This window comes from Megalops cyprinoides, chromosome 8, assembly GCF_013368585.1.
Source record: "Megalops cyprinoides isolate fMegCyp1 chromosome 8, fMegCyp1.pri, whole genome shotgun sequence".
NCBI classification, from domain to species: Eukaryota; Metazoa; Chordata; class Actinopteri; order Elopiformes; family Megalopidae; genus Megalops; species Megalops cyprinoides.
In genome coordinates this window covers 25,569,028-25,629,975 of record NC_050590.1, presented here as the reverse complement: position 1 = coordinate 25,629,975, position 60,948 = coordinate 25,569,028, and the positions used below count along the sequence as shown (strand labels likewise).

Genomic DNA, 60,948 nt, shown 5'->3' with positions numbered 1-60,948 from the left:
ACTGCTTGACATAAATGCCTGCTTTCCTGGCAGGATCAGGGATGACTGATGGAGTGGCATGTCCCATTTAAACTGGCACAGAGATGGACCTCAGCCCAGCCATGATGTAACTTAACACACCCAGATCCAAAGGACACATTGGAAACCACCAGATCAGGCAGCTGTGCACATAGGCCTGCCCTTCCCTGCTTGGCTGTGGTTTTGAAATATAGGGTTTTTCTGTTTCTTATTTCTGTGAATGCTGTGTTCCCCTTTATTTCACTTTATGGGTTCATTTAAATATGCCCAGAGTGTACATCTCAGTCATAAAAAATTCAGTGGAAAAAGACTTGCCCACTAAGCAATGGAATCCAGAGCTCCATTCAACAAGTCTTGTTGCAGGCTTTTAATTTTAAAAATATATTTTACATTGCCAGACCTACACACAGTGTGCAGACTATGATCTATGAAATTGCAAAAAAAGATTCTTTTTCAATTCAGATTATCATTGATCTGTAACATCTGGCATGTCTTCTCCATTTATAGTCATCACCAAATTAAAAAGCATCAGCTTTGATTGTAAAATGAGAATATGGTCTCTACCAAAGGTTACTCAGAATGAAGAACATGAATTCTGAAAACAAAACAGTCTAAACTCATATTCAGTATTTAGCACAATAATAGCAAGAGCTGTTTTAATCTGGAGAAAGAATGTACATATTTTTCAAAAATAAAGATACAACAAATATATGTTGCTGTGAAATGTGCATAATTCATATTTTGAAGGTATTTCATATACTTGAAAAGGGACTCCTGTCTCTCTCTCTCTATATCTATCTATCTATTTATATATATATATATATATATATATATAGAGAGAGAGAGAGAGACTTATATATAGAGACTCCATATATAGAGTTACTTGTAAATGCTTCATAATTAGTAAACATGACTAAACAGCCACTGTGCATGAATTGTACATTGTGTGCATGTATCATGTTAAACACTGCTGAGCTGAAAGAATACACATAACACTTGGTTGTCAATCATTGCTATTTCCAATGGCCCAATTCACAAAATCAGTTTTTTTCAGTCAATTCTTTTATTGTGTCTAATCTAATCCAATATATATTTTGAGTCTTATTAATTCCTCTCATTGAACAATTCAGAACAATGTGGTACTCTTGCTATGCTCTAATACCAGCTGGACCATATCCAAGTAATGGCTCTCTTTGATTTTAAAGCCAAATCAAAGACAGAGGTGAAAAGCAGCACAATGACACCAAGACAATGCATGGTTTCTTGGTGAAAAGACATTTCAGCATGCCAGATAAGCAGAAGAGAGGAAATGATTTGTTTTGGGCAGAGCAGTTTATCAGATCAAGGGATGTGTCACGGTGTTTCATTTGTGGCCCTACCCAAGTGGTTCATCCACAAACCTTCAATATCGTACAGACAACAACAGTCTCAAAAGATCCTGAAAAATTCATCAAAGTGCTAAGGGTACAAACACAGATAAGCCTTAAATTGGCTTGATGTTGTAATAAACAAGACTATGTTTCCGCTGTAAAGCACTGTAAGTTCTGCTGCTTAATAGGCTTCCCACTGGCTCTGGCAAACTTCCATTTCCCATCACTATGTAGCCAAATCTTTTGCTGTCTCCCAATAGTGTGTCATCTAATGGTGTCCTCTGCTTATAATGAAATTGTCAGTAGTTTTCTCTGCAGGACTTTCCACTGGCATGAGACCAATAGCCTTCTCCTGTTGCAATTTTCATACAGAATACAGAGATATCAGACTGCATCAGACCAGATGATTTGCAATAAGTGTAGTAAACAAGGGGTGTTCGGTTGTGCTCCAAGGAATATTGAAAAGCTTGGTGAAAACTGGAAAGACACTCAGTGGCTGGCTTGTCTTGATGAATCAGTCAAAAAGTGCTACGGACCTCTGTCTTGGAACTGATTTGAGACCAATGCCTTCTAAAGTGAACAAACTTAATTACTATTTTTTAGTTTTGTATAATGTTTTCTAGTATAAATAGGTGCACTGGCCCTGGGCCTATTAATGTGTGGCAATGATACAAATGCAGCTGCTTGAGCCAGTGTCCATAAATTTCATTTCATGCTTCATTTCTTGAGTTAAGGAACCAAGATACAAACGGCTTGAGTGATAATTGTAGTGCTGAAATTTGCGCTTGTAAACACATTTTTTTTACACAGAACTTAGTGCCTGCATGAGATTTTACTGGTGAACAACAAAAACAATATGATTTGAATGCTGATGTGAGGTTCTCTCCCCTGCAGCACTTCTAAAAAATTAGTGCCTCTGAAATCATTTTTTTAATTTAGTCATTTTTGTAACAAAAGATAGAAATGACAAAAAAATCCAACTTTGATAGATTTCATTTCAATAACACAAAGAGACATGCACATATAAAAAAAAAAATCTTACATTGGTATTCCACAGTCTGTTTGAATATGGTCTGGTATTAATTTTTTTATTATTATTTGTCTACAAAGCTACACAAACTGGCAATAGCAACATTGTCAAGACTGGTTTTGAACTGCCTGGAGCCATCCTTTTGGGAACATATCATTACTAACACCACAAAGGAAATATTATGAACCAGGAACATTTGCAAAAAAAAAAATTAAAGTTTTGATAATTCAGCTATATCATGCTGTGGAAACAGACAAGCTTTAGGTTTAGCTACAGTCCAATTTAATGCACATACACTATTGTGATTCATGTGTGAAAGGCCAAAGGCTGACTGAAAACATGGAGTCATCATCATGTGATATCTACAGAAATCATTTTATAACAAGAGTCACACATCAGGACATTGTGATTATTTAAAATACCTGTTTGCTGTATAAACAGGACCACTAGTGTTACAAATGATAATAGCTGATTCATGTTGCATGGTTGCGCATTGCAATGTGTATTCAGTGTTCAATCTAGTATTGCTAAAATGTATAGAAATTAAACGACTTCCAGTTACCCTCAGTATATCTGCCTTGTCATGGCTTTGTTCAAGGCATGTCGATATTGCAAGCCTGTGTCAATATTGCAGGTTATTTATTTAAATTAACTAATCCGGCAATATCATCACCACTGACAAACTAAAGGTCACATGTCTTAAGATATTCATACATAGAATATGTTAAAAAAAAAAAAAAAAAAAAACTACCATATTGGAAAGTATCTATGTTGAAAAACAGTCCAATGAAACAATTATATGAATTGATTATAGTGGCTTGGCCAATACACTGTTGTTTATGGGCAGAAATAAAATGGATGGATCCCCCAAACAACTGTAAAACCACAATTGCCATGCCACAATCACAATGGTGAATATCAAGTTCCTGAAGTAAATATCCATGTCAGACCAACATTGTAACAACATCTCCTGTGTATGCTTGCTAATTTGTCTTGAGGAGAGATGTACTGTATTGCCTTTGCCAGGGTAATCCCTAGATGGTCTTTGTCTGTGGAAAAACACCAATGAATCCCTAGGCAGCCTTGACAAATGAAATGATTTAGTGCAGAACCAAGGGAATCTGGAAGTACTATAAACTTCTTATTCAATTTCCTCTCAAACATAGGCTGCCCATTGTAATAATTGTTTTTATTCAAATAATGATACTCCATAACCCTTAATGTCTTTAACATGTCTGAGACATATTCAAATGTGCTGAGAATGAAATTTGTGAAATCTGTGTTACTGTAGTAAGCAATATAGGCACATGCTTGTTAGTCCATTGCGTTCTTAACTCTGATTATTGAATCATTGCTGTTTGGATGCAATCAATGTCTGCTAATTATGTGTGAAATGGGATCTGGTAATATACAAATGTACCTCCTTATCAAAAGATAGTTTTTCACTTGTGATATTATTTGGGGAAAAAAGATGGACTTCAGGGCTTTGGGAGTGCAGACTTAGATTAAGCTACTGAACTATCCTGCTTCTCTGGCACCAGTGGCCTGTGGGTTTCAGACTCCTGAGTCTCATTTAGCCTTATTTTCTTTCCTTACCCCCTTTTCTTCTTTGACAAATGTTAGCAAATGAGCATCCACAAATTGGCTTCAATGGCACAAGCTCTGTGTATATTGGGGCATGCAGCAACCTGACAAATTACTGATTGGCTTGTTTGTGGTTCATGGTTTCATTTTTTTCCCAGGAGAATCTGATATTTTTCAAAGCAGGTTTGATTTTCACGGTGTTAGGTAAAACACAGATTCATTCAGAAGGCTAACATTCAACCTTATAGGGTTTTCTTTTTATTTGAGTGTGTGCGCGCGCGCGCTTGTTTTCACATATGCCTACTCGTGCTAGGAGTTATAAATCAGTTTAAATAAAAGATCATTCTCTATCACTGCTATGTAAGTAACTAAGATAAAGCATATGATTGCAATTAATTATCCCGGTAAGAGTTCATCAAGGAATGTGGTATTTAAGAAGGAAAAATGTAATTTAGGGATGAGAAACGTAGGAACTCTTCAATCGGACAATTGTTGACAAGGGGTTTCTTTAGATGAAACATGTCCGGCGGTACTGCTGTTATGGAAACCAGCAATGTCGGTTTAGAACGTAGCTGGCTAGGAAGCTATTATAGAAACCGTGTATTAGACAGCTAGTAATATCCTGTTCTGTTCGTTCATCAAAAAAGCAACAGTCCTGTTTTTCATCAGCGAAATTAAAATGAATGCCGACCGCTTCACGCTTACGGTTGATGAGTACTTAGGTAACGTTGCATCTCCCCTATATTCCTTGCTGGCTGAATAGCTAGGATGCAGGCTAGCTAGCATGTGACTGATAGCGTCCACCGTATCCGCTGTGGCTATAGCTATTTCACTTCAGTTAGCTGCATATTTTTTTATTGCTGCATGTTCACTATTTAGCCAGCCTGCTGTCTTTGTAATTATGCATTAGCAAAACTTTGCGAGACAGCTAACCGCTCACTTAGATTTCAGCATAGCTCGGTGATGCTAGCCAAGAAATAATAATGCTAACTAGTTAGTCTAGCTGTGTTTGCTGAGCAACACAACCATAGCTAGTCAGATAGTTAGCCGGTTGTATCTTAAACTAACTTCATATTATCTCATTAACCAGGTGTATGTTTAGTTACCAATTCAGGATATGACCCTTAACTGAAATAGTGTGGCAAACATTAGGACAGTTCACTAAACTTAGCTAATTAGGAATGCATTATTAATATAGTAAAGGCGCTCTCTTTCTCTCTCTTTTAGCTAGCTAGCCAGCAAGTTCCATTAAACAGTGTTAACTAGCTAGATATTTACATATTATACCAATATATACATATTATCTGAAAACAGTGCTAAAACAAACATACAACAATTAATTGTTTTACTATATATCTTGCTAGTGCCTAACCATTTTTCAGAGCAACAATAATTACCAGTGGTCACATATTGTGGCAAGGGCCAAGCAGTTAATCATATGGTCAACGCTGCTGTAAGGTACATTACCGTGCGCTTGGCACCGGCTTACATTAAAAATACCTGACATTCAATATAGTATAGGTACAATAATGCTCACTAAAATGCTAACCACTGTTCTCTATGACGTGTTCTGTAGTTAAGATCTTTTGCTTGAATCTGTCGGGATTGTAATGGTAGGATCAGACATCATGAATTTGTGCAAGGCGCGTTTGCTGAGCAGTCAGCTGTTATACAGGCTCAATTATGTGTCTTTAATTTCATGTATCAGTTCATACAACTGGGTATTTTGTAGGGCAGTTTGGTGCCCTGTTTACATACCTCCTCATTCAGGATTTGCAATTTGAAATTCCTGGTTAGTATAGTTCCTTAATCCTGAGTGATATCCTCAGTTGAGACTAGTGAGTTCATATAAGACAATGCTGAATCTTTTGTAATATAAATAATTTGGTAAATTATTTAATAAATATTTAATTTTGTTTTCAGACAAGTGGTAATGCAATAGTGGTAATGCAATAAATATGTTTTGTAAAATGCCAGTGATTGAATGTCAGTGGAGATCACAAGATGTTGGTTTCTAGTTTCTAACAAAAATTAAAACAAAAAACTCTTGTTGCATGTTTCAGTTAAATGTAAATTCTCTGCATCTGTTTTCATTCACTGTGTGGTATCCTGTCTGATTCGGTCAACAGCTGATGCGTCCAATTGAAGGATTGCCTCCAAACCTTTAGTGTGTTTCACATGTAACTGCAGTGATACATGTAGCTTTATTTGCATCTCATGCTTGCCTCATCATACTCACCTCATACTGCCTCCTCACTTACGGAGTGCCTTGTGTGAGAATTTCAGAATTCACAAAACTGAACTGGATTTACCGAAATGAATAAGAATTTTGTGTTTTGTTCTGGAAAGCAAACATCTCAGAACAACATCTATATACTAAACAAGACTATACTAAACAACACAATCTAGTATATGCCCCTTGTGACCCTTCTGACATTGATGTAGATTTAATACATCTTTGAAAAGAAAAGGAAGGAAAGGAAACCTACATCAATTTAAGTCTATTTTTGGGTCACAAAATACACATACCAGTCTGTATTGTGTGCAGTGTTCTTGCTTTGTATATGTTTTTGTATGTGACCCACCAAGGGTTAACCCAGACTTTTACATTTAAGAACCACTATGTTATAGGTAATATCACGCAGTAGATGAGAATGTTCCATCATGGTGGATGGATTTGTATTTTGTGCAGGCAACAACCAAATAATTCTAGCCAGTCAATATTTTCAAGAGCTCACTGCTATAAAATTGATCGTTTGATACAGTGTTTCCCTAGAAATAGTTGGTTAACTTGAAGGCTATATCTTGGTACCACTGCTTCTGCAAGTTCCACCAGGGGATATAATTTTGTGATGTAGTGTGAGCTGTACAAATTAATAAATCGGTATGCCATTGTATACTGCAAACAGTAATTTAATAATGCAGAACTAGTTTACAGTATATTCAACAAATAACTAGGTTTTTGTTCCGTATGGAAATAAATAGATATTCAAGGCCCAGAGATTTGCTCAGATGTGATTTAGGGATTATTGAATCGCTCTCTGACACTTTCGTGTAATGATGGCAGATGTTGCTCAGTCGGTTCAACCCATATTAAAAGTGATGTATCGATTTCAAAGTCAGTGCCTGTACTTTCTCTCTCCAGCATCTCAGATTTGTTTGCATGCCATCTATCTGGCCTAAAGGGAGTGTATTAAGTTTTCTCTCGCCAGTTTAGAAAAAAGTGAAATCATACAAAACACAAAGCCCTCTAGGCAGCTGTGTCCACTGCCAAAAATTTCATATCAAGCACTTTAAGGAAGCAGAAACCAACAAGTAATAACTCCATCATATTAATCAACAATCTCTAAAAGTCAGATATAAAATGGGAATCAATCTGGCAAAGAGCCAGTCTCCATGTTTTTGGAATTTGAAGAATCAGGTCATGTTAGCAGAGAATGTAAGGTTGTTCTGTAGCAGATGGAGGGATGGAATGGCTTTGTGTGTCTGAAAAGACTGTGATCTACGCCAGCATCTCTTGGAAATGTGCTGTTCTGCTTCTAATGCAAGGATGGCTTTTGTACCATCTGCCAACTACACAGTTGAAGAGTATTCATCATTTCACCTTTAAGCTAAGGGAGGAAAGATTTATTGAAATTGTAGATTTGCTTGAACCCAATCCCCCACCCATTGTTGTTGGAACTGTCAGGGATGGGTTTTCAGCCTCCCATATGACATAATGTTTTGACCTGTTTGAAAAATCTTTTCTAAGGTGCTTTCCAGGTTATTTTTTCCCAAGGTTACTCTAAGCAATGCTGTTGTTGTGTTAATCTTGAACCTTTTTTTCTTAATATATTTGTCTCATTATAGTCATGAAGTGGGACTTGGTAGGGATTGTGTGTTGGATTGTGTTGCTTGAGGCATACTAGCCTGTTTATTGCAATGACATGAGTGGCAAAGAAAATTCTGTCTCCTCCCTGGCCCCACTGTCCCCTTGTTTCCTCCTCTATCAAAGGTAAAGCAGTTCCTTTCTGTCATACTGAAACTGTTTGGTTTTCTGGAGAGCAAATAGTGGTGTAGCATAGTCACCTCTAGCTGCACTGTATAAATTTCACTTTTATCTTACTAGAGGGTACTATTAGCTTTCTTATTTACCCTAGCAAAGCCATCAAGACTGGAAAACAAAGGTCTATATTTAGTTGCTGTAATCTAAGAGCACTTTTGATCTTGATGTTTAGCCTGAAAATAGTGTTTAGTGGACAATGAAAGACTAAAGAAGAGTTTAGAAATTTTAGGCCATTTTAGTCTGCCCTTAAAAGTCCCTTGATCACAACGAGCTTACTTGGAGTATAGTCAGGTACAGCCATCAGGGGTATGAATCAAAAATAATGGTATGTGTTTCAGAATGAAGAGGGACAACTGAACACAACTGTAACCTCATTGAAATGTACAGGGTGTTCATAAAAACCTGCACTACTAAGGTGGCATATGGCATGACCCCCTTGAAAAAATGGGTTATTGGGCAAAGTTCCCAAGCCACCTCGACCCTCCCTGAGCATGTGCCTGCATAATCAAAAACAAAAATATGACACAAAGGTTAATGGACAGGGGACACCTCTCCCCCCCGACTGCTACACTCTGCTACCAAATGGCGTCTGGTGGTCCCGTCACATTGCAGCGCAAAATCATTATCCAGAACTTTCTCCGCTGTTGTCCCCCAATGATGTAATGAACTTCCACACTTCATCCGTTCTGCCAATTCCCTCTCTGTCTTCAAGAAACATCTAAAGACACAGCTCTCTCACCTGAACACCTGAAACTCTTTCCCTATTTAAAAAAAAGAAAATGTAATCTAATTTTTTAATGCACTCATTATCTCTACCAGCTAGCTTGCACCTTGTCTGGCCAACAGTTGAAACCTGGTCATGCAACGCTTCTAATATTGTTGACTCCTTATGGTTATTTGCTTGTGTTGTACTTTGCCTCACTTGTAAGTCGCTTTGGATAAAAACATCTGCCAAATTAATACGTGCAAATGTAAATGTATTATGGAGTGTTGAGGTTCAGGGCAAATAACACGTTGGCCAGCTTTCACATGATACATGAAGATGCAAGGAGAATACACATCATTGTGAATTTGATCTCACGATTATGGTCATAGTCCTTGGTGCACATTTGTGGCCTTCATTGTTAAAGAGAAAAATCCTGCATTGGGTGGAAATGGCTGAAAGAAAGGTGTGAAGAACGTGAATTCTTATACATAATAGGAATAGGCTAATACTAACTTATGTAATACTAAAACCTTTCTACTATGCAAACTAAACAACACTGTTATTTGTTATTTTTGTCATCAAGGCATGTTTCAAAATTATTTCTTCTTACTGGAAAAAGCATTTGTATAGTATGAAACCATTGTGGATGCTATATGCTCTAAAATCTCAGTTCAATACAAACGTTGGAAAAAGTACACCCCAAGAGATGCAGGTGTATTTGCCTTTGTATTCATGGATGACGGTAGCTCTCTGTCTTGTGAAAACATTTGCCCTTCAAGTGCTGTTTACACTAATATTGCCCTCTCTAGCAGACAGCTTTTCCTCTGGAAAGATATCATTCTTTTTATGTCATGCATCATTATTCTCAGTGGGGTAAATGTATTGGCCTTGAAATGTGAGTAAAACGATTATGACTAGTAAATACCGCCACGGCATGGTGGTAAATATAACTTTCTAATGGCTGAGCTGTTGCTGTCCCATTATTTTGTCACTGTTCATGATGGCCATAATGCCAATGTGTCTCAATTATTTCTCTCCACTAGCTGAGAAGAATGTGCTCTTCTACATGGAAGATGCAGTGAACCAGCTGCTGGAGCACAAGGAGGAATACACCCAATTTGGAATTGCTCGATACTTTGCTGAGTAGTAAGTTGGTTACTTTTTTATTACCTGGAATGCAGCATGCTCGAACATGATCAACTCAATGCTCCTATGACAGGTCCTGATTAACTTTTTAAAAAGCATTGATTACAAGATACAGTTAAGAGGCTTGTGTGTTACTTTGTGTTTCTAGCAAGATCTGGCCTTTAACAAAGGATTACTCTGCAAAGTAGAGTCATATCCTTACATCCTTTAATCCTTCCTTGTTTGTTGTGTCTTTGTTCCCCCTCCTTCTTGTGTGTTTGGAGACACGCATGCACCCACAATAGTCATTTTAAGGAAACCCTGTGTCCAGCCAGATCTGAATTGCCATGATCTTGGACCTTATCCTTACAGTATACCTGTACTGTTGCAAATTACAAGTAATTGGTCCCATAACTCATACTGCTTGGGTAGCTTGATGAACTAACAGGGCTGTTAGCTGTGAATTACACAGGCATGTCTTGATAAAAGCTTACTTGCCACACATGAATGTACCTACTGCTTTCAATTTAATGCCTGTCTATGTGGTCTGTCTTTATTCTGCTTTTCAGCCTGATGTGGGTACCTATGAAAATTGAAGCTGTGAACTATGTTAAGGAGAAAAAACTCTCAACAGCTACCCCATTGTATGGCATACTTGAGAAATTTTGAATGTGTTTGGTAACATAGCCGCAGGAACATGTCATACAGAAAGCCTGACAGGCCTGCTGTGTGAGTCCTAGTCAGTTGAGAAAGAAAAGAGAAAAAAAACCATATTTGGCCCCCACAGCTCAGGTAGCTGAGCCATGTAGAAAGATATGATGTGGCGTACTTAACCTCTGTGCATTTGATTAAAGTATTCAAGTCATCGATAGGGTGTGAGTAGAGGAGAGCGCTATAGCACATATGCCCCTTCCTGAAATGAATGGTTGGCTAATGAAGTGATGGGCCTATGAAAGCTGCAGACTCCTTGTGTCTATAGTCAGTGAACCAGAGAGCCGTGGTGCTGTGGTGAGTTGGAAAATGTCTGTGGCAGAGGATAATAAAATGAATGGTCCTTTTCAAAACAAACTGCAGGATGTGATTGAACTTGAAAAGTTTTGCAGTAGCACCTAAAAAGTCTGATCATGCAGGCAGAGTAATTTTAATGTACATCCATTTATACACAAACTGTACTGCACAGTCACATTGCCATAAAAATAGAGTATATATGAAGCCAGTTCCAAAGTGTCATGCTTTCCACTTTCCCTAGTGAATCTGTGCTGAGATGGACTGAGGAGGGCAATACCCAGCAAACTGTTTTAGAATGTTTTATTGTGTATCATGTGTCATTCAGCAACAGGATTGGCCAGATTTGGTCTTGGAGAGCCTAAAGGGTTCTACATATCTCCTATGAGACCAGAGCTGCGAGACTGCATCCACAATTTGGTTTTTTCATCCAGCAAGGGGCCCGAGGTCTACGCACAATTTTAATTCATACTTGTAAAGTGCTTGTAACCAGTGTGAATCACTGTTGTACATCACATGAGCTTAGCTTCCCAGTTATCAAGGTGAACAATGTGAACAGAAGTCAACCAATACAGTATTGCTTAACCATGGTAGAACCTTTACTTGTATTTCGTTTGCCAGAAAGTTTTGATATTTGTGTTAAGAGCAGCACAAGACCTGCTGTTGAGAAATACAGTAAGTCTGCAGAGCTATAGAAGCTGCAAAAACTGGGGTATGAATGTCTGTTTCAGCTAAAGGACATATGTGGACAAGCAAAGACCTGCGCACTTCGCTTTAAGCTACGTGGACGTCTGAATAATGAATTGGTCTTGGGTGTCCTTCAAATCATTCTTTCCTCATTTATTTGGATCACTGATTTGGCCAAGGTAAACTGAATAGCCATACCCTTAAGGACCTGGTTTTAATTGGGAGAACTCAAAGACTGCTAGCACTCTGTGGTCAGGATTACATACTTCTGTTTCACAGCTAACCTGCTGCAACTCTTGCCTGTGTTTTGAATGTTGTTCAAGACCGGTACACACAGCAGTATCTTAGATGTTGACAAAAACAGCCTCCATCTTCAAAGTGCAGACAGAGACTAGGCCCTACCAGACTGAATGGGAAGTGTGAACTCCGGAGTACAGTACAATTTGACATTTCTGATTGGCTTCCTGGTTTCTCAAGCTGAGTAGTCAGATTGCATTTCCCCCTGATGTTTCAGACTTTCACCAGGCTGTTGTTTAAACAGTTCTTAAAGTTTTAATAATTTCCAGTCCTGGGGTGCTGTAAGAATGGCATAATTCATTTGCTGAAATAAACAGGTGTATGTGAAGCACTTCTCTCTATAAGTTTCTTTCTGAAATGGAAGAAGCACCACCATACCGCACCTCTGAAAGAAATGATACATTTCAATCACTTGTGTTTCTAAAAGGAAATAATCATTTATATATGGTAGCCAAACCAAAACTGACCAGACCCTCAACTCAGTGTAAAAATTGAAAGCTCAAAGCTGTCCAATTCTGACTGACTGTGGAATGACTAGATTTGTTAGAAGATTTCTAATGAAAGCATCTTTGGAACAAAAACTATCTATCTATCTTTAAAAATGCATATTTTATTAAAATGTTTTCCTGTGTAAGGAAATATGTTGGTGAATTTTTGTTGGTGAATGCCAGTCCTACTTATTGTATATTTTTTCGGAGCATAATACAAAAATCTCCTATATGCAAGTATTCTGAGCCAGTATATAGGCCAAAGCTGTGTACAGAGCAGAGGTGCAGGAATGAGTTTTGGATGTTGCCTTAATCTGGATTGCATCTGCATCTATTTGTAGAAAATAACAGCATAAAAATGTAAACTACACAAATCATCCTGAATAAGAAATTATTCAGGAAGGCTATAATCGTACAGTAATGATATACTGATGAGTGATGCTAATAATACAGTTTAAAGCAATCAGTGATTAGAATTTTTGTTTAACTTTGTGTAGCTCCTCTGATTCTCCATTTTGCCATTACCAGTCATCATTCACTTCACACAGCCAGCAGCAGTTACAGATGTCCCATCAATCCTGAATATTCAGGCTGCACACCTATGAAAGATGTCATCAGGATAGTGGTGAGATGCCACAGCAAAGCTGGAGGAACAAACTGAAGGCAGCATTCAGGAGGTGTGGCTTCATGAGAGACAGTGGAAAATATGGGACTTCAGTGTCATTGATGGTGTGTTTATCATGCACAGCTATGAAAGCTTCAGGTTTACAAAACAACACAAAGAAATCAAAATGGCCTAGCAGCCATCTTTGTGCAGACAAATGGAAAATTCTCCAGAGAGGGGCTTGCCACTAGACATTGCCCCATAGTATCTGCACATGTGTTTGCTAGTTGATCCTTTGTGCCCCCTCTGATCTGTTGAAACTGCTCTGTAGAGGTCTACAGTGTGGAGGGAGCACTGATTTGGGTATGTCTCCCTGACAGTATTCAATGGGCTAAACTACCATGGAGCAAATGCAGACTCAAATGCATTTGTGTCACAGGTTATGCTACTGCATGAGTTCATCCACTTTTAACCACTTTTAATGTTTTGTGAAATGTGAAAAGCCACTAGTGTCAAATGTGACCACTAGCATGGAAATTCGTGAAAAATATGTTGTGTCATGTAGTTCATACATTTGTATGTATTTATACATGTATACATGTATACTGTATACATGTGCAAAGTCATGAATTTAATGAATTGCCAGTTGTACAGGTATTCTGAGGAAAATCGTTGTGACTAGGTACATGACACCAGTACAGTATTTCTTTTTTGGTGCCCGACAATGTTATTTTTTAACACTATCCTGTATTACTGTTAGCTTTAGAGGAATTTCTGTGAATGATTTAGAGGAGTTTTAACCTCATGACTAATTTATTCATCTCTGCACAGGCCTCACATCCCTTTTTGACCATGAGCTTGGTTGAGACTGAAAGGCAAATTCCTCAGCACAAAGAAGCTGGTATTTATATCCATATCATGCAGACCCTCTGAAAGGCTTTGTCTGGAGAGGGGTGCAGCCCCTAGAGGAAGGCCTGAAAGCCTATCCATGGAGAAGAGATTAAGTTACTACAAACCACTAGATGCTTTTGATCAAAGGGTGGAGGCGGGCTACTTTTATCATTATGCTCCATGAATGCAAGGGAATAGGAGATTTTTTTTTTTTTTTTTAAAGGTCATTAACTGGAATGAGGCTGGAATAAAAACAGTTTGAATTACTTGGTATGGAGCTGAATGATGTTAAGAATCATTTGGATGTGCTTGGGAGAGGAGTGGGGTTAAGTAGAGGAGAAGAGTATACTGAGTTCTTAACATGTTTATCTCAAAGGACAGTCAGACTTACTGTTGAAGTATTGACTCATTGGTGCATTCTTTCAATCCGTCATCAAGCGGGGCAAGCATTGCACTGCTGTTTATTCAGTGTTTGTCTGTACAACACCAGCCTGCCCTTCTGGCCAGGGGAAGGCTGAGAGTGGAAAAGTGCCATCATTGTTATTTGTTTATTTAAATTACAAAGTGTTAGGTAAATAAACAAGGAAGAGGAAACAGCAGTTCTAAATGGAATCGTACAACAGTGTCAATCAATAGTTTCAACTGCAACAATGCTACTTGTTTCTTATGAATGGCTATCAGTTTAGCCAACTTTGATTTTCAGGAATTCTAGAAGTGAACTGCAAACTCCATGCATCAGTCCATTCTACCTGGCCGTAGAGGGCTAACCCACAAGATGTTGTTTTTAACTTCTGGCTTATTTATGGTGAGTTTCTACAAGTTCGTTATTTATAGGCCTTCCTTTTTGTGGTTAATTGTCTCCTATTTAACAAGGATAGTTGCCTCCATCAGCTCCCATTCTTTCGGTCATTGTTTTGAAAAGAACAGTATTGAAATGGATTCTTGTGATATTCATTGTCATTGCCATGGCCTCTCTTGATTGCACCTGGGATTTTTGAAGGTGGCAGTGCTCACACTTGGTTCTTTTGTGGTTACAAAGTCAATGGAAAGTGAAGATTGGAGTGGCTGGTCATTGAACTCCAGCAGATGAAATGGCATTTTAATTATTATAAAAAACCCTCTGTTATGGTTTTTTGTTTAATCTTGTCAGCAAGCAACTGTCCTTCATTAAAAAGTAGAAATGACAATATTTACTTAACAATAAAGGAAAAAGAAAAGTTTTTTCCATGAAATGATACTCTAGAATCATGACTGCTCTCAGGATAAACCCATAGTTGTGGGATAAAATTGGTTTCACAGTGCTTTGTATCAGCCCGAGAAGAAACACCAGGCTTGGTCTACAGGGCTACGATGGTTCCTGCCATATTTGCGACATGGATTATAGATGTGGGAGTCAAGCCTAAGGAAAAAGCCAAACTAAACTAAATGTATACGAGTCAGTTTTGCTTGCCTTTAATTTGTTGCCTTTATCAGTGTGCAGTTTAAAGTAGTGTAAATTGGCCTGGTGCTCCGTTACTTCAATATTGTCCTTAGGGAAACTAATGAGATTATAAGATCTGAAACTATCAGGCAGCTATCTATGGTGTCTGGTGATTGTAATTGCCTGATCTATATTTGGTAATGACATAATAATATCAGTGTTAACGTCCAGGGAGAAAACTGGAACACTGGTCGTTTTCAGTTTAAATACAAAATGAGTAGGAAAGAAATGTTGGTTCCATTATTTTTGCTTGCAGGCCATCTACACAGTAAAATGCAAAGTGTACAGTGAAGTTCTTATTTGGAAACCTTTAATGAAAGCCCAGAGAGTTGGTATAGAAGTTTTTTTTTTGTTAGTCTTGACAGGACTGTCATTTTGAATTGAGAGTAAAATCAAAAGAGAGGGAGATAAAGAGTGGATGAAGGTATAGTAGGGAGTGTGGGTCAAATGCTACCTTGTGGTAAAATGATGCGTATAACTCACAACTGGTAGAAACCCACATTGCTCTTTTTTCCATGCAGCTTGACTGCATTTGAAATACCTTTACAGCCTAATGCATAACATATAAAGAATTCCCACAATCTGTAAACTAATCTTTCCCACAGTCTAAATACTGAGAGAACAGTATGCAACATGTGGTTTGATTATTTTTCTTTGGTTTCTCTTCCCACTATTTACAGCTTCATCCCACTATTTAAGTTCGTATTTACTGCCTGTTTGATTTGCAGCAGACTGACATTAATGCTCAGCTCTTTCTAAAAGCTGCCTTTCAATTTTCCTGTTTAACCCTGATGGGGGCTACGCATGGGTCTCCATTGACTGGGTGCAATCTGTAGCTCAGAGTGCAGTAGGGGGCACTGTGACCAGATGGAGACATTGGCGCAGCTGTGTCTATTGTGGGTCTCCTAACCATGAAATGCCCACCCTTACACAGCTTATAATGTGGACACAGGGTGGAAGACTGGGATCGCAGTAACACTGTCCAAGTTCTGAGAGGATAATGGGTGATCATTTAATTTCGCATAAGCATGGGCAGATCTGATGTCTGAACCACAAGAAAGTGTTCTGCATGCGTAATACATACACATTTATACATGCACACATGTTGACACGCATGCTCCATCACTGCTTCCATGAAGTGTGTTGTTTTATTCCGTCTGTGTCAAATAAATACAAATGCTGGACAGATGACAGATTTCCCGCTGATTATATTTATATGCTTATTATTAGGAAATGGTCTAACACCGTTACATGTGAGATCGGTAATGAAAAGAGAGAAGTAAAATGCAAATACCTCAAGATGCAATCAAAAATAATGTGTGCTGTTAAAAACCACTGACACTGACATGAGTGGGTTCTGCTTTATTCCGTATAAAGTCTGCCATTGAAAATAAATAGCATGTATACCAGTGTGGACTACCATAATCGTTTTTCCTTGAGCACATTTTCAGGTGACTGTTAACAGCCACTTTGGACCTTAATTTTCCTAGATGTTCCGATTGCATCAAGCTGCGTTGCTGTCACCACCAATTGTGAGGATGCTATGATTACTAGGTGTAAACAGGCTATTGGAAATAATAGTTGTTGGTGTTTTTTCTTAAGGTTTGAAAAGTACAATCACAGTAATAGCCCTTCTTAATACAGTATTGATTGTGGAGCCTTGATCTTGCTCATTTTCCAAAGAAAAGCATGTCCTTTGAAATTCAATGTGTGTATCTGCTGCTTTTAGTGTGTACGCAGTTTGGGAAAATAAGCTGTCTGAACTGCCACTGTTTCAGATGAACCACAGGGAATTCAAGGACTCAAACAGAATGGGATTCATGTGATTCTAGTCAATTTCAACCCCTTTCTCATTCTCCATTATGCTTTGTGCTTACAGGCAAGAAAATGTGATGATTAAATAGTTTGAACCTGCAGAACAAAGTAATAAATGCCACGGACTCTCACAAAGCTTTGAATATAGAATGCTTGATATGAAGAGACCTTATGTTGAATTATGAGTTTACAGTGCTGTGCTCTTATGACAGATGTAATTTGTCTACCTTTTCACTGTTTTACACAGCTTTAGCAGTGTGAGGAATGGGAATCACATCCTTTTCAGAGAGTTTGCCTACATCAGGGCCACATCTCACAACAGGGCCTCCTTCATCCGCATCTTCTGGAGGTGTTTTAGACAGATCGGGAAGAATGGAGGTGAGGTCTCTACAGTGTTTTTGTATCCCTGTGTATGTGCATTTGTGTGAGTGAGTGAGTGAGTGTGTGTGTGTGTGTGTGTGTGTGTGTGTGTGTGTCAGTCTGCACATTAGCCTGCTGGTTGTCAGCTTTTATAGTACATACTCTGAGTGGACAGTATTTTATGGACTGCGCACAGGGTCATTGATATATTGCGTTTTTGCTGCCAATAGCCATGTCACATCTAAGATTATGTATGACTATGGATCTTATGAAATCAGTTATTACTGTGTGTGTGTCTGTCTGTCTGTGTGCATGTGTGTGTCTGTTCATTTGTTAATCCAGTGTTTCTCAATCCTACTCGTGGAGGCCCACTGTCCTGCATTTCTTCTGTCTATCCTTGCTCCAAACACACCTGATTGAAATTAGTGTGCATGCTCTTGATTAAATCAGGTGTGTTGATGAGTTCAGTCAGGTAGGTAGAGCAGAGAAAGATGGAAAACATGCGGACAAGGGGGTCCCCAGGAGCAAGATTGAGAATCAGTGTGTTAATCTGTGTATTTTTGCATCTGTGTAATAGTAGCTGTATTATCTTACATGTCTCCCCCAAGCAGATAAAGACTCGTTGCTTAGAAAAGAGATTGGCATTTCAAGTATAATTAATTTATTGGTTAAAGGTAAGCCTACAACTTGTGGAAGTGTAACAGAGTATGCGCCGTCATTTTGTTTGTGTCTGACACCAGGACCCAGTTGCACTGTGAAATGTTTTGTGCCCCTTCAGCCTGTTCACACAAGAATAGCACTAATATTAAAACTAAAAAAAAAAATTCCACATAGCAAAACTCAAATCAGCTCTGTACGCAGTAGACTGTATGGCTTAGGGTCTTTATTTGTCCATTTAAGTGAGCAATAAACAAAACAACAACATAGTACTAATGCAATATTCAGAGGTAATTTACTGTAATCTATAGAGAAGGGAAGGGGGAGCAATATTCTGGGCTTTGTATGAAGGTTAGACAGTAGCAAAATCAGGAAAGGGTTTCGTATGAACTTCTGTTATTAGTTATTAAAATAAATGAAGAGCTTTTTAATATACAGTAGACAGTATTATTAATGTAAGAAACCACATTAACATTTTAATTTACGGTAAAATGATTTGGTAAAAGCATCCTATCATGCAAATAGTGTGTAAAATGGAATTGTTTTTCTCAATAGAAATAATGGTTTCCAGCACCCCACTGTTAAGTATTGCACTCTTTCGTAACGCACATAAATATACAGTGTCAGTGTTGGATGGTGACTACCCAAGGGTCACTAAAGCACTAATGTGACAAAAACATAAGCCTACTACTTAATTGCCATCTTGGCTTTGCACACACAGGCTTCACACACATGTTTTTGAGAGTGAAGAAGTAAAATAATGAACAGATAGAATAATGCACATTTGATTTTCTTTGGGGAATCTGTCGCCAACTTTAAGCCAGTGCTCATCCTTGTTTGACTCCAGCTGCCAAGGCCTAGTGGGAAAAAGCATCCTTATTCTGTCACTCCAGAAGTACTTTTTGCTGACAGGCAAACCTTAACAGCTTGAGGACAAAAACCCCTCACAGCCATCTCTGCCTCTGCACCAATACCTGCTAGTGGCAGCAGCCAATTTAGGATTCAGGTTTGTGCTCTGTGCATTTTGACACTTTGGATGTAGGCTGTTGAAGGACAGATGCATTGGGGTGAAAGCCTGTTTTGGGCTTTGTAAATGCATGCCCTCCCACTACCAATTACTGGAGGGTTGCATGACAGTGGTGATTGTGTGTCCCGTGTTAGAGTTCCCCATGGATTCTCTGTGGCTTGGCTAATGACTCTTCCTGTCTGGAGCTGCAATTGCTGAAGCTGGGAAAAGTTTTTCCCATTGGCCAGGCTACCTTCCCATTTATTTATGGATCTGTTTGATCATGCCTGTTTAGACTCAGCAGCAGAGATTGGGAAATGGCACAGTGCACAGCTGTACCCTGCTGGGGTTTGAATATGTTGTTTGTTGTAACAAGTGATTTTTAATTTTCATTGTTCTTTATTGTGCTTTATTGTTCTTTATTCTTCTTTATTTGTATAAAATCACATGCATAAATATTCCGTAATGCCATGTGCCCATGTTGTAACATTAGCCTATTTGGCATAAAGAAATCTAGATAAGCACACAGCTGAAACCAGAACCAGGTCTTACTTAATTTAGGTTTGCTTGGCTGAGACATCACTGAATTGTCAGCCTTTCTCTCTTCAGATATATTGATCTTCGGGGTCAGCAAGCATACCAAGGGCATTTTGTAAAGCTTTTTTTGCGAAACCTTCAAATCAATGTCTATAAGTAATGGTATTTAAAAGTAGACTTGTTTTGCTGATAAGAAAAATGTGGTGCTACCAATTTTTGGGAGAAGGAGAAGAATAATAAACATGAAGTCAGCTGGCAGTCTAAGTGGAAATTTTCTGCATGCGCTCAGCTGAATTGTTAATATTTTTGGTAGTAAAGTGCCTCGTAAATTGAACCTGTGCAAACATGGCTGCAAAGCTACAACCTGAAGTGTGTGTCTTTTTTATTAATCTTTTGATTGTTGGATGCATTTTTAAAATACTTTCAAATATTAAACCTTGAATTTGAGGTGGAGTGACATGCATGTATATGTGAGCAGCATTTAGTTTATGATAAGATAGCAAAGTTGGCTCCGGTTTTATTTGGCCTGATATGAGTGGCTCAAGCCATTTAAAAAACCTGATGCTGATTCTAATGAAATTGTTGCACTTTTTGGGCCAAAGCACAATTCACTTTGTTTAAACACTGAGTTTTAACTCTGAGTTTGTCTTGACACTTTAATGTTTAGTGTTACTTTGAAGCAACTAAAGCAGATCAAATGCACTTTTCAAATGCCCAATTTTGATTTTTGATGCCCAAACATCTAAGTAAGTTTTGAATAACCTGATGGGTGAAGTTATAGTGTTGTGCTGTTGGAAAATTGATGTTCCTTGTTCTGATTGCATACTTGTGTTCACCAGGGACATTCTCCCCAGAAAACAGTCATAAAACTGCTATGATTTTTGAGGAACTTGATTTTGTATGACTTTGCTGGAAAATTGATCCAAAAATCTATTTTTGTGCCCCATTTATGCACTGTTCCCAGAAACTTCATTTAGAAGTCCCAGATGTTTGCCGCTGTAGCAATGTATTTTTTTGTAACTGGAATGTAACTGCAGACTGCTCTGTCACTGATGGTAGGGGCTCATTCGTAACTAACCACTGGAGCAAATGTCCACATGTGATATTGTTTTTTAGCTACTTGGGGTGGAATTGGGGTGGAATTTCTCTGCCCAAGCTGTTACTATCTTCACAGAAGTATGTGAGTAGCTGTCTGTAATAATCTTTGCAATATCCAAGTCCAAGAAGTCCAGAAAAGTTTTTGTTTTCACTCCATCTTTGAAGGTTTCAACTGTTGATAGAATGCCTCTAGTTCATCATCTGAACCTGACCAGTTGATTATAATGTCATAAATCAAACAATTGTTCAACAGCATACCTGAATTTTATGTTTGTTGGTTTGAAAGTAGACTTGACTTTAAAAGGCTTGATTGGATGCTCATTCAACACTAGAAGTTTTGTTCTTCTATAAAGGAGCAGAATACTAATTTTTGTCATTTTGGTGGTACCAAGCTTTGACATTTAATTTCTGTAGAACCTAAAATGGTCCACTTGGGTTTTTAAGTGAATGAGTTTGTGGGATGGAGTAAAAGGCAGACCCTTCCAGCTGTATTCAGTATTGGCATGTTTAGGAAGGCAGTGAAGCAATAGAAGAAATGTGTACAGCAGAAACTATTTTATACAATATGCAAAGCCTTCATGTTGTCCTGTTATGTGTTATATAGGTCATACTGTTGTCAGTGTGTGGAGAGGATTACATCCAAGATGTTGGTGAATGTGTTTCAATGTTCTTCTGCTGTTTGAACATTGGGAATGAATTTGTGTCTTGCATTTCATTGTTTTGCTATGGATCTCTGCTTCTACTGGCCCTTCCAACACTGGCAAGGTGGCTTTGGTAGCTTATTGAGGCATGTTATTTCCTGGATGCTCATCTTCATCACTGTTGGTCAGATTGGATTTTTTGGCTGATATGCTTAGGCTTGACCATGCCACCTCCAAAATACACTCAGCTTTCTTTGCAATAATTTTATACCTCTTGAGTTTATTGAGTGTCAGTTGTGTGAAATTCGTAGTCACTTAGTCAAGAGCAACTTTACTCTTTTTATGACCATTTTCCAGATCTGACAATACACCAAGCAGAATTCCTGCTCTACATTTTGTTCTCTAAGTAAGTTCATTTTAGAGACCCCTGAATTCATAATGATGTGCAATGAGAGTAACACTTGTTTGAAAGATGAAGCCTGTTGCCTCAGGGTTATTTGAGGCCCTGTTCACACCTGGTATTAACATGCGCCTTGGGTGATCCGATCAGAAGTGGACAGCTCTAAATACATCTGTTCACACCTGGCATTAAAATGCGTCCCCACATGCGTCCCGAGTGACCACTTGTGATCGGATCTCACTTCCCGACTCTATATGCAAATAAACACGTACATCATTTCCATTTGCAAATATAAGTTTACACATCATTTAAAGATCTGCTTGAACGAATCTTGTTATCACTGTCACTATGAAATAATGCGTGTTGTATCTATTAATAAAAACCTAGTTGACTAGCAAGCTAGATTCTGTTCATCACTGAAATTAAATACCCTTTACTCAGCCGCAGCTGATCTTTTGTTAAATTCTGTTTATCGTTGGAAAAAGCATAAACGCTAGATTAGAACATTTTGAACTTCACCTTATTTGTCTGGCACCTTGCCAGTATGGTTGAATTAAATACGCTAAGCAAGGTATTGTGTTTCCAAAGTTTCTTATGTTATTCACTGAAATGAAAATGTTTCATAATGTAGTTTAATATCAAAGGGTGTTTGTTGGTTTGCTAGTGTTGTGAATACATCTATGAATTACTTTTCTAAAACCGAAGCGTGCTTGTTATGGAAGAAGAGACATTTTAAAACGCTTAACGTGAAAGGGCTTAACGTGGCTTAATGTCCCAAAACAGCGATCAATGATGACCAAATTTCTCTCGTACATCTCTTGTCGTAAACACTTCCACCTGTCAAAAAATCAAAACTGAAATCCTATGAGTATGGACGCTTTTTTGATAGGAGATAGTGTTTGTGACATGTGAGATGTCAGACAAATTTGGTGATCATTAATCGCTGTTTTGGGACATTAAGCCACGTTAAGCTTTTTACTTATAATGGGCGTCAATGAAGAGGAAAATGTAGTGAGATATTGACCATACTCCTAGGATTTCGGATGGTTCCAGAACTGAGAGAGTCGCAGAATATAAATATCTTGGCATCTGGCTAGACGAAAAGCTTACATTTAAATATCATCTAGACAATCTTGTGACTAAACTACGACAGAAGATTAGGTTCTTTTATAGAAATAGAGCCAGCTTCCCTCTGTTTTGTAGAAAAGGGATTATTGAAGCAGTATTCATGTCAGTTTTAGATTATGGGGATGTGATTTATAGGCATGCATCTTCTTCTGTCCTCAAACCTCTGAACTCAGTTTATCATTCTGCCCTTCGCTTTATTACTGGTGATGTTTATGGCACCCATCATTGCATTCTGTATGAGAAGGTTGGTTGGTCCTCTCTTTCGGAGAGACGTGATAGGCACTGGTATTTATTTATTTACAAAGCCCTTATTGGCAAATTACCGTCCTATATTACATCTCTTCTGGACAGATCAGTAGGGACTTACCAAACTCGGACACATGACTGGCTCACACTCCATGTACCTAAAGTGAATTCTGAATTTGGAAAGACTGCATTTAGATTTCCATTCACATGGAGTAACCTACAGAGCACTTTAAAAATGGATAGTCTCATGAGTTATCAACAATTTAGAAGCAAGATTTTAAACTTTCCCAAACCAGAATGCCATCTGTGTATCAATCTTAAATGTCTTAAAGTACATTGAAAACTTTTGGGGGTCCCTCATACGGCTCACACACCGGGCACACCTCCGATAGCTTCGTGGCAAGCCATCCCACTAACACCATTTGTAGCGAAGGGCGAGAGCAGTCACCCCACCCAGCCTCGAACCTGTGTCTACGGGGTACCGAACATGCGACTTTGACCGTGACCCCAAAGAGCCAGGCTCGTTGGTATGGCAGTCAGAGCGCATACTCAACCATAGTGACAGCACTCTGTCACACTGCCCTCCCCTTTGGGAAGCGCGCCCATGTGCTTCACGCACCAAGGCGTCCTGCGCACCCACCGTACTTCTCCCATCCCAGGGCACCCCACTTACTGGTGTTCACCCATCTCTGGGGTCCCTCACAATAGGGCTGTGACGGTAATGATTTTTACTTATCGCAGTAATAAAGCAACAAATTTCCGCGATTTAGCGGTTTACCCCCCGGCACCACCCTTAAAAGAGTTTTAATTATTTTTCAAATCAAATGACAAATAAGAAGATGGTAAGGGAACATTAGGCTAATGGTTTGAAACATGCAACATAATTGAACATTCATGATGTCGGTAGGCTATCTACTACAATCACTGCTTGTATAAAGTGCTGCAAAAAAATCAAAATGTACTCATTCTTTATTTTGCTGCCGCATGAACTATTGATGGGTATAATGCATTTGTTAGCCCACCCACCCAGTATCACCACCAGCTGGCACTGATTACAGGTAACAAATTAGTGAGGATAGACCATCAGATTGTTCATGTTTATGGAAGATTAAATGTAAACCAGACATTGGGAGCCTGTCCTTGTATTTCATCTTTATTCGAATGTAGTGCATGCAATTAAGAGAAAAAGCATTTTCCCTGTACAGCAAAAACAAACTCTCTTTTGTTTTTGTTACTGAATTGAGATCTGACAGTTCTACATGTCTGACAGTGGTCTCTGATAATGATCTATCAGAGACGTTTCCTGGCAAATGTGGAGAAGAAAATGATTTATAGGAACACAGGCATGAGAGAAAATAGAGAGAGAGTGAGTCAGTGAGGTAGACCTCATTAGCCACAGCCTAGCAGGGCTGCCTCACCAACTAGGACAGGCTTTCATTAATGGTGTACTTAGCATCCAGCTCTGAGAAAGCCCAGAGCTATATCGTCTTCTACATATCAAAGTAAAGTGTACCTATGCAACCCAGGCCATGTCTGAAGGTGACTGCACAAGTGGTAAGGTTCACTGTGGGGAATTAATCATTAACCTGAGATGATTCAGCAGATTTAAGACATATTTCTTAATAGAAGACCAGTAAGCAGTAAAATTTTCTCTGAAAATGTAGGTTTTGTTTTATATTCACTGACACAGTGGCATTTTCTCTGCTTTGAGCCTGGTGAAGTTTATGTGTTTGAGAGTGCATTTCAGAGAGAAATGACTTTTATTGCTATTATTAATTTGCTATTTTTAAGATCTTTGCCTTGAGCTCAGAAGAACTCCATCGTAAACCTTCTATTGGCGCACATTCATATTTGTTTCAGATCTGTTGGTTATGTTGGTTGAGTTAACTTAAACATCACATAAACAACAACTTGCGTAGAGGACAGTTTTCCAGATGGCTTTCAGGGCAGCACATTCAAGCAATTGGCAAATTCAAAGCAACAAATGAACTGCAAGGGAGAAAAACAAGGAATTACAGGGGTAAATATAATCTGTTTTTTTTTAAACCAAATGTTAAATGCATCATTTTTGCAGTAAGGGATTCCATGCTACACAATTTGAACTATTTGAGGAGCTTTTTGGGTACTTCTCTTATGCTGATATTTCCTTATAAAGATATACTGTATTTTCCTGGTCAACCATCTGGACTGAGAAAAGCAAACATAATTAATAAAAGCTGTACAGTAAATACAAAGATTTAATGCATCAAACTGAAAGAGTGGGCCAGGTGCAGCAACATGCCCGTGCAGTGAGCACCCATTAATTAGCAGTTTGGTTTAGTTAATAATGAGCTCACTTAAGCTGACAGTTGAGAGGAACCACTTTGGTTATATGTCCTTTAATTGTTGAAAATTTTCCAGTTCTTACTTGTCTGATGGTGTTCATAAATGCCAGATTCTTGTCCCTTTTGATTCCCCACAAGGCTCCCAACTGAGTGTTTTTGTGCAGTCAATTCCATCTACATTGTGGCAATAATGGCTGATCAGAACACCAAGGCAAACCCATCTGGCTGCATTTCCACCTGTAAATCAGAGGCCTTTTTATAAGTGTGTTTTAAGTGCTGAAGGTCTAAGGCCACCTCCTTAGTTGTGTAGTCTAGACTCTATAATGGAATGACAGAAGTACTGACTGGACAGGGAGATGTGCTGATGGCTGAGAGCTACAGTGGGGAGAACAAGTATTTGATACACAGCCGATTTTTCAGGTTTTCCCACTTACAAAGCACGTAGAGGTCTGTAATTTTTATCATAGGTACTCTTAAACTGTGAGTGATGGAATCTAAAACAAAAATCCAGAAAATCACAGTGTATGATTTTTAAATAATTAATTTGCATTTTATTTAATTTAAGACATAAGTATTTGATCACCTACCAACCAGTAAGAATTCCAGCTCTCACAGACCTGTTAGTTCTTCTTTAAGAAGCCCTCCTGTTCTCCACTCATTACCTGTATTAACTGCACCTGTTTGAACTCGTTACCTGTATAAAAGACACCTGTCCACACACTCAATCAAACAAACCCCAACCTCTCCACAATGGCCAAGACCAGAGAGCTGTGTAAGGACATCAGGGATAAAATTGTAGACCTGCACAAGGCTGGGATGGGCTACAGGATAACAGGCAAGCAGCTTGGTGAGAAGGCAAATACTGTTGGCGCGATTATTAGAAAATGGAAGAAGTTCAAGATGACGGTCAATCTCCCTCGGTCTGGGGCTCCATGCAAGATCTCACCTCGTGGGGCATCAGTGATCATGTGGAAGGTGAGGGATCAGCCCAGAACTACACGGCAGGACCTGGTCAATGACCTGAAGAGAGCTGGGACCACAGTCTCAAAGAAAACCATTAGTAACACACTACACCGTCATGGATTAAAATCCTGCAGCGCATGCAAGGTCCCCCTGCTCAAGCCAGCACATGTCCAGGCCCATCTGAAGTTTGCCAATGACCATCTGGATGATCCAGAGGAGGAATGGGAGAAGGTCATGTGGTCTGATGAGACAAAAATAGAGCTTTTTGGTCTAAACTCCACTCGCCATGTTTGGAGGAAGAAGAAGGATGAGTACAACCCCAAGAACACCATCCCAACCGTGAAGCATGGAGGTGGAAACATCATTCTCTGGGGATGCTTTTCTGCAAAGGGGACAGGACGACTGCACCGTATTGAGGGGAGGATGGATGGGGCTATGTATCGCGAGATCTTGGCCAACAACCTCCTTCCCTCAGTATGAGCATTGAAGATGGGTCGTGGCTGGGTCTTCCAGCATGACAACGACCCGAAACACACAGCCAGGGCAACTAAGGAATGGCTCCGTAAGAAGCATCTCAAGGTCCTGGAGTGGCCTAGCCAGTCTCCAGACCTGAACCCAATAGAAAATCTTTGGAGGGAGCTGAAAGTCCGTATTGCCCAGCGACAGCCCCGAAACCTGAAGGATCTGGAGAAGATCTGTACGGAGGAGTGGGCCAAAATCCCTGCTGCAGTGTGTGCAAACCTGGTCAAGAACTACAGGAAACGTCTGATCTCTGTAATTGCAAACAAAGGTTTCTGTACCAAATATTAAGTTCTGTTTTCCTGATGTATCAAATACTTATGTCATGCAATAAAATGCAAATTAATTACTTAAAAATCATACAATGTGATTTTCTGGTTTTTTGTTTTAGATTCCGTCACTCACAGTTGAGGAGTACCTATGATAAAAATTACAGACTTCTACATGCTTTGCAAGTGGGAAAACCTGCAAAATCGGCAGTGTATCAAATACTTGTTCTCCCCACTGTATTGGTGTTGCTCTGAGGGAGCTTACTCACGATTACTGGAATTATGATTTAATGCTACAACCAAAGATGCACAGTAATATAGTGTTGATGGTAACTGGTGCAGAAATGTCATGGGATTGGGTTTGCTTCAGCACACCCTGCTACACAATGAGTTATCCTTGCTTGATTAGCAGGCAGAAATAACGAGGTTAACTTGAACAACATCCTTTTTCATGTTATTACCTCATGCATTGGTTTTGCATGCACCAATCTACAGGATGATGTACACTGCATATATTTTACTTACACATTTGTACAGCTGGATGTATATTTGAAATAGCCATTCAGGTAAAGTGTTTCACTGAGACCTTCAACAGCAGTGCTCTATGAGGAATTTCTATTGAGAAATATTGCTTAGGATATACAAAATTTTTTGGACAGTATCTGACAATACTTGTGGGAAAATGGCTGTCAAAAAGTCAGAGCAGCATTATTTGAGGAATTGTGGGTATAATTAGCTCTGCTTCTGACTGGAATGCATTCTAACCCTAGCCAGGGATGCATCCACCACGTTACGAGACCCAGTGCCTGTGGACAGGGACGCCCATGCAGCGATGCTCATGCTTTGCTGGGGTATGCATTTAACAGACCTCTCTTGGGTTTGGCAGCTTGTAGCTGATTCCCCCTTCCTGTTGGTGGGATGCAGCTGCTAATGATTTGATCAGGGGTCTGCCTCTAATTTAGGCATGGCCTGAGAAAGTCCCTCTTGAAAGCACAAGGAGGAGAATTCATGTCTTTCTCACCATTCACTTGTATTATTTTTGTAGGTTTTAGAAGACCGTTAAATTCAGTATCAACTTCTTGGATTTGTTGTTAATTCCCTCAGCCAGGAGTTTTAATTTTTTGTTCTTTGGAAATGTCCTTTTCACTTTAAACATATTAATATAACCATCATGTTGTGTGATGTCTCAATCAGGGAGGCCGTTGTTAATGTTGTAAACTAACACACTTGCATTCATCATGGCACATTTCTGTTTGAACATTTTCTGGTTCATTGCAGTGGAATAAACCGTGCCTGAATTCTCATGTGTGTGTTATGTTTGAGTCAGACTTCATTAATTTCACTAGATAAAGAGAATACTCTCTTAATACCTAGAAAAAACTGCTTAGCACCCCAGTTTTTGATGTTTTTTTTTTCAAACTCAGTTTTCAGTCTTTAAATGAAGTTCAAAATAATTGTTGGCTTTGACATCCTTGCATAATTATAATTCATTAAAACTAAGTAACCTGAATTGTGGTTAATAAGGGAGTCATCAATAATTGCGTGCAAAAACCAAATTCATTGAAAACCTTCAAATGCTCCATTTTTCAGTACTAGAAAGCAGTCTCCAGGCTACTTTGGGTAAATCAGGTAGTGAATTACGTGTGAATATGTGTGAATGGATGGCAAAATTAAATTACTCAGAATTAATGGTTAAATAGGAGGAGGGCTTTAGTGGAAAGACACATTTTGATGAAAATTGTTCCTTTCAATATATTTCTCCATTTAAAAACGAGTTCTTGTTATGTGTGTGTTGTGTGTTAGGTATTGAGATAATGGTGGCGCAGTGATGTAATAAGAGTAGCAAAGAAGACTTCCTGTCACATTGAGTGGAACATGAAGTGTCAGCCCAAACAAACTGCAGTCACCCTCTCTCGAAAAGAGTCCAGCTCTGCGGTAGATTCCAGGGGATGCTTTGCAGTCCAGATATTTCCATTACATGGTACACTGCTCTGTTGGGAACTACTGTGAATGAAAGCCATACATACATGTCAAAGGGTGGAGGAATACTCATTTAGGGTGTCTGCTCAGACCACTAGATGATGGGGGTTTCAAAAGCCTCCCAGTTAACCTAAAAGACATAACAGCCCTTCAACCAGAATGCCTCTGTGGTGGCTTTTCATTTCTGGTTGTTAACCAGAAATTGCCATTCTCTGGGCATAGCAAAGTAAATTAGATTTCTTTTTCCTCCTGTATTTAATTGTTGCTAATATAGCAGAACTTAGAATTCTTTCTTTTGGGGAAAAAGCATAAAAAAATTAGCCTAAACCTTAGCTGATTACAAGAGTGTACTGCAGGTCCTGTTTAATGAGCTCTCAGTCTTTTCTCAGGGTGAAGGGCAGATACAGCCGAAAAAGTGTCCTGTAGGATTTCATTATGATGTGAGCAATGTTCGTTGTGTCATTCTCAGAAAAAAAACAAAATAAACAAAAATACTGTCCCCTGAAGCCCTTGAACTTAATTCAATTTGAATTGAATTCTGTGGTGAGAGAGAGCTGGTTACTGGATGTTTATGTGAATGAATAGGTGTTGTGTGAATGACATAACACATGGCATGGTCTTTTTTCATAAAACAACAGTGAATGCTTTTTCAAATTTAAAAGTGTAATGTCTTTATACTAAATTTAATGGGCTGTTTAATCTATTTTTTATGCCGGTGTATTTCAAGCACACGTTCAGCATTATCGCTGTTAGCAGGATCATGTTGTCCTTTCCATCAAATTGAATTAAATAGTGTTCTTAGAGCTTCCCTGTGTGTTTTGTTGGTGCACAATCCAGTGTGTCCCTCATTAAAGAGCTGTCTGTCCTTGGCTTTTCTTTGTGCCCATATGCTGTGCTTGTTCTTCAGCAGAGTGCCAATCAGATGTTCAAGGGTGCATTTGACCACAGCAGCTTACTTTCAAATTAAGCATTCCAATTAGCGCCTTCAATAAATGCCTCTTGAACAAGAGCTTTCTGAGCTGTACCATATGCATACATGAATATTCATGCTGTTAAACAGGTGGGGCACTCAACTCCCTCCCTCATAGTCACAAAGCTTTAAATTCAGCTCAATATTACCTTTTATTTTTCTCATTAGTCTGATGTGCAGGCAAATACCAATAAAGCAGAACAACAGGAGAAAAAACAATGACATTGCAACAAACCAAAGTCAATCCGTGTCAAATTAGTGTGAAAATAAACTGGCAGACCTTGGTTAGACTTGGCATGGTACATAGACTTGGTTTGTCCCTTGGAAATTAAGTTTAAACTAAATTAATAAACAAACTGCTGCATCCAGAAGAATACTTTTATTTTATGTGGAAAGCAATATGTTTACTATATGGCAGTAGCCATTTGTAGTTGACATTTTCTGTTAGTCAGGCTTTATATTTTTATAAATGTGTAATTATGACTGTACTTCATAACTACAGTTATCTCCAATGAGATATGTGTATCTGAAATGCACAAAAGTGCTTTCCACTCTTCCATTCTACATTTGTACTTGTTCATACCAAACAAGAAAATAATAAATAGAGTAATTAAAAAATAAATAGTAAAACAATGTCACTTTAAACCCAGAGCTCTCTTGGTGTGTTGCTGTGATTTTCTAGCAGTGGAGAAATTTTCAACTGCTGCCTGACACAGTAATGTAGTCCTGAAGGAATGCTCAAATGGCCCATTACTGTCTCTGGTGAAGTGTGAACGCAGTGTTTGAATTTCAGCCCAATTGAGCCGTGCCCTCTAAGCCCCCATTCCTCCCCTCATCAACACACTTCCCTCCAAACCAAAGACAATGTCTTCAAAAGCAACATCCCCACCCAACCAGAACCCTTTACCTAAAGTGCGTATTTTACTGTGGGTGGGGGCAACAGAAATTGCACATTCCCAAAAAGAAGCCTGCTGTCTGAAAGAATCTTGTCAGTCAAGAGGGGTCTCTAGGAGAGCCCTTGTTTATTCTTGTTTGATTGTGACTGCTCCTTTGTGCTTGAGTGCACAGAGTGGTCAGCTCCAAGAGAAGTGGGGTTAGACGGAAGTTTGTCTACTGGATGTTGTTGTTAAACACAACTGGGGCAGCAGTGTAGCATAGTGGTTAAGGAGCAGGACCCGTAACCAAAAGGTTGCCAGTTCAATCCCTGCTGGGACACTGCTGCTGTACCCTTGAGCAGGTACCTACCCCACAATTGCCTCAGTAAATATCCACCTGTATAAATGGATAACATTGTAAGAGCGTCTGCTAAATAATGTAATGTAATATGGATAGAAGGGCATGTGTGCAAGGGTGATGCCTCCCTTTTCACAGAACCAAATGACTTTGCAGGTTCAGGATCTGCCACTGTTTGTTGTACAACTCTAATTACGTGTCATAAAAAGCATCCGATGAAAGCAACATCCCATGACAGGCATGTGGAATTTCCTACATATTATTGTTAAGGCGATGTACATTAAAATCCGAACGTCACATAGGGGAGGTAGAGAAGGGGTATAGGTAGTTGTAGTTTAAGTGGTACCACTGGCTCTGATCCTTATCAAACATGAAGCAGTCAGCTAGGATTTCCCCTCATGATGTCCCAGCCTTTCTCCTCTTTCCCTCGAAGGGTATTAGCACTTTATTTCTTTATTTAAAAAAAAAAAAAAATTAGGGTTCATTACTTTCTTATTACAGATGATATACATGTTAAACAATACATTGTTTGTGGTGAGCTACTTACAATTTGCCATCATACAGATAACAAATGCATAACCTATACACTGCTAATGTAAACTACATTATTATTTAAGCATCTCTGGTAAGGTCGTCTCAACCCTTACACACTTACAATGTCACACCCCCCTAGTCACCTCCTCCACCCATTGTCCAATTCAGAGAAGAAAGTCTGGGTGCCTTTCAAATATACATTAATGCACACAAAACAACCTCTTATTTGACATATGTTTAAGATAGCACATAATTATCTGTACTCATATGAGTACACTGTGCAAGACAACCTTACTTTCCAGCTACAACAGAATGGCACTAAATGGAGCAGCAATAAAAGGCATTGCAGAGGTCTAATGTACATTTTTTTCTCAGGTAAATCAGTGGAAAAATAAAGACGTTAGTAATTAAGATACCTAGTACCCTCACACATGGATGCAATTTTTAAATTTATCACCACAATATTAAGTCAAAAAGATTATGAACTTCCTTATGCTGAACACTAATATCCTTTGCAGGTATTCGTCTGTACAATATGTAACCAGAGAAGTGTTCACATCATTGTATGAAAGGTGACAATTTTACAGAACATCAGAGGGAAAGAGGTTGTATATTTCGCACAGATAACATCGCTGTGCTATGTAATTTTACAGTTTTTTTTTTTTTGCCCACCACCAACCCCCTCCATTGGAGGACCTCTTTATTAATGCTTGATAAGAAAGGCAATAAACAGGATCAACAATATTACTGAATTACAGCAAGTAGATGAAGGTGAAGAAACAACAAACAAATGATGACAGAATAAAATAAATAAATAAAAGGAAAACAGAAACAAAAATAAAAATAGATACAATATTTATCAATAGTCTTTCTGTCTCACCACTAGTGAGTGAATGTCCTCCACCCAAAACCAATGTTCAGTATTCCAACCTCTTCCCTAGTCCCCGACCTCCCCCTCCATCCTACCTGACCATCCCCGTTCCCTTATTTTTCTTTCCCCTTATCCTTTTATTTTTATATATATATACACACACACACACACACACACACACATATACATATACATACGCACAATGGCAGATCCAACTTTCTTAGCTGCTTCATCTGTTCATTCATTGATGCTAACATCGCGCGGTCTTCTGACTTCCGCCGTAGTCATTTCAGAGTCCGTTTTGCTGGAACTTAATAGTTCTCTCAGGCGCTTTGCATCATGTTTAAACTCATTTTAATATAATAACAATCAATAAAACACTCCAGTTTCTCAATCTCATTGTGTTCCAGCTTGATGTGTGATGTAGTTTAAGTTTAGGTTTAGTAACTTTGTGGATTTACACGGGACGTGCTGAGAGTGTCGCGTTCAGCACACCACCCGCTCTGCGATCTGTGCTTAGCCCTTTTAGCATTTCATTAGATAAGCAGAAGAAACGCACGTTTTAGCCCCACTGTAGGCAAGAAAAGCCCTTGGTGCAGGCAGGGAAATACCAGAAGTCCAATTAGCATATAAATCACAGATATTGCCTTCTGAAACGGAGACATTGTTGCTCTGAGTCCATGTTCATCCTGGAGAAGAAGGACACCCCCTTCACCCTTACATGTATATCTACAATTTACCCACAATGCACCAGCCACACAACCTGGAACCGATTTACACTGCCAGGCTTATTTGAACAATCAACCAGTTTGATTCACACTTGCATGTATGACAAATGAAATAAAACTTCATGTGGAATTAATTACAGTTGTAACAGTTGTAATGCTAATGGAATAGTATTGAGAGTACATTTGTTGGTAGGCAAAGTACTGTATATGAGTGAGTGGTAGTTGGAGTTGTGTTTTTGCCCTTTGAAGGGTAATCACACCTGTGGATTTACATATATGTGAAAAAAGAACCATTCCTGTTTCAAGAATCTTAAGGCATTGGAAAGGCCTACATGCATACATGCCCCAGTATCAGCCTAAATTAGTGTTTGCAGATAACTTATTAATGAACAATTATTAACAAGCCACCCATGTTCTTCTCTGAAGTAATATTGGTCCCTCCACCTTCAAACTGTGAGCACCCCTAGTTTATACAGTGATATTATGATAATGATATTTTTTCTTGTTACAGCGAGTCTTCATTGAGAACATAGATTTTGTGACTCCCAAAAGATTTGTTTGTAGACCTCACTGGGCAAAGGGAATTGGGTAAAAAGAATAGCACATTTGTGGCTTTGGAATGGCTTTCTTGGCCTTGTTTTTGCTGTTTCTTGAGTTGTCAGCTACTGCCAGCACAGTTCATAGCTGGGTATCTTTTTTTTTGTTATTTTATGCCTAATTTAAACTCAGTTGAATAATCCCTCATAATTAAAACCAGCACGATTTTGCACAGGTCTAGCACGCCCCACCCTTCACCAAAAACATCCATTGTAAAAGGTGTTTACCTAGGGAAGAGAGAACCTTCTATTGGCCATATTTGTCATAGCAGGTGAGTGATCTGACCTGGGGCATCTGTCTGAAACTTGCTTCCTTACTTCACATTTAGCATATATATTTCATCATGTCTCATTCCTCTGTATTGACATATAGGCCGTTATGAAAGTGCCACATGAACCTTCTTAAAAAGATATAATTACATGGTTTGCTGCAGGGCCCTATTTAAATGGAACAGTAATGCAATCAGAACCTCAACAATCTGCAGGAACTGATTGGGCATTACTGCTCAATATCTTGTTGGGGTGTGGGGGGGGTAGCCATGAATAAGATGAACAAGAAATACAGTTAATCATTCTTAACCCTTACCTACTGCTAAACAGGTTGAATAATATTTTCCACACCTTGTGTCGGGGCTCAGGCAGGGACTCAGGCGCGGACCACGGGAGCTTCGGGTTCCAAGCGTCTTTAACGGAATTGTCAGGCAGATCGCTAATCAGAAAACAAGCAGGGTCGAAAACCGGGAGGCAGTCCGTGGACAGAGCGAGGATCGGGAAATCGGAGCAGGCAAGGTCGGGGAACCGGACAGGCAGGCAATCAAGCGAACGAGGCAAGGAGGCAGGCAAAAACGAGGTCAGGGTACAAGCAGGGTCGAAAAACGGGAAACAGGCAGACAGAAGCATAAAGCAAACGCCGGGGACGAAACAGGAGAAAAACACTGTGACGAACTAGCAACAGGACAGGGAAAAGCAGGGAACATATAGGGCAAGGCTGACGAGGGGATGGAAAGCAGGTGTACAGGCAATCAGGAGGGCGGAGACCGGGCAGGGAGCGGGTCAGGAAAAACACAAGGAAAACAAAAGCACGACAGCTAAGGAGGCGGAGCACTGACAGTACCCCCCCCTCTACGGATGCCCCCAGGCGTCCTAGCGGGTGCACCAGGATGCCGGCGGTGGAAGTCCCTGATGAGGGCAGGATCCAGGATGTCCCTGGCAGGGACCCAACACCTCTCCTCGGGGCCGTAGCCCTCCCAGTCAACCAGGTACTGGAGTCCGCGCCCCCGTCGCCGAACCTTAAGCAGGCGGCGCACAGTGTACGCCTTGGTCCCGTCGATCAGGCGAGGAGGTGGAGGAGCCTGCGGAGCCGGGCAGAGGGGGCTACGAACGACGGGCTTGATCCTGGAGACGTGGTAGGTGGGATGTATGCGGCGGAGCGAGAGCGGTAGCTTAAGGCGGACCGCCGCGGGACCGATCACTTTGGGAATAGGGAACGGCCCGATGAAGCGAGGAGTGAGCTTGCGGGAGTCTGTCCTGAGGGGAAGATCCCTAGTGGAGAGCCACACCCGCTGACCCAGGCGATAGCGGGGGGCTTTGGAGTGACGGCGGTCGGCGAAGCGCTTAGTCTGGGCTGAGGCTCGCAGCAGGGCGAGCCGCGCACGCCTCCAAGTGCGGTGACATCGCCGGATGAACGCAGCTGCTGAGGGGACACCGACCTCCTCCTCCTGGGCTGGGAACAGGGGGGGCTGGTAACCTAGACAGCACTGAAAGGGAGACAGTCCCGACGACGACGAGGGCAGGGAGTTGATGGCATATTCAACCCATGGCAGTTGCTGGCTCCATGCCGACGGCTCTTGGGAGGTGAGACACCGCAGCACAGTCTCCAGTTGCTGGTTCGCCCGCTTGGCTTGGCCGTTGGACTGGGGGTGGAACCCGGACGACAAACTGACCGTGGCGCCCAGCAGCCTGCAAAAAGCCCTCCAGAAGTGAGAGGTGAACTGGGGACCCCGATCAGACACCACGTCAGTGGGCAGCCCGTGCAGCCTGAACACGTGGTGTACAAGCAGTTGGGCGGTTTCTCTGGCAGAGGGGAGTTTGGTGAGTGGGACGAAGTGGACGGACTTGGAAAACCGATCAACGATGGTGAGGATGGTGGTGTTACCATCAGATGGGGGCAGACCGGTGACGAAATCCAGCGCGATGTGGGACCAGGGTCGTCGGGGAACCGGCAGGGGTTGCAGCAGGCCAGCAGGCGGCTGGTTAGAGGTCTTGTTCCGGGCGCAGACCGAGCAGGCAGAAACAAAGCTGCGGATGTCCTCTTTAAGGGTGGGCCACCAGAACCGCCGACTGATGAACACCGCCGTACGTCGGGCGCCGGGATGGCAGGCGAGTCTGGACGAGTGTCCCCATTGCAGGACCTGGGATCGGACAGAACGAGGAACGAAGAGGCGATTAGGGGGACAGGAGCTAGGACCCGGTTCGGTCCGGAGAGCAGCGTGGACGATGGTTTCGATGTCCCATTGCGCCGCTGCGACCACACATCGGGCAGGCAAAATGGTGCCGGGTTCCTGGATCTCGTCTGCTGGCGCGAACTGGCGAGACAGAGCATCGGGTTTCCCATTCTTGGTTCCCGGTCGGTAGGACAGAGTGAAGTCGAACCGGGAAAACAGCAGGGACCAGCGGGCCTGTCGGGGGTTCAGACGCTTAGCCGACCTGATGTATTCCAGGTTCTTATGATCGGTCCACACCAGGAACGGCGTCTTCGCCCCCTCCAACCCTCCAGTTTAACGGCGAGTAGCTCCTGGTCACCGATGTCATAATTACGCTCAGAGGGTGAGAGACGGTGGGAGAAGTAAGCACATGGGCGGAGCTTGTTGTCAGAAGCAGAGCGTTGTGAAAGGACGGCCCCCACTCCCACGTCCGAGGCGTCCACCTCCACGACGAACTGTCGGGCAGGATCGGGCTGGGTTAGGATGGGCGCTGAGGTGAAGCGGCCCTTCAGGTTGCGGAACGCCTCCTCGGCTCCCGGGGACCAGGTAAAAGCCCTATTGACAGATGTCAAAGCAGTGAGGGGAGCCGCTACCGTGCTGTAATTCCGAATGAAGCGGCGGTAAAAATTTGCAAAGCCGAGGAAGCGCTGCAGCTCTCAACGGGAAGTGGGGCAAGGCCACTCCTCTACAGCTCGCACTTTCTGCCGGTCCATTTGGATCTCTCCTGCTGTGATCACGAAACCCAGGAAAGAGACGGTCTTCCGATGGAATTCGCATTTCTCCGCTTTGACATATAGGTGATTCTCCAGCAGGCGCTGGAGAACCCGACGGACATGCTGAACGTGTTCAGACAGGGAGCGGGAGAAGACGAGTATGTCGTCCAGGTAAACGAAGACAAACCGGTTCAGCATGTCCCGGAGGACATCGTTTACCAGAGACTGAAACACAGCTGGGGCATTCATTAACCCGAACGGCATGACCAAATATTCATAGTGCCCGGATGGAGTGTTGAAGGCAGTTTTCCACTCATCTCCCTCACGGATACGGACCAGGTGGTAAGCGTTGCGGAGGTCGAGTTTGGTGAAGACGCCTTGCAACGACTCAAAAGCAGTGGACAGGAGCGGTAGGGGGTAGCGATTCTTGACGGTAATGGCATTGAGACCCCGGTAATCAATGCGGGGACGGAGAGAGCCGTCCTTCTTACCGACAAAGAAAAACCCGGCCCCGGCAGGCGAGGAGGACGGGCGGATGATCCCAGCGGCTAGGGACTCCCGGATGTAGCGATCCATGGCCCTCCTCTCCGGCGGAGACAGGGAGTACAGGCGCCCCCTCGGGGTGAGGAGCTGGGCAGGAGATCAATCGCACAGTCGTAGGGGCGATGCGGAGGAAGCGAGGTGGCGCGGGACTTACTGAAGACTGGCTTCAAGTCCAGGTACTCCGGCGGCACTGCTGACAGGTCCGGGAATTCCTCGGGTGCGGCAGCGTCAGGTGACACCGGAGTCAGAGCATCGCGAAGACAGTGGGAATGGGAGAACGGGCTCCAACCCAGAATCTTGTTGCCCTGTCAGTCAATGTGAGGGTTGTGCCGAGCTAGCCAGGGGTGTCCCAGGACCACGGAAGCTTGTGGGGTGTCTAACACGTGCAGAACGATCTCTTCGCGATGGTTGCCGGAGATGAGGAAACTCACAGGGGGGGTAGCGTGGGTGATGCGGACCAGAGGGGCCCCGGTGATGGCGTGGGCTTCTAGCGGCGAGTGCAGCGGAATACGGGGCAGCTGCAATCGGGCCGCCAAGCCGGCATCAATGAAACTCCCATCGGCCTCCAAATTGATTAAAACTAGAGACAGCATGGGAATGACCCCTGATGAGCAGAGTGGCCGAAAAAAGAGGGCGGATCTCAGGGGACTGGTTTAAAGGGGTCACGCTCACCTGTACTCCCCTTGCTACGGGTGAGCGCTGGCTTTTAACGGGGCAGGTCGCCACGAAATGCCCTGGCTGACCGCAGTACAGGCAGGCTCTGGCGCTGATCCTCCTCTGACGCTCAGCCGGGGACAGGCGAGTCATGCGAGTGCGGTCTACTTGCATCGGCTTCGGGGAAGTAGGCGGCAGAATGGCGGGGCTACGCACAACCGGTGCGGGCAGTTCTTGGAAGGGGCTCAGCAGTCCACTGGCTCCTCTCTCCCGGCACCGCTGCGACAGGCGCTGGTCGACACGGATGGCCAGATCCACCAGGGCGTCAAAGCTGACCGGCAGTTCCCGAATGGCCAGCTCGTCCTTGATGGACTCCGAAAGGCCGTGGAGAAAGGCGTCGTACTGCGCCGCTGTATTCCAGCCACTGGTGGCAGCGAGAGTGCGGAAGTCTATCGCAAAATCCGACACTAACCGGCGCCCCTGGCGAATCCTGAGCATCTCCTTTGCAGCCTCGCGACCGTGTCTGGATCGGTCGAAGACCTTCTTCATCTCCTCAGCAAAGGCCGTGAAGGAATGGCAGAAAGAAACGCCGGCGTCCCAGACCGCAGTGCCCCACTCCCTGGCACGTCCCGTCAGCAGGGTAATGACGTAAGCGATCTTCGCCCGATCCGTGGGAAACGTGGAGGGCTGCAGTTCGAAAACCAGGGAGCACTGGGAGAGGAACGACCGACAGGTTCCTGGATCCCCCGCGTATGACTCGGGAGGAGGCAGACGGGGCTCCCGGCTCGGGGGAACTGGTGGAGCTGGTGGGGGAGCCGCCGCAGGCGGCGAGAGGCGATTACCCTGGCTCAGCTGCAACTGTTGCAGCTGGGACGTGACGCTGGCGAGGCTGGCAGCGAGGCCCTCCAGGGACCGGCCGATGGTTCCCAGCTGGGATTGGTGCCCCCCCAACAACGCGCCCTGCAGCTCCAGTGCAGCCCGCAGCTGGGGTAGGTCCGCTGAGTCCATGATGGCTAGTTCGTACTGTCGGGGCTCAGGCAGGGACTCAGGCGCGGACCACGGGAGCTTCGGGTTCCAAGCGTCTTTAACGGAATCGTCAGGCAGATCGCTAATCAGAAAACAAGCAGGGTCAAAAACCGGGAGGCAGTCCGTGGACAGAGCGAGGATCGGGAAATCGGAGCAAAAACGGAGCAAAAACGAGGTCAGGGTACAAGCAGGGTCGAAAAACGGGAAACAGGCAGACAGAAGCATAAAGCAAACGCCGGGGACGAAACAAGAGAAAAACACTGTGACGAACTAGCAACAGGACAGGGAAAAGCAGGGAACATATAGGGCAAGGCTGACGAGGGGATGGAAAGCAGGTGTGCAGGCAATCAGGAGGGCGGAGACCGGGCGGGGAGCGGGGCAGGAAAAACACAAGGAAAACAAAAGCACGACAGCTAAGGAGGCGGAGCACTGACACCTTGCCATTAACTACAGGAAGCAGTGTTTGCTGGTAGGTTCTAATGAGTTGACACAACAGAGACAGTGGAGATGCCTTCAATTTAAATGCCTGAAAAACCGGAAGGTGCTCAAAGAAGAGTAATCTCTCCCTTAATGCACACTTTTACACATTTCTTTGACATACTTCACAAAAGAAAATAAATGAACTCCTATGCATATTAGAAATACTGATGTTATAACCAACTCTTTTGGAGCTGTATATTACATTTGGCTAGAGCAACACTATTTAAAGTAATTATGAATATATAAAACAAATGGGAACAACATTGTAAATCCTTGTAAACAAAGCAGCCAGTGGTTATAAGTCACTCACAGTCTGGAGTAATTGGCAATGCATTATTAGCAATTAACTAGGAATACCCATTCATTTCTGTGATTTCATTTGTACACTTGATACCGCTCTTTAACAATATACAAAAGTGGTATTATATCTTTATATAGATACATTATCAAAAGGTTGGATTATCTACGTTATCTTTCCTAGAACCTCAGTTTAAGCAACATGAGGAGTGTTATGCTCCATTATCCATTATTGTTTGGTCACCATGGATACTGATGTGACTAGTTTAAGTTTTCACGTAACCTTTTCAATGAAATATCCAGTATTAGTGCTTGCAAATAATCGCAAATTCCAACTAAGACTATTAAGATGGATAAAATTATCATGTTTTGTGTATTTAAAACATTACTTTGAGGTTACTGATGATACATAATTAGTCTTGTTGGTAATTGTTTAACAGGGCTAAAAACAGATTCAGAGCTAAATTGTAAGCCTGCTTCTATTGTATCTGATTATACAAAATGAAAAATCACAAACTTTTTGTTTTGTAATGGCAGACTACACAAGATGGGACATAATGATTTCTTATGTGAAAACTGAAATCATATGCCATGACAAATACTATCTATAGCAGACTTAAAAGGAAAGTCTTGTTTAAAAAAAAAAAAAAATTGAATTGTCATATAAGAAATCATTCTTTCTCTGTGCAAAGGCCTCTAATCATCTTAATACTATGAGAATGTGACAGATTGCTCTTTAGTGTATTAAAAAGTAATCAAAAGATCTCTTTGAATTTTAATGCCACAATGTAAACAATGTAATGTCAACAAACCTTTTTGGAAAACAGTATTAACTATCATACAAACATTATAAAACCATTATTAAACCTAATATAAAATATATTTTACAGTGTAAATTATTAGGAACATATTTGTATGTTTGTACTAAATAAAATTGATAAGGTCCCTAGAATGAAAGAGTGTGCCCTTTTTCTTTCTTGAAATGTGTTATTGTTGTAAAGTTCCTATTACATAGGTTACCAGTTACATAGCTATCATTTGTTAAAAGAAAACGTATGTATTCATTAACATCCCTGTTCCATGTATCATCACACTGACCTTATACTGATTGATTTTGGCTGTTTTCTGTCATAAGCCAAGCAGTTTTTATGCAAAATATGGTTTGAAATAGACTGTTCACTCTATAAATTTTGCCTAGCATGTGCACTGGATGCACCTCATGGTTCCAAATCATTAAACACAGCTACAAGCCTGAAAACCTAAATATTCAGAAATTGTGTTGCTTACATTTCTGTGTTCCGTAAGTGTCTCATATGCTTCTCATGTGTCAGTGGAGTATGTATGTCAGAGACATTACCTCAAAATTCTGCAATGAAATCTGTATAGTTAAGCATATATTTAGGTATGTTGTTCAGTGTTTTCTGGTCAATGTGTTCTCCATGCTGTTTACTAATGGTGTGTTGTATACATATTGCATTTCTAACACACAGTGCAGGTTTCTACTAGCAAGGCAGCGTGAGAGCTGAGGTAAAAATGATCTGCTCCTAATTAGCATCCCCATACTTGCCGCTGGGAGGCATGACTAATTTCATCACAGCTGATTCACTGCAGATGAGTGTGAGCTGATTCTGAAGCCCATCTGTTATTCAACAAAGATCCCACTCTCTCAGGCGGGTGAACACTTGGTGTGCACAATGACTGATTTCCACACCGATGGTACGTGTTGAAACAGCAACACTGACAAGCTGTCTCACCTGTCAGCTCTGAGGATTTGCTCTAAATCTCCTCATGGCTAGAATACAAATGCATCAATATCAGCCTGACAAAGCCAACTCAATTGTCTGTGGGTTGGTCTCATTTCAGCTTTCATTGTGATTTTCTTGTTGTGATTTTAAGTCACAAATTAAGAAGCAGACTATTCTTTGTCACAGGGTGCCTCCTGTGGTTTATACTATTCATTATGTGTATGCATCTATTTATTTTCACAAGACACTGGTAAAGTTTTAATATTTTCTGTTCACTCTTGGCCAGAGGGGCTTTTTAAAATACTTTGGAGAAGAAAGGGGATTATTAATGTTATAAATTAGTTGTTTCTGAAGTTGCAGTCACTATTACCAAATATGAATATATTGTAATCTTCAAGCAGTTTTGCCTTGCTTAGAACAATTTATGCATCTAACCATTGTTATGGTGCTTACAAGGGGAACTACAAGTGAAGACAAAGATTACTCTGGTATCATTTCTGATGTTTTCCCAGAAGGAAGCCATTAGGGTGTTTCTGAAAAACCAACGTTTGAATGCATTCAATGAGAGATTTGAGTAATTGCATGGTGTTTGCAGTCCACCACCTAATGACATTCATCGTTTGACAGCTGAGCGTGATTTTTTACTTTAATGAGGGGATCATTTTAAATCCACTCTGAGCAGTATTCTCCATGTGCCATGAGGCTTCTCCGAAATATTCCCCATGATGTTCTGTCAGGGAAGGGAAATGGATGAGCTGTTCCAGACCGCAATGTGATTACAATCTTTGCATAATATAGCTCCTTTTCCATGCTTGGCAAAATGAATGCTGCTGTTCCTAATAAGGTGCCCACAGCAAAAGGCAACAGCCTGCCTCTGCATGGTCACGTACAGAACTGACTGTCATTTACAATATCTGCAATTGCCTTTTTAAATGAATCTGGAGACAATTATTGTCCTAAATTGTCCTCAAACACTTCAGCTAAATCTTTTTAAAGACATGTTAATCACCACAAATAGTGTATCTTTAAAGCACATGGCCTCATAGATCCTCAGAGATTTCTGGTTAAAAAGAGAACTGAAGTCTGGACTATTGTTGCTAAAAGGACAAAACATCTAGTCTTTCCATTCATATCCATAATGAATGAGCAAGTTTACTAAAAATGTTAAAAGGGAATTTTTCTGTATTTGCAGGAGAAACAAATACATTTGACCAAAAATTGCAGAAAGAGATTTCACAATTGTTTATGGAACTTCAGAAACTGGATTAGGCACTCAAATATAGTGCTGTGCTAGTTAGCTGTCACCAATCAAAATCATTCTGATGCACTGTTACATTTATGTATTGAGTAGAGATGTCATCAGGTATATTGTCACTGATGAGGTATACCTGCTAAGAGAGTTTAGTGTTCAGGGAGTTGTTTAGGACATGGGTTGCCATAAAAAGGGATGCAGAATCTTGGTAATAATTTTTTAAAAATTACATTGGCCAGCATAATGCCCCAGTACCTGTTTAAGTATTTTGACTGTCCCTGCATTTTTTTCTTAAGCCTATCATTTCATGCGTTGTTTTAAAATGTAGAGTGCTAATAATGAGGTTTTCCACAATATAGACTTAACAATCATGGTCAACATATGTCATTCTGTGTCTCCTGTGCTTGACTTACTCATAGCAGTGAAAAAGTGTTGCTGGGTTTTACCTTTCTAACGGGAGTTAAGATCAATTGTCACATATTTTAATGGCAGGACAATTATGGTATTAATTGCAGTGCCACTAGAAGGCAGCCATTGTACATAATTCACCGTTCAGTGGTGTTGATGGGAACACCACAGGCATGCTTATCATGAAGTCCTTTTAAGATGGGTTTTAACTTCCCATTAGGACTGAGAATGGCATCATAATCTTAAATGGGGCAAAACATTTACTTAACACAGGCAATAATGTTAAGTCCTTGGATCCCAGCCAAATAAAGCAATTACTGGAAACCTCTGACAAGCTAAATTTAAATCTCCATTACTATTGTATATTTTCCTGAAGATAACTATTCATGAACAAAGGAAAATTTCATGTTGAATAAGCTAGTTTATGTTTTGATCTCTACATTAGTTTGTAATGTAGAGTTTATGTTTTGATCTCTACATTACAAACGTTTTTGTTAGATTGAAAGAGGGACGAAAGAAGCAGAACAGACTTAATTGATCTAGAGGTGTTTGTGTTAAATGAGTGTTGTTCCTTAAAGAGGAAGTGGTACTGACAGGGCTGGAGAGAAGGACCATCCAAATCACAAGGGCTTTGAATATATGGGGAGTGGGACACTCACTTCATGAGTCAGCAATAGTTTTGCAGCAAAGGAATGGGGACTGTGCCATACCATTCAGCTGATGATGGTAGAACCCTGAGAAGTAAAACTAATGACAGTTTGGAAAACAATTTTTGATCCAAGATCTAATTTGAACCATCATACTGACTTCACAATGAAGATGGCAAAGTTAACAGGTGCTTTTCTAGAAGGCCAAAGTGTGATAGCCCCACCTTTACAGCAACTTTCCTTGTGCTAACAGCCTTTCCAAGAGTAACACCCTGCTCACTTTGTCCCTTTCTGTCCCTAATTTTTTACAGTGAGCTTTCTGCATAGTTACAGTCAAGCTCCAAAACAAAAGTTCACCTTGGACAGTTAATTTATGATAGCTTCAATTCAGTGGCAGCTGGTGAGCTGGAAATAGGGGGGGCTGAACCATTATCTTTAAATCTATCATTACTATCAACCTGTTCCCCTTCATCCTCCTTGATTAACAATAAAACAAATAATTCACAGAATAATTGACACCAATGCGTAAATAGAGTAAATGATTATGCTCGTGAAACAGGGCAGATTGTCTGTAGTTTGTGCGCTATTGTGAAAGCTACAGCATGAGGTTGTTTAATTAACAAGGATGGCAACTTGAACAATTAAGTGGCAAGTAATCCCAAAGCTTTCTCTTAAATGTTTCACGTTATAGCTTTCTTGTGTTACAAAATTCAAATCACAAAACAGAGCTAAATTTAGTTAGATCGATTTAAATTATTGAGAATAAACTTTTAGGTTAGGTTGAGTGCAGAACAATAACGTTTAGAACACAGACCTCACAAAAGCTGTGATGTGTCATGAGCATTTAACGTAATTTAAATTGATAAATGCCATCGTTGTTAATTAAACAATCTCACGTTCTAGCTTTCGCAAGCACACAAACTACAGACAATCTGCGCTGTTCCACAAGCATAATCATTTACTCCATTTACGCATTGCTGTCGATTATTCTATGAATTATTTGTTTTATTGTTAATCAAGGAAGATAAAGGGGAACAGATTGAAAGTAATGATAGATTTAAAGGTAATGTTTCAGCCTCCCCTGTTTCCAGCTCACCAGCCGCCACTGCTTCAAATGTACACATTGTATTTTCATAGTAGAATTGTGATTTTGGGGCATGTCTGTGAGTTAGTCTGAAAGGCTACTGATGGATTCCCATCTGTTAAGTGTAGAAAAAGTCCAGTGATGTGCAGGATGCAGAAGAGTGTGTGGTGACTGGTGACAGTGAGACATTGTAAAAGACACTGATGACTGTAATTACAGTTTTGTTCAGTAATGAACTAAAACTACAAAGAAAAGGAGCCATAGCAGTACATGCTGGGCATACAGAATCCTTTTCTTTATCAATGAGGTCATTTTATTAATTGCTGTAATGGTCATCGTGAAGAATAAAAAATACAAGGTGACTAAGTGGGCCAAGTGGGCACTTGCCACAGGCTAGCTAGCTGCCTGTGGGTAAAAAATGATGAACTTCTGCCCAGGTAATTGAACAAAATCATTCCTCAAATCATGCAGTCAGCAATGAGCCAGCAATAAATGGCAAGATCGGCAGCTGTACTGTAAAGTACTGCCCAAGTCAATTCAAATTGTGATGTGAAAATACAAATGCATTGACTTGTTCAGCCAACTAGCTGGTTGGTTAACTTCGAGAGGTCCATTGAGAGCTAGTAAAACAGAAAGCAGATTTTTTTACATTCGAGTGTGCTACCTACTGAAAGATTTCAGTTTTGTGTGTGACTATCTCGCTTCATTTTTTTTTTGTTCCAGATCTCCTGGCTGTGATGGATTACAGCTCTCTCCTGCAGCTGCTCTGTCCAGACTTTCCACCAGAGATGGTGCAAAAGACCGCAAGGTAAGTGTGTAAAATGCGAACTGTATGACATAAAACAGTGTTCACACATTGTTTCCTGGCATCATCTACACAAGACCAACAACAGCCCATGGTAGGACTTTGTCAATGTGTGTTCACAACCCAGCATAGAAAATATCCTGTTTTGCACACTTTACTATTGACCTCCCATTGCAATTTAGAGTATTGTTTGATTTGATTGAGTGTTGAGAAGGCTTAGAGCAAAGCTCAAGAATGCCTTTGGCACAAGGCATTTTAGCAGTAGGTGTTAGCAGTTTGTGTTTTATCCATCAAAATTAATTGAAATGCCTCCATGTGACATATAAGTTTTGCAACAGTGTCTTTTCAAAGGTAGTTACAGTGTCATCCAAACATGACCTATGAGTCAGCAGAAATACAGTGAACATTTCAGCAAATCAGATAGCCAGAGGTGCCAGTCATCCTCTTATTTGCTCATCTACTTTTTTTAAAATTTCTTTTTCTTGCTCTTGCTTAATCACATGCGGTGTAGTCTCTATAAAAGAAAAGAAAAATGCATATTTCAGCAAAGTGTCAGGCTTTTGCTAGTGTTTTACTATGTATGGCAGCAAGTGGCAGCACAGTCTTGGAGGCTGAAGACTGTTTGACAGTGACAGAGTGAGAGTGTAAAGCTCCTGATTGGGATCACCAAGGCAGGAACAGTCTCTCTTCCCTGGCAGTCATTCCTAAGGCAGTGTTTCACAGGGAGAAGATTGATATATGCTTTTGATGGGGAACAGTTCTCTCATCAGTAATAATGAGGGTTGCGATTACAGTGTGGGGCTATCTTACATGAGAAGGAAGGCCAAGAACGAACAGTTCATTATCCCTTTTCATGTGGAAGGTGCCAGAGGAGAGGAGTACCTCAGGCCTTGAAACTCTATCTGAACTATACCTTCTATCTTGCAGAAAAAAGGAATTTCTTTGTCTTCCATATCTGTGAGGAATTCCTCTATTTTTAGTCAAAGCTGCAAAAGAGTGCCTCAATGTTTGTGTAATGTCACAGGTGCATTGTGATATCTGAACATACTGACCAAAATTGGGGGGGTTGAGTGAGTGCCTTTTGCTCGCTGTGATTCTATTATCCCCATAAGGGGAAAGAAGAAAAGCTCTCCTTGTGTCGTGGAAAGGCTGGCTTTGATCTTGACATTGGACATTGGCAGGCGACAGGGTCTGATGGCAACTGCAGGCATTTCTGTGCTTTAAGGAATCAACAGGAGCAGACTACTCACTGTAAGCTGATATCACTATCACTGTGAGTGGTCAGTTTTGTTTGCCAGACTCACTGAGCTCTGCTCATTTACACCAAGGAAGCAAATCCATAATGAAAGCAATTTCCTTTAAACATATTCTAACACTGAGTTTTTACTTTGATTTCTTGTCGTACCTGTGCATTGAAAAACAAGAATTAGTTGTTTGTATTACAGTGTTCCAGTATTGTAGAAAGATATGGCCGTGCATTCCTATATTTTGCTTTATTTTTCAAGTTGAATTATCATTGATGTTTCTACATAATGTAGTGTCACATGAGCATGCTGAATTGTTAATGTTATGGCAAGGAACTTTTATTCTAATGGAGATCCCAGATGCAGAGCCTGAATTTATTGCCTGGAAAATGCTGGCAGAAGACTTGGTGATTTTCCTCCAATGTAAAGGATCATTAAAACAACAGATATTCCTCTATTTGAAAGGAGAAAAAAACACAACAGATGGATTCTCCATTATTTTAATTGAGTTTATGTTTGTAGAATGTAAAATCAAACTAGAGAGCCTGAAGCAGAAAGAGCAGAAACAATAAAAGGTGACAGCATTTCAATTTGTGTGGCCATGAACAATTCTGACAAGCACAACAAATGAAAAGATAAGAGGTCAGCCATTATGAGATCATGCTCAAAAGACAAAGGTTCTTGTATTTCTGTTTATCTTAGACTTGACAGAATTATACATTAATTAACTGAAAATGCAGTCTTAAATGAGGAACACTGGCCACTCTTTTTTCCACCCATTGTAAATTTGTGCAAATGTTTTGTGCACTGAAGAATAAATAGCTTTTATTTGGGCAGGGACATCACTTGGTCTGAATATTGTGAGACACTGCATGACCATGCCTCTGTATACATAAAAGTGATGACATTAAGAGCAGTATCCATGCAACCAGTCTTTTCTCTTTGGATTTCAGTATTTAACCATGTTTGTGTGAATTGTAGATACAAAACACACCTTTCTACCTTGATTTCAACAGGGATATGTGTCAACAAAACAAGTTTTGAGCACACTGGAAATTCCTTAAGCACCTGAAAATAATTAGGAACATCAATACACCCCAACCCTGGCCCTCCCTTTCCAAATGAGTTTGATTGTTTATCTAATCTGCACTCAAAAGGAATTCAATAGTGTTTGATTTGCCTTTATCATGCAAAGGAGGGCAATTGCTTCCATTCAGTCCCAGCACATCGCAAACACTTCATTAAACAACAACATATCAACTGAGTGTCCCTTGTCTTTTGTCCTGCTGCCTAGCAGCCACAGGTTTCAAGCACTTTTAACATGCAACTGCCTCCTTTTATGGACTGTAATTAGAGTGCTTCATCAGTATGCTAACTACACATGTAGGCTGCATCTGCCACTCCTCTGAGTGTGCAGTCTGCTTGCACCCGGAGGAGAATGTGCAGCTCCTGTGTAGCCCTGCTGTTGTACTTACACTGTTTAACTCATGGATGACATTTATCATTATGCCATGCTATCTCCATTAATCTGCAAATCTGAGTTTATCTCAGATATAAAGCTGCTGTTCATTGCAGGTGTCTATGTTTTGTCATGTGGCAAGTCATTTGTGCCCCATATGTTTTCAATGTTTGCGTGATGCAGTGCAGTTGGCCCGTCTGCCCAGACCAGGCTGTGACATGACTAATGAGTGTCTGTTTGAAAGGATCGTGTTGATGGACGATGCCATGGACTGCCCCATGTCCTTTGCCGACTTCCTCTACGCCTTTCAAATCCAATTCTTCTATGAAGGCAAGTACTGAGCACTCACTTGAACATGGACTGCTTCCTATCTAAACTGAGGTATAAGGGACATCACAAAAGTCATGTTGTGTTAGTTTTGTGTGAGCCAAAAAAAACAAGAATAAAACTTCTATAGCTTTCAATTCAGGTAAAGTTTCCAGTTCAGTACACTTCTGACATACACAGTATATTCCTCCACACCTAGTAACCCAGCCTACAGAAAAGCACAACAGACATTTGATATGCATTCTCGCAAGACAAACTCTTGAATGTTTGGCTGGTATTTTTGTCTCCGTGTTCCCTCATTTGCTGAGTGGGCCTGTGTTTGTTGTTATGCCTTGCTTTCACTTCGGCATGTTGACTGTAGCCAGGTATTCATCACATCTGCCCTGCTCAGATTCTTCTGGCCAGTTAGAGGGACCACTGCTGGGGCTCTGGGCTATTGACTTGTGGAGAAGGTGCCATCCTCTCAGTTCTGTATTTAAACTGGCTATTGTTTGCAGTTTGTGTCATCCACATCTTCATAAGTCAAATCTGGGGAATGGTACAGAGGAAGAATAGCTTTTGTTCTAGTTTTGCCTTACACACAGCCATCTTATGTGGCAGCACTGAAGATATTTTAATTTAAAGTAAACTACGCTAGGGCTGTGCATTGGTTTGGTGTCTGCAGAGCAGCTGTGAATATCTGGTAGAAGGTAGTCTCTGAAGACCTTACCCTTTCTCTTTTTGAGGCAAATTTTTAGGATTATGTTTGGATTTTGAACTGGCTTTAATGATCCTGGATTAGTCTTTGAGGACACTATTTACCTGGAGCCAGTTGTGATTGAAACACTGCTTAATAATTTGAAAACCCTAGTTCAATACATTGTTGATGTCCTGACTCTCGGTTCTGATGAGACAACTGCAACATGAGCGTAAAGTAAAAAAGCCAAATTCCAAGTGGAAACCTCACTAAATGTAGGACATGATGTGAAAAGAACTCACAGATCACAGCCTGTCCATCTACTTCAAATAGACTGGTCCAAAAAAATCAAGCAAGAGGTTGCCTTTATGTGAAAGTCACATGCGTTTTGCATACCTGACCAATATTCTCAATTTTGTTGGCTCTAGAAACATAATGGGAAAATTCAGTCTTTATTATTTCATATGCAAAATAACAAGTTTGATTACAAGTTCAACATAGTAGAATGGCCAGTATGTCATTTTGAAAACCATGGTGTGGGCTACATGATTTACAAATTCAGAATTAATGGTGACAAACTGGGTCCAACAGTGTCTTTTTTTCTCAAAGACAAGATGTGGTTTGCTTGCCTCTAGGTTTTTTGCTGATATGCCCACTGTTGAAGACATCTTTACTGATCTCTTCACAAAAATGCTGGAGGCATCAAACATTCTGTAATGAATCTAAGTCTGTCCCCGTCTCTCCAAATATCTCACAGTGTCACGTTGAATTTCTCAAACACGGATGGTTAACATAAATACAGACAGAAGTTTATGTGAAGTAACTAACACGTTAATATTAAGTTACTGTCCTGCAATGTTGCAACCTTTCTGCAAGTCTTTAAACTCTGTTTGTTTTGGACCCAGGCTTCACAGAGTGATATTCTTAGACAGGCTGTTCATACTCTTCAGGGGCACACCCAGACAGGATATCTGCACTTGTAGTGCCTTCCAGCTCATAATGTGTATCAAACCATCATAATATCAGACAAATCACAGCTTTTCAAGAATAGAAGTATTTAACAATGTGTTCAAGCCCTCCCCATTGCAGCAGAACATGAATATGAAATGTCAAAATACTGGAAATGCATCTGAAACATTTCTAATCCTCCATGTATGCATGCACACACACAGACCTAAACATTGTTTTATAAGACAATGAGCATGCAGAATTTGGCAATATCCATCTTGCACATTGTATGGGGGCAGGGCAGAGGGGGGAATAACCACTGAAAAAGGACAGACAGGGGGCCTACCTTTGGAATAAGAAACTATTTTTACATTTCTTTCATTGTGTCCTTATTTGTCATTAACCTCTGTTTGTACTAGTTTCAGTTGGTCAGATTTTCCCATACAGTCCTGCCTGTTTACCTGTTAGCCCAGAATTATAAAAACAGCCACTGAATGATGTGATGGGTGTGATTTTTGTTCAAGTTCTACAGCCATCTCTAAGGAAATATTGTGTTGGTATTCCCATGTACGTTACTTTTCTGAATATACTGAACATACTCCCTCAAGGTAACTGTAAAACTAAGCTGAGATTCTTACTTTGGTATGTGCCTGTCTTACAAGGTATGGTCCAGCTACCTAGAGAGGAATTCCACCTCTGGTGCTTTTTACATTTACATTTACATTTATTTATTTAGCAGATGCTTTTATCCAAAGCGACTTACAAAAGTGCATGTTTGATTTGTATTTTATTTCACACTCCGCTGTTGTGCTTTGTGAAGGAAAATTTCAATGATAGCAGTCATTACCCTACCAAATCATATAAGCACATAGTTTCGGGATGCACCCTAACCCCATTTTTCTATTGCTGGAATAGTCATGTGCAGTATGTCTTTTAATCTGAAAGTAAGACATGCTGCACTTCTAAATTTTCTCTTGCAGAATTTCTAGAGAACGTTGCTGTGATCTACCAGGGCCTTCTCTCTGGGAAGAGCCCCAACACTGTGATCGTACCTACCTCTACTTCTGTAGAACAGCTCTCCCAGCTGGTGACTGATGAGACTGCAGCGCAGGAGGGGGTGGACTCCTCTCTCTTCTCTGACTGCATAGAGGTGCTCTGTGAGAGATACAAGGACGAGTAAGAGACTCTGCTTTGATGACAAGACCACACAGGAGAGGAACATGGCATAAAACACAAAGGCATTGCCACTTCACTTCACCCCATTTCACATTCACAAAAATTGACTCCACTCCAGCAAAAACTGGAGAAAATTTAATCTGTTAAAGTCAATATTTCATACTGAAAGATCTTGTCCTAAAAGTGTTTCTATTTTAATTTTAAATTAGAGTTTATGGTAATCACATGGGAAGACCACAAGCAAGACCTAAAATCAAAATATATTTTCCATAAACTTTACTCAGAAACCACTGTGTTGCTTGTGATCAAAATTGCCAGTGTAATATAAATATGTAGTTTGACTGCTCAGACAGCTCTACTTTGGTTACCATACAGCATAACACACCTGATATTCTCTCCAGTCTGAGAAGGCATTTAGGGTAGTGAATAAACAGTTAATGGGGCAGCAAAAGCTGCAAAGAGGGCCACAAGATAAACACACCTGTCTCATTCTGCCAGTTGCCCCTCATGACAAGACAAGCCATTGATTTCTCAATGCTTATCTTCACCCTTTGAAGTTCCAGCTGTGTTTTGTGAGGCTCATGATTCAGCTCAAGTCTGTTTAGTCTTTCTGTGAACCATTTAGATGGGCATTAACTGACTCCATAAAATGTACCAGCTCCTGAAACTGCATGGCGTGTATTTGCATGGCTTGGGGCCAGCTGGGGTTTGCCTTTGTGAAAACAAGAGTTGAAGGTACAAAAACCTTTTGTTGTCCCTTCAGTTAAGAATTAATGATGAACAAAATGTCACCCACATTTTCATTCCAATTTCATTTCTGTTTTCTGTGTACCTGTGTTAAAAACAAAAATGCATACACACTGTAGCATGTTCTCTTAGTATAGTGTAGTATAACCTATGCACCCTACATCCTTCATGAGCTGTGAGTGATTCTTCTGTAGATAGTGTATGTGTTCCCTACATCGACATAAAGGAAGATTTTATATTACTATATATACAAGTCTGTGTATGCCTTTGTGTCTTGTCCTTTATAGTGTTTGTTTACGTCACCACTAGCTCACTTTCATATTCTCTTGTGCGAAAATAATGGGGCAGATCAAAAACAATTGACAGGCAGGCCTGGGAAAAACAAATCTGTCAACGTTCATGTACTTTTGTGTCTACATCCAGACTGACAGCATGGTAAAGAAAAATGAATGAATAGGAAAGAGTATCCCAAAGAATGTGCTTTGAGATTGGCTTATGTTTCTTATGACCTCAGGAGCAGGCCATTATTAATGATCTGTACATTGGTTTTAAAAAGGCTGTCATCCACAATGTCACCTTATATGGTCCTACGTCCTTATGGTAACTTCCTTATTATTATTTTTAGGCAGTAATTTTGTGAAAATGGTTCTCAGGGTTTGAGATTGGTTCATGTGATGGTCATTCTTTTGACCATCACTTTCTTTTGTTTTCACCAGCCACCCCTCCAGATGTGCCATTAAAGAGATCCTTAAGCAAACACAACGCATGACATTCTATGGCTTTCTAATGGCCTTGGCCAAGCACGAGGGGATCAGCCATGACATCGGTAAGTACTAGTTCCCCTCCAGTCTCAACCGACGTTGTAATCTGCATTGATTATTTCTTTCTTGCCACACAGGTTGCAGAGTGGTGTATGAATTAAAGTGGTGCTAATGTGCATTCAATGCAAAATCCAGATTGTATATAATTTTTTGTGTATCTACTGGGAGTACTAAAAAAGGGTAACTTTCACACAGGTGTGACTTACACACCTGAATCCAGAAGACATGTATGTAACACTTCTATACTCTGTTCATACTCCCCTGTTAAATCCAGGGGTCTTTGTTTTGATCCACATAAGTCTGAATTCATGTTAATCATGGAATACATAGGGTTAAATAATGACATCAATAAAAGGTATTTAAAAACTGCTATTTATAAAAACCTCAAGCTTATTGTGTTAATACAACTAAACATGCTCATACAGCTTCTGTTAAAAAGTCTGTTTGATGTCACTCTGTGGTGTGCAGTTATGAGCTGGTGACAGCAGATATCCTTTAGTGATTAACAAAGGCATATTGTTATGGAAGACATTTAAGTACTGTGCAGAAAGCTCAGAGGCAGTAGCAAGATGATTCTTTTCAGTCTACTACTTAAATCCCTCTTAAATATTTGGACAGACTCTCCCTTGATATAAACACACAATGGTGTGCTGCATGGCAGGTGAGAGGCCTGAATGTTGCCATCTACAGCAGCTGCCGATACTCTAGGAGATGCTCTTCCTGTTCCTGTTTAAGCACAGTGCTGTCACTCACATGTAGGGATCTCTGATTTCAATGGAAATACCTTATGAGATACGACACTCCCTTGCTTAACCTCTAAGCTGCTTGACTCTTTCACTTAAATCAATTGTCATTAAATTTGCATTTCACTATCGTTGTAATTAACTCTGCCAGGTTATAGACATTTATGCCTACAGTTGCAAATGGATATGCTTTTTTGTGACTTGAAAATAGTAGTACTTAACTCACCATCATCATGCTAGGAAGGCAAGCTCAATTCAGCCATAATGAGCTCAGCGCAGTGGTAAAATGTGAGACTCTATACTGAATGAAGATACACTGCGGAAATGATGTAGGCAGAGATTTTCAGCTGTGCAGCGCTGAGGACTGCACGTTGCTACAGCAAGAATAAAGCACCTAGGTGGCTATCTAGTGGAGAGCTGCAGCAAACATGAGTGAAATGAGTCACCATCTGTTTATCAATCATTCATATTAAATGATTGATATTGCAGGTTGTGTGTTCAGACAGGAATATTTGATAAAACTGTGGATCAAAATCCATGAAAGCAGAGTGTTAAGTCAGCAACAACAGCTACTGCATGTGTTTCAGTTGTTACACATTTTCACAGTAAAGGTTTGAGGTGAAATATTGTAAAAAGTCCAACCAACTTGTAAAGTTGGCCCATGCTGAAAAACTGAAGATTTGTTGAATCAATGATATTGGAGCAGTTTGCTGTACACAACAGTCGTGTCCACCACTGTTGTGTTCACTTGTCAGAAAGGGTATAACTGGAGAGCTGCACTCAGCTTGGAGCTGTAACTTCTTCTCAGGTGCATTAAACCATCTTACCACCTCTATTAATGTACCCCTGAATGTACCCATTCTGAATGTACAATTTGATTCTCTTGATGTTTGTCTGTCACAGAGCTTCCCAGCCCTGGTCCCCTGCTCTGTATACTGATTTTTGTTCTGGCTGAGCTGTGGATTTGAATGAGCTGTTTAAATGAGCATCGACTTTTACTTGACTCTCTACATTTAATCTGATATATACTATATGGCCAAACGTAGGTGGACACCCCTCCTAATTATTGAGTTCAGGTGTTTCAGCCACACCGAAAGCAATGAAAACTTTTAAGGTTTTTCTCTGTCTGGCCAAAAGATGAAATACGATTCTTAGCATGGTTTTCTCCCCTCCTAGTATTACAACTGTTTCCTTACAGTTGTGGTATAAGGAGGGATGGAAAAGCACACTGGGTCAGGTGTGCCATTAAGCTGGTCATGAAATGCATAAATGCCAAAGATTGAAATAAGATTTATTTCATTTCTTTTTTAAAGAATAAAAGAAGTGGTTTATACTATTTTGAAAAGTATTTTGTCAATTTGACTAAGAATTGATGGCAACAGTTCTCAACAATATGTAATTTATAACTCACACAAGACCACATGACAGTGATGTGATTGAAATGCTTATTTAATGATATCAGTTGACCTGATATGAGAGAGAGTAATTCATTATGATATGAAGTGCAAACCTATATCTTGATATAACTTTTTCCACATTCAGGAGCACTTCCAAACAAAGCAGACCTGCTCATAGACCCTGTGATGGACGAGGAGCTGGAGAAACTGTGAGTGTGGCCAATTTTTGCCTTAACTCCAACTCCAAGTTTGTTTAACAATTTTTATGGACATGAGGTATAATTTCCCTGTAACTGAGCTGTTGCACATCTACACTGTAATTAATGGTGAATGTTTCAACACCACATTACAGTGAACCCCTGATGTTCAGTAAAGGCATTCATTGCAACATGGTCTGGTGCCTGACTGGTGTTATGTTAAATCCAGCTTCTCAAAAATTTGGCTTTTATTTTCATTAACACATTCAAATCTAACCATTTGTTTGTTACTTGTTGTTTCAGTTTGATAAACTCAAAATAATGACAGATACCAGATGCAATCTGCAGCAGTTTCACTTTAACTTTAAGAAACAAATTCAAGGAAGTGATGCTTCTTAAAGATAAGCTGGATTTCTTTATTTCCCTCTGATAAAAAAGGGAGTATTGGAAGAATTTAATTTGCCTTAAATGTATTTTTTGGTTCTTAAATTTGTTAACTGTTAAGATGCTGGGCTGACGGTAATCACTTCATGTATTTCCTGCCACAGTATTGCTCAGGTCTCCATCAGCCCAGCCTCCAACAGCAGCAGCTGTGCCCCTGGTCAGAAGGAGCCTGCGAGGAAGGCTTCACCACGCAAGTCCCTTCATCACCGCAAGAGGATAGAGCTGGAAAGTGATGGCTCCACGGAGGAGACGGACTCCTCTGAGAACTAGGACTAGTTGGGATCTCTGCCTCTTCTGCTCGGGCAGTGGTCTCCCTTATTATTCCTCTCTCATAGGTATCCTCAGAGCAGAGTTACTGTGTTACTGTGTTACACCATGAACTCCATGCACTGGATAAACTGGCCCCTAACCCTTTGATGGCTTAAAGTAAAGAGCATTATCCTAAAGCGCTGAAATGAAATAGTGCTTACTGTTTAAAGTGATATAAATCTATATCCTTGAATACTGCTGTATTTATTTAGAAATTCTGGTATATGAAGAAATAGTTAATCAATTATATGTAATGCACTGAATGTACCATTTGGCGCATGGCAAAAATAAAATCATAAATATTTATGCGTACTGTACTGTATCAAGTAGCAATAGAGGGCACCATCCTAATAGCTTGTGTTGATACAGTAATGATGTTTTTACAGTAATGATGATTCATCTCATTTTTTTTCATCTTAAGAATATGTAATCTCAAATGTTAACCTTTGAAGCAAAAGCTGTGTAATTTGTGTCATTTGAAATGTATTTAAGAGTGCTTTTGAGTATGGCGTAGTGTTTTGGATGAATCAACTGGCAAGTTAAAAACAAGGATAACTTTTAATCAATGAATGAATCAATCAAACAATCAATCAAGTTTAATTTTTTTTTACATTGCATTTCTACAAGATTGTCACAAAGCACTGTACATAGTACATTTGGAACACACACATGGAAATCCAAAAAAAAAATTGACCCAGACTAATTGGGGACAAAACTGGAAAATTATTTCCTGACCCCAGTAAGAGGCGGTTTAGAGACTCCTGGAAAATGATAATAGAAATGATAACATTAGTATAACACAGGTCATCAGTTCATCTCAACACTTCAATGGAATAGTTCCATTCTATGGCCAGTGAGGTGGACAGGGAATGGAAATATTGGCCTCAGGCTATGGGTGGGGACCTTCTGAGAGTGGGTGGCACAGCAATGGTGCAGGCATCTTGGCCAGTCAATATAGCTACTAGGGGTGCTGTTGAGGTGCTTGATGCTAATGTGGTCAGAGAGAGGAGGAGTGAGAGAGAAAGAGGATGTGGTGGTTAGAATGGGATAACCAGGGAATTTGGGTGTAGTGAATTATTAAGTGGTGCAACTTTGGGTTGCCTCAGCACACATAAACAATTGCAGCATACAAAGGGGTGGTGAGCAGAAAGGTTAAGACCCATGGCCCATGAAGGTGATCTGAGACTGTCTCGCCCCATTTACAGCAAGAACCTTACCTGGAGTACAGGTATGGGAGATTGTCGCCATCTCATCTCTTATTTCTATAATTTTGTATCAGAAAAGTTCATGAAATCATTACCACTGTGGACAATTAGACAAGGCATAACATTAGTTAATTTTTCAGCAGTGTTAAAAAGGAATCTACGATAGTTTTTATTGACCTCAGGTTTCACAAGAATGACATCAAGCTGATCGATCATTTATAGTGTAAGAGATACCCTTCCATGCCACAAAGAAGTTTGTTGAGCGCCATTTCCGTTCCATTTTCTGACAAGCCTGTTTTAGGGAGCATTTTTCTCTTAAGGGGTCCAACATAGTTGAAGGTTTAACATAGGGTATTGTTGAAAACACCCAAAAAGATATCTGGACTTGAGGCTAGACTGTTGAGGTGGTCTTACTTTGGAAGGGAGTTTGGAAGCTCTCTTTTAAAATTTGGAGCCGTCATGGAATTTAACACACCAAACATTAGAACATTTTTGGCTGTGGAATATGGGGACAAGCAAAGAAAATGTCAAATGTTATAAGAAAATGAGATAAAAAGACAGAACTTCATGATAAGGAAATTTTATAGTTACACTTTCCAATTCCATTCCCCAGGGTGATAAGATCTAACGTGTGTTTCCAATAATGAGTTGGCTCAGCTACATGCTGGATAAAACCAACAGTTGAGAATAGACATAAAGGCCATTTGTAGCTTACTGGTTTCGCTGTCAAATTGATTGTTAAAATCTCTGTGGTCAGTACCATATCAGACATTATGGCTAGGTTTGATACAATATCAGAGAATTCATGTAAAAAATCTGTGTATGGTGTATACGGTCTGTAAACATTTAAAAGTATAAATGGCAGCTGTTTTGAAACACTCTTTGAAAAAGCTTGTTCTCATCAGTGTTAGAACGACAGTAGTTTAAAACAACGGCCTCTAAAGTGGATAACGAGTACCCGGTTTGCCGTACTGAGCAAATATCAAGTCAAAGGTTGTTGCAACGCCACCCCCACAGCTCAATGCGCGAAGTTGCTGACTATTGTAATTTCCATCAGAGATGGCTTTGTTAAGAGCAATGTTTTTGTTTGGTCTGAGCCAGCTTTTTGATAAATTAAGGATGTCTGTCTTGTTGTCAGTGATTACTTTGTTGAAAATATCAGCATTAGAAGATAGTGACCTAATATTCAATAGCCCTGTTGTCACATATGGTGAGTTTATGCAGAGAATTTTGATAGAACACATGGAGATATTAATACTAACTAGATTGTCATAGCAAATGCCCCTGTGTCATAAATGTGTATTGACAGTACAAGGAACAGACACAATTTCAATAGGGAAATTAGTTACAGGTTCTGAAGCTAGTGTAACTATACTGCTGTCTTATGAAAAGTAGATTAGAGTTATTTTAATATTTACATTTAATATTTTTAATGTGACTTATACTCCTGTTCCTATGATACTGTGTTACATCAGTGCTATATTTATTTATTTATTTATTTATTATTATTAATTTTACATTTTCCCATTGTATATATTGTAATGTAGCGGTTACAATTTGTGCCGTGAACGACGAATCAGCAAAGCTGCTCATTGGGGAGCTGCTGTCCCAGCAAAGATTTGGTTGACAATTGTAAACATCACCAGTGCAACCAGTGGTGAACGCACCTGGCTCGAGTAGTTTCTCTGCGGTTACTACATTACTAGCATTGGCTTCAGCCTCACTAACCTGTTTCAGCTGCATAGCTGGCTAATGTTTCTGACATAATTATCACATTGGCCACTTACTGTGAAAAGGGGCTACTTTTATTCGTTTATACTCTTATTTGTGTAAAACATTTGTTTCATTTACCTGTAAGTTTTTTTTTTTTTTTTGAGAGTACACATCCTCTCAAACCCCTGAGCATTTTCAAAGTCATTTTTCATGTTGAATTCGTAATTTCAAAACAGGGTGAGAACTTAATCTGTACTGGAGGCACTCTGTGTGGGAGTGATTCCCCAAGTCATGATGTCACATCCCAGGGAAAGAATGAAGGACACGCACCTTCTGGGTTTTCTTCAGTGTTAAATGACAGTATGAAGGATCTTCCCACTGAGAATGCAATTGGGGGAAAAGACAGGGCAATGACACAAAACAGTGCAAAAGGTGATACATTAACCTCTGTCATAATGCAACTTGGCCAGCAAATTGGGGCATCCAGTGCTTCATAGCTGATTACTAATGACACTGTTCACCAGCATTATGGTGCCACCCGTAAACCAAGACTAGCTTCCCCTTCCAAATCTCAATACCCCAAGCACAGATCTTCTTGACCTATCCAGAATTAATTTCATAATGAAACCAGACATCAAAGATCCTCCCACTTTCAGTGGTGACCATTCACATAAATGTAATGTATATGAATGAATTGAGATGATGGTTGTGTATCTGAACAAGAAGCAAGCAGAGCCTAGACAGTGCCTCCTGGAGATAATGGAGAGGCCTATGGGTAAGGCTAAGAGAATTGTGAGGGTAACTGGGGAACAGCTCCTACAACCCTGGTTAGGACCCAGTGACAGTTTTCAATATTCCAAAACAACATTTCAGTGTGCCCCTCTCTTCTGTCATGCTCACTTTAGCTCACTTTTATGCCACTTTGCCTCACTCTTATGAAAATGCATATGATAATTGGTTCAGAGTGAACAATGTTACAGAACATGTCATGGACTGTCTGCATCACAGGTGGTACTCTGGCAATGATTCAGGCCTTGAAATAGCAATGCAGTTTATCCGCCATTGTCCTGATGAGCATTTGGCCGCATTCTTTAGGAACAAGCCATTGGAAAAAAGGTCTGTCACTGAGGTTCAGGACATGTTAGATAGTCACCAACACCAGCTTAGCAGGACCACTTTCAGACATTATAATATGTTGAA

General features: G+C 40.5%; 1 protein-coding gene across 1 annotated transcript; it reads left to right on the top strand.

The window, feature by feature from the left end:
• Positions 1-4,550: 4,550 nt before the first annotated feature.
• Positions 4,551-56,093, top strand: c8h11orf49 (chromosome 8 C11orf49 homolog). Its single transcript, XM_036535558.1, has 8 exons — positions 4,551-4,724; positions 9,797-9,899; positions 17,393-17,523; positions 46,261-46,345; positions 49,290-49,375; positions 51,977-52,172; positions 53,636-53,745; positions 56,026-56,093. Exons 1-8 carry the CDS (start codon positions 4,682-4,684, stop codon positions 56,091-56,093), a joined length of 822 nt encoding a protein of 273 aa, XP_036391451.1. The 5' UTR covers positions 4,551-4,681.
• The last annotated feature ends 4,855 nt before the right edge of the window (positions 56,094-60,948 follow it).

What these genes read in the sequence shown, in the direction of transcription:
- c8h11orf49 (XM_036535558.1), top strand. Translation starts at nt 4,682, where the DNA reads ATGAATGCCGACCGCTTCACGCTTACGGTTGATGAGTACTTAG. An exon ending in GCTCGATACTTTGCTGAGTA is followed by an intron (nt 9,900 to 17,392) that starts GTAAGTTGGTTA and finishes TGTTTTACACAG; the next exon opens with CTTTAGCAGTGTGAGGAATG. An exon ending in TGTGAGAGATACAAGGACGA is followed by an intron (nt 52,173 to 53,635) that starts GTAAGAGACTCT and finishes TGTTTTCACCAG; the next exon opens with CCACCCCTCCAGATGTGCCA.